This window comes from Mirounga angustirostris, unplaced genomic scaffold (assembly GCF_029215605.1).
Source record: "Mirounga angustirostris isolate CCGP_5_RB_7025 unplaced genomic scaffold, mMirAng1.0.hap1 SCAF_12, whole genome shotgun sequence".
In the NCBI taxonomy this organism is placed as follows: domain Eukaryota; kingdom Metazoa; phylum Chordata; class Mammalia; order Carnivora; family Phocidae; genus Mirounga; species Mirounga angustirostris.
The window spans coordinates 73829634-73901722 of record NW_026991720.1 but is presented as its reverse complement, the minus strand read 5'-3'; the positions used below and the strand labels follow the sequence as shown (position 1 = coordinate 73901722).

Genomic DNA, 72089 nt, shown 5'->3' with positions numbered 1-72089 from the left:
ATGAGAGTGAGAGAGGTGTAAAGATGCTGGCCCTGAAGATTGGAATAAGGTGTCACAAACTGAGGAATTATGGTAGCCCTCAGAAGCTGGAAGAGGCAAGGGGCAGATTCTCCACTAGAGCCTCCAGAGGGAGAGTGCTCCAGTTGACAAGTTGATTTTGGCCCAGTGATACTGATTTCAGACCTCTAAACTCCCAAAGTGTGACAGAGTATGTTTCTGTTGTTCTAAGCTACCACGTTTGTAGCGATAGGTTATAGCAGCCATAAGAATCTAATAAAGGCCCCATGCATCATCTACAGAGAAAAATATGTTATGACAGCTACTGGGTTATATTATGCTAGAAAGAATCTCTCCTATGTTTCTTTCAACTAAAATATTAACCAGATAGGGAGTTTTCCAGGTTTATCTTTTTTAAAAACTACATTCTGTGTTCTTATAGCCTATTTACTGTAACTGATTAAGTCCCTGGTTACCTTTTAAAATAATTAAGATTGTACTGTAAGAAAGAAGAAAGAAGACTTTCTCCAATCATGACTCAAAATACAGCCATTACCCAGTATGATACCCAGTTGGATAAGTTCAAGTAATTTGCTCAATGGGGTGAAGTCTGAAAAGGTTCAAATTATGATGCTTTTCAGCCATATTGTTGATGCTGTCTTGACTGAATTGTAGGTATATTAAACTTACAGTATTTTTGGCAGTGAGAAAATTTCGTATTCAAATTCCCATAATCATAAACCATGTGACTGTTGAAAAACAAGCTTTGAAAGGTTGTAATCATGATGCTTTCTTTCATGGTTTGCACATAAATATAAAATCATACTTTAAAATTTAAAAGATATTCCAGTAAAGTTTTTGGAGTTTGAGTTTTGTGACATATTCTCAGAATTGTTCATGAATATTTTTTCTTCTGTTCAACTACCTTTAAAAGGGATGGAAAATGTACCATTTGTCAGCAGACTTTTGATTGTGTTGTAGGCTTGATGTACAATAGGAGAAATTCTTTTGTGCCTGGAAAAACAGTTTTGCATTTGAGAGCAGCGAAGTGCAACCTCAGACCAGAAAGGACTGGATGCACTTTCTTTTACATGTAGAGCAAAAAAAAAAAAAAAATTTTTTTTGAAGTTTGGCATGCTTTCTTAAATACTACCACATGCTAAACTCTTTTTTTTTTTTTAAAGATTTTATTTATTTATTTGAAAGAGAGAGAATGAGAGTACATGAGAGGGGGGAGGGTCGGGAGGGTCAGAGGGTGAAGCAGACTCCCCGCTGAGCAGGGAGCCCGATGCGGGACTCGATCCCGGGACTCCAGGATCATGACCTGAGCCGAAGGCAGTCGCTTAACCGACTGAGCCACCCAGGCGCCCCACATGCTAAACTCTTAATCTTACAATTCTTTTATGAAGTGTCATATTCCCACTTTATAGCTAAAATAGCTAAGGCTCAGAGCGATTAAATACCTTCTCCTTGGAGTTCTAAGTCAGAACTAGGAGGCAGGTCCAGCTAGGTCTTTCCTAGCTCCATTCAGCGCTACCTTAATAATAGAGTCATTTCGTGATTGTAATAGTCTCATAGTTCTTAGGTCATGTAACTTATGTATAAAGGAAATAAAGTTTTGATTATTTTCACATTTTGTAAAATCCATCTTCTCTCAAAAATTACAGGAAAATGTCATTTGGCAAATAATGAAATAGGGCCCAGCATTGATGAAATAAAAGTAAAATGTTACCTCCTCAGTTTTACAGCGCACTGTAACGAGTTTTTCAAAAGAAAGGAAAAAAGCCATTACCTAAAGTGCCTCCGGTTCTCATACTTTTAATGCGATGAAATTAAGTTCCATCTTAAAATGCACGAACAAGCTATTTATTATCTTTTGCTTATTTTCACTGTTAACTAAAATGTAAGCAGGCTTGAACTTGTTTGGGCAGAACACGATAAAACCCCAAGTCCTCATTAACATTTTTCTTTGTTACGCTTTTGTGCAAGCCCCACCTCCCCCCGTCCCCCCCCCCCCGCCCCCCGCCGTTCATCACTCTAGAGTTTTGTTGCAGGAAGGAGTCTGCCGAGATTAGATGAGATCTGTGGTAATGGTGACGACGATGATGATGACAATGACAAATCTGACACAAAAGGAAGTTCAAATGTGGAGAATTCTATGGTTCATTCCCAGTCATGTCTAGGTCGAAGTCAGATTTCTTTCAACATACACACTCTTTTTTTTTTTTTTTTAAAGATTTTATTTATGTATTTGACAGACACAGCAAGAGAGGGAACACAAGCAGGGGGAGTGGGAGAGGGAGAAGCCGGCTTCCCTCTGAGCAGGGAGCCCGATGCGGGGCTGGATCCCAGGACTCTGGGATTATGACCTGAGCCGAAGGCAGTCACTTAATGACTGAGCCACCCAGGCGCCCCAACATACACACTCTTCTTAAATTTTATAAGCTACTGCCTCAGTGAAGACATCATCTTTAGACTCAACTTCAATCAAAGAGTAAAGGAATATAACATTTGAGTACTTCCCTGTTTCAGGCAGTGGACTAGGCTCTTGGCACGCATGCTCTCATGTGGCCATTGCAGTCTCTAGTGTCACTCACAGTGGTACACCATCCTGGCTGCACAGCAGGATTATCTAGAGACGTGCAAATTCATGATGCCGGGGCGCCTGGGTGGCTCAGTCGTTAAGCGTCCGCCTTCGGTTCAGGTCATGATCCCAGGGTCCTGGATCGAGCCCCGCATCGGGCTCCCTGCTCAATGTGAAGCCTGCTTCTCCCTCTCCCACTCCCCCTGCTTGTGTTTCCTCTCTTGCTGTGTCTCTCCCTGTCAAATAAATAAATAAAAAATCTTTAAAAAAAAGAAAAAAAATTTGTGATGCTTGGCCTAGACCCCACCCCCAGAAAAATCACATCAGGATCTTTCAAGAGGTCTGAAACAGGTATTGATATATATATTTTTTTCTAAGTCTCCCAAGTGGATTAAAATACCAAGCTAGGGTAGGGAAGGATCCTCAGCTTCAAGGTAAACATGTTATTTCGTTTATTTCTGTTTGGTCAGTTTATAAAATTCAGGAGGATTTTTTTTTTTTTTTTTTTTTTTTTTTTTTACTGAACCACCTTTTTAGCAAAAAATACTTCTATGAAGTATGAGGTATTGAAATATTAACTCAGTTTGCTTTTCCTCATTCTTCCTCATAATCAAAATAAATCAATAATCATAAAATTACTTACCCAAAGGACTCTCACCTCTAACTCTCATCACTTTAGTTTGTCTTCTCTGTACTAAATTTACTATTCCCTTCTGTAAGTCAAAAGCATGTATCTGATCTAGGGAATTCCAGAGAAGAGAGTTAGAAGTTAGAATAAGGAACATGAAACGTACATAGCACCTGGCTGTGCCCAGTTACTTCCTCAGGACCCACCTTCTTTAATAATCCCAACATGGGAAACTACTAAGGCATAAAAACCAATTAAAATTACATAATTTGAAAAAAATAGTTTCTGATCTTCTCTATTTTTTGTTTGCTTACTTAACATGTCCAATATTGCCAGCAAAGTTTATTCCCATATGAACTGGGTTCCTTTGACCTGCTAGCATCTTTTCCCATCTAATGGACTGAAAAAAAGAGAGGGAACAGGTATACAGGCACCAGTAAAATTCAGCTAATGGCCCTCATGAGGCACAGGAGAGATATCACAGAGAATTACTTTTTTAAAATAATACTGTTTCAGATGCACCTTTTTCTATCCTTTTAAAAACAAAAATTAAAAAAAAAAACAACCCCCCCACTCTTCCCCCAAATTAAGAAACAAAAGCAAAAAACAAACTTTTTTTTTATATTTTTTATTCTTATGTTAATCCCCATACATTACATCATTAGTTTTATATGAAGTGTTCCATGATTCATTGTTTGTGCACAACACCCAGTGCTCCATGCAGAACGTGCCCTCCTCAATACCCACCACCAGGCTAACCCATCCTCCCACCCCCCTCCCCTCTAGAGCCCTGTTTGTTTTTCAGAGTCCATCGTCTCTCATGGTTCGTCTACCCCTCCAATTTCCCCCGCTTCATTCTTCCCCTCCCACTAAAGAGAAAGACATGTATCATATGATCTCACTGATATGAGGAATTCTTAATCGCAGGAATCAAACTGAGGGTTGTTGGAGTGGGGGGTGGGGTGGGAGGGATGGGGTGACTGAGTGATAGACACTGGGGAGGGTATGTGCTCTGGTAAGCGCTGTGAATTGTGCAAGACTGTTGAATCTCAGATCTGTACCTCTGAAACAAATAATGCAATATATGTTAAGAAAAAAACAAAAGAAGAACAAAAAACAAACTTCTAAACTACCTTTAATCTTGCCTAAGATCAATGAGTTGAATTTTAGTTTAGGGCTTTTTTTTTTTTTTTTTTTTACTTCCATTTTGTTGATGTGTCCAAAAATAACATTTTTTGATAACACTTCCAATATTTTGCAAAGGAAAATAATAATGGTATTAAAGGTTATAATTTTAAAATAGTTTTCTCAATAGAGGAAGATGTTTGAGTATATTAATAATCAATGTGTTGAGCCAGATGTTTTGGGAATCCACATTGCTTTTTCTAGTAAGAATAGAGCCACCACTTATGTGGCACCTACTGTCTAAGATATTGTGCATATATATTTTTCTTATTATGTTATGTTAATCACCATACATTACATCATTAGTTTTTGATGTAGTGTTCCATGATTCATTGTTTGCATATAACACCCAGTGCTCCATTCAATAGTGGGGGGTGAGAGGGATGGAGTGGCTGGGTTATAGACATTGGGGAGGGTATGTGCTATGGTGAGCACTGTGAATTGCATAAGACTGTTGAATCACAGACCTGTACCTCTGAAACAAATAATACATTATATGTTAAAAAAAAAAAAAAAAGATAGTAGGAAGGGAAAAATGAAGGGGGGGAGTTGGAGGGGGAGATAAACCGTGAGCGACAATGGACTCTGAGAAACAAACTGAGGGTTCTAGAGGGGAGAGGGGAGAGGGGTGGGGGATGCGTTAGCCTGGTGATGAGTATTAAAGAGGGCATATACTGAATGGAGCACTGGGTGTTATATGCAAATAGTGAATCATGGAACACTACATCAAAAACTAATGATGTAATGTATGGTGACTAACATAAGAGTCAAGATGTCCATCGACAGATGAATGGATAAAGAAGATGTGGTATATATATACGATGGAATATTATGCAGCCATCAAAACGAATGAAATCTTGCCATTTGCAACGACATGGATGGAACTGGAGGGTATTATGCTGAGCGAAATAAGTCAGTCAGAGAAAGACATGTATCATATGATCTCACTGATATGAGAAATTCTTAATCTCAGGATATTGTGCGTATATTATGTGAGAACGTGCCTCTTATTTCCCCATGTTAAAAGGGCAGCAGCTGAGATCCAGAAAGGCTAAGGAACTTGCCTAAGAGGTGGCAAAGCCTGGCGTGAATTCACAGTCTGCACTCTATGTCTTACCACTCTGCCATCTGCTCCTTACGACTATGGCAAACCAGTTGAGAGCTGACTAGTTTGTGATTAGAGCAAGAATTTGCTTTTTTGGTTAGAAGTCATGAAAGTCTCTAGTTTCCTGTAGGGCTTAGATCCATATATAAGGATAACATGAGTTCTTCCTATAATTTTACCTGGTCAGGCTTCTCTTCTGTCAAGACTCTGTGTAAGTTGTGAAGATGACTCCAGTATGGATGGTGTACCTAGCAGACTCAACAACTCATTTTAAACATTTTCCTCTCTATTACAGAATTATTTTTAGTAATAATCATGCAATGAAACAAATGATGAAAATGGCCAGAAAAGTAATGCAGTTAAAAATTGTTATTGAAATTTTACAGAAATATATATGAAGAAATAAATGTTTTAGCACAAAAAGTAATATATTTTATTTTTAAATTACATTAATGTGTTTTTATTGAAAAAAAGAACTACATATTGGTCTATCATCATAGTGGATTATAACATTACAAGTTCTGTTCCTAGTCTTCCACAAACTTCCACAGTTTTAATACATAGACCCCAAAGAGTTATACAAAGGTCAAATTAAAGTAAATCAACTTCTCATTCTTTATTTTTGTAGTCATTATGCTATTGATGTCTTTTTATAAATTACTGTTTGAATTCAGATCTAGATAGTGCCACAGAGACATGACCACATAGGAACAGACTCCCAAACTGCTATGAACTTATTTGCAAAACAAATAGTACTTGCCTGGGTCTCTATGTGTTAGGGTAGAACTAGGAATTATCTGAATTAACTTCCATGCACCATCATGTATTTAGTTCAACCATTACATTTCTCGTCACATTCTAATTTCCTGGAATAGTATTCCATGGTCCTGTTTGTCTCTCAGTCATTCTTCATTCCATTGCAATCTGTCTTCCACAAAATCTGCTCTGGTTCTAGCCACCCCAACATCTACAGAAAGTCATCCCTGACCCACCTCTCTGCTCCTATAGCATCCGTTGTATACTGTGTTCACACTACTTTTCATGGTAGTGTGAAAGGTAGATTTCCTTGCCACTTGTGCTCAAGAGAATCTAAACCCCTAGAAGATATTAGAAATATTGTATTCAATTCTGAGCCCCCTGGACTCAGTTCAGTGCTTGTGAGTAGTCACTAAGTAAACATTTGTGGAAGAAAGGAGGGAAAGAAGGGAAGAAGGGAGAGAGTTTTACTATTACTTTGAATAACTTAGTTGCAAGTTAGGGGTAGGGGCAAGAGGACCAGCAATTAAAATGAAGTGTATGCATGTCAGTTACATGTTCAAGACTGTAGAGCACTTAAGAAGATGTATTACTATAGCAAGTAAATTATTCTCCCTAATGCTTAGATAATTGCAGATGATTGATGATCTCTTAGAAATTGATACCTGGAACTCTTCATGGCTCTATTCAGTTCAGTGTAAAAAGTAGATTAAAGGGCTTGCTTTATGTTAAGCACTGTGCTCGAAACTGAGGATACTAAGATGACTAAGACATTTTATCTGCCCTTAAAAGATAAATTTATTTGTTAGGAACAAGGCACAAAAAAATGAAAGATAACTGTGCTGATAATGAGAGTTAATGTTCATTTAGCACCCACAATTTGCCATCACTAAGTGTAGCAGACCTTGGGTTGGGGAGAGCTAAGGTAGAAGTTACCATCGGGGTACATTTGCTCCTCTTATCACTAATCAAGCCAGGCTCTTTAACAGGTTATGCTGGGTGAAAAGCATCAGTAAGCACATTGGTTCTGGGAGTTCAATAGCACATAGGGAATTCTGGGCTTAAATAGCACATCATAAGTCCCACTGTTTTTCTCTTAAAACAGTCAAAGCCAGGTATCCAAGCATCCCCAGAAATAAGGCAACACCTTCCCAGTCTAGCTGTAAATTAACTCTGTCCTGCACTGAAAGGCAGGCCATGGTGATAAGGACACAGGGAAGAAGCTTTGGTTGGGGGGAATTGAGGAAAAGGATACTGATGAAACACAGATGAAAGCACATAGCAAAATAACAGGAGTGAGAGATGTTTTCCTAGAGCTCTGCCTTGGCAACAGGTGGACTTAAATGCCAGTAATACAGTAACATGAGTTACTATGAAGCACTTACTATAAACCAGTAATTGTGTTAAGCGCTTCACATATATAACCTTTAACTGTATAACAACCCTATGAAATGACAGTGATCCCTCATCTATAGCTGAGAAGACTGAGCCTTAGTGAGAATAAACCACTTGTTAAAGTTTAGATGCAGAGAAAATAGTGAAGCTCCATCAGCCTGTCTCAAAAATCAGTGATTATAATTTTACAGCATGGTCTATAGAAGGTCAGTAGAGATTTGTGTTTTTACCTAGGACCAAATGCACAAAGGGATCTGGTTGGTAATTCTAAAGTAGAGTTTTCTGGGTTTTGATAACTTCAAGGTCCTTCAAGAAACTGTGAAGAGCAGTCTCAACCCAGAAAGCCTTGCTTTCATCTAAACACCCTTCCTCCCTTTGTCCACATTTGTAGGGAATTCCAGGCCTGGTTGGGTAATGTTATATATTTTTTTATTATTCCCATGATCAGTATTTGGCATCATGATTGACCTTCACTCTTCTCAAGAAGAAAACTCTAGAGACAAGATTGCCTCGTTCTTTCCAGCTGCACTTAATTTTGGCCTGTCAATATGACAGATGTCAGGGAAACTACTTGGCTTTCTCCTTAATCTCTTAAGCTTAGGGGCTAACAGCAGGCCTGATTCCAGTGATGAGCTGGCTGTCACATCTGTGAACAGCACCAAGGAGAAGAGCTAAATAGATGTTTAAAACTTAGTGGTATACTAATAAGATCATTGTAAACAGAAGTAATCCATTTCCTGAAGTGGCCATATGAACATACTCTACTGCATCATACAGATGTAGATATTGATGTGAATATATATGTATGATAAATGTATATACACTCAAGCTAATGAACCACAATTTTAGAGAGAAATAGAAATTATCAAAATAAGTTGTACTTTGACTTCTAAACTTCTTGTTTTGTCATTCCCCTTAATCCTTTAGTTCAAAGAAACCAATTTCTACTAAAGTAAATCACTGTTTTTTCTCAGTCATATTAAAAAAAAGATCCTAATAGTCTTAGTTAACCAATATTGGTTACTACCAAACATTCACAAGTGTTTCATTAAGGAGGGAAGAAACCTGGCCACAGGTTGTAGTTTAATTTTTTTTAATTATGAAATAAGATTTAAAAATTGAGCACACAATTTTTTGAATGCTTAGAGACTAAGTTTTTGTTATTTCTAGAGTAATGAGTGATGAGTAATGATACCTATTTTTCCTACAGTGCATGCCTCTAGGTCTTGATATATTTGCTATAGAACAGAGTCAATAAATGACAACAATCAGTATTTGTGCATGTCTCCTTTGCTCCCAAGTGCCTGCAACTGGTAATTTTAAAGCACTATGCTGAAATTCCAATAATCTAAGATAATTTAAAATGAGTATCATACAATGCTTATGAGAGAAGAAAGTGTATTTTATAGCACATATTTTTCTTCAATTATTATTTCAAAATTGGTTTGTTTCTTGGCTAAAAAGACTCAAGTAACATATTGGTATTCTGGTTTCATGAAATTTTAATAGGTATTATTTAAGAAAATAGATTTTATGAGAAAGAATTGAAAACTTTGGGACAGTGCGTATTGCATAAACTTCTTTATATGGTAGTCTACAGTATGCCAGTTTCCCTTATGAGTGTCTGAAAGGGTAGTGTCATTTATTGGATTCTCTAAAAATATTCAATTCTACATCTCTTTTCAAGAGGAACTTCTTGATGATTCCATGGTCACAAAATATCCTTTGGGGAATATTGGATTAGACAGTCTTGAAGCTTCTGGAAAGTGAAGGTAATGCCAGTTTTGGATTAAAACCAATCTCTAGTCAATACACAAAGCAATCCCAACACAGATTGCTGAACTTCTATTTTAGTAATAATCTCTGCTTGTAAATAATTTTTGGAACTTACTTGTGTCTAAAAACAAGAACATCAGTCAAGAGTACATCATCGGTTATTATTAAAAGAAGCATCAAAATTTTATATCTCATTGTTGGAATGTAAAGGTTTTTTTACTTCTTAAAAAAATAAGCTTGATTTCCTTTCGGTGACCCTGTGGTTTTTGGAACACACAAAGGCCCAGCTGTTCATTTCCTTCTAAGTTTCGAAGATCATGGATTCTTTACTTACCAAGATTACTAGATCTTCTGTCCCTTCTGTAAATGTTACACTGTGTGATCCCACATGAAGACCTTTAGGTCATTAAGGCACCATTAGGATACTGAGATAGTGACATGATAAATAGATCTTACATAAATAGCTTTACTTTTGTCACTCACATTTCTCTGAAGAAAATGCTACTTGCTCTACCTACCTCAAGGATGTCAGAAAATAAAAATGAAAGTAATGCACTGTGTATGAAAATGTTTTGTAAATTGCAAAACAGCCTACAAAGACAAAGAGCTTCAATAATGATAATGATCATAGGTCTCAATTGTACCTGATGGATTCTGAAAAATAGAGCGGCTTATAAGTTAACCAAAGACAAAACATTCTCTGGCTCAAATACAAATTGTGTCAAGGCAAATGTTTACTTCAACACATTATTCATTTTGGGAAAACACTAGAAGAGATAAGTAAATATTGATACTGATTTTCAGGAGCTTTCTAAAAATTCAGAAATGAGCTCTTCAAGAAACTATGAGAGTAAAACAATTGTTTTTTTTCTTTTTTTTTGGTCTTGGGTTTATTTTTTTGGACTCTTTTTCTTCTTACATTGGAAGAGCACAATTCCCAAAACAGTTGTTTTTTTTTTTTTTTTTTCCAGTTATTGTATTGTTCAAGGTAGAGTTATTTTGAGTGAAAATCTCTGAGGCATTGAATAAAAAATATTGAAAGTACCTCAATGATCAGAATGTTTCCTTCTTGGGAAAGTTCTATAGTACTTTTAAAAGTACAGGTCAGAATGTGTCTTTGCACTTAATTTTGATTTTTATTCAACTCCCAGATATTTCTACAACAGCTAGCTATCTAAGGAAATAGTTAAGAGAAGGAATGTAAACCCAACTAAGATGTAGTTCTTTTGGTGCCAGGGAAAAGCCATAATGTTATGCTACTGAATAATATACTTTGAGGTTCATATAAATCACATATTTTTGTGAACAAATCACATATGTTTTAAATATAATTAACATATTTTAAGGAAAAAAAATATAATTGTATTTTCTGTTGGTAAATTCAGGCTATTAGAAGTTAAAGATAAAAGAAGAGCCATCTAAAATCCATTTTTACTCTATCTAAAAATACTTATAGTTACTCCTGTGATATAAAAGCCTCAGGATTTTTTTCTACCACATGCAATCATTTTTTTCTTTAGAAAGATGAGTCATACTATGCATGATCTTTCATAACTTTTTGACACTTAATTATTTTCATGGGTGTTTTTGTGGACGTCATAATTACACATCATAGTGTTTAGTATTTTCATTGTATTGCATTGTAATGAATATTATAATTTTTTTAATTTTTAAATTTTTTATTATTGTGTTCAATTAGCCAACATATAGTACATCATTAGTTTTTGATGATTCATTAGTTGCGTATAAGCCCCAGTGTGAATATTATAATTTTTAACCAGTTCCAATTGTTGGGCATTTAAGATCTTTAATTTTTTTTCCTAGGATAAAAAGTACTTTGATGTACATTGCTAAGCTAATATTTTTGTACATTAGATTATTTTTTCAGGTTCAAGCCCTTAGATGTGTAAATGTTAAGCTTCTCAAAATATAGCACTTAAAAATTTTTAAATATATTTCTAGATCTCCTTTAAGAAAATGTAGCAATTTTCTCTCCAACATAAGGGTACAGAAATGCCCTTTTGCCCATCTTCTTGTCATTATGAAAGCGTTAACAGAAATCTTTTCTCCTTTCCCAGTCTGTTAGATAAAAAGTGATGTTTCCTTATTTCAGTCTCAATTTATTTTATTAATAATGAGGTCAAACATCTTTTCATATGTTTATTGACCATTCCTTCTCTCATGTGGAATACGTTAATGCCCCCTCTCTTCGTGTACTTTATTTATATTTTTCTAATGGACCTTAGCATGTTGTAATTAAAGATATTTTCTCATTATCTGTATTTTCTACTCTAAATAACTAAATTGTTGTCTTTGCATTTGTGCATCATTAAACAGTACCCATTTCATTCTGAAACTAACAAGAAAGCCTATGGGCATGGGATCTGAGCCTTCCAAAGAGAGCCTGATGCACTCAAATGAGAACTTCATAACCATGTCTTATCTGTGGTTCTTAAGTGGTTGGTGCCAAGCGAGAGCAGCTGTGCCCACATTTGTCTGAATGTTTCTGAGTGTAGTCTGAGCCCTCCTTGCGGCAGACTTCATCGTAGTGCCCATTTACAGCTGATTCTTGGTCACTCTGCACCCCTGCTACTTCCAGGGGTGGACCTAGGAACCTGCATTTAATCTCTAGCTGTTTCTTATATGTGCTGAAGTTGGAGAACCCCTGGTTTCATTAATTTGTGAATATTAATCCCCACATGTATTCAAGACAGTAGTCTCAAAAATGACCTTTTGAAGACTATTTTTTTTTATCTTTAGTACTCCTTCCTTTATACATGAAGCATTATAGAAAAAGACTCTCCTACATATTCAAAACTTTAAGAAGTTCAAGTAACTCAGCAAAGTATTATTTCTTTGTTAGATGAGAACTACCCAGCATTGTATTTTCTTTGGTCCTTATGGTTTCCATTATGTCTGAAGTTAAAATTAATACTAAATTTTAGAAAATTCCATTGGTTACATTGCTGGTATAGTTATCTACTTTACTCAGATACAAGATGCCTATGTTCTATTGAGTGAAAAGAAAGTGTCCAGTGTCCAGTCCATCGTACATGCTTTTCAAATTGCCAATGTTCACTGTAAGCCCTTGGTCATAATTGCTGAAGATGTTGATGGAGAAGCTCTGAGCATACTCATTTTGAATAGGCTAAAAGTTTTATCCATTTTGAATAGGCTGAAAGTTTTATCCTTATTTTAATGTTATTGCATATTATTGCATATTTATCATTTATTAAAAACTACCACAAATCATCTGGGAAACAGGGAAGGAATGAAAATAAAAGTGCTATATTCAAGAAAACGAATGTAACAGTATCTCCTCAGAAAGAGATCAGAAACATATCTTTTCTTTCCAGTTGGGCTTGAGGTCTCCAAGGCAGAGAATAATAGAGTAGGTGCCAGACTCTTATGTAAGTGATGGCTAATACTTTTTTAGTACTTAGTATATGCTAGGAACTGTGCTAAGACAGTTATATTTATTAACCCCCCCATATGATTTGGTGAGGTTAAACATTAGTACTTACTAGTATCCCCTTTCACAGATTAGGATGGCAGGCATGGAGAGTTTAACTTCCTCGTGGTTACATAGCAGGTTGGTGGCAGAGTAGTGATTTTCTTTTTGGTTTTTTTTTTTAGATTTATTTATTTTTTGGGGGGGTGTACATAGAGCGAGGGGGAGGGGCAGATGGAGAGGGAGAAAGAGAATCTCTATCAGGTTCCGCACGGAGAGTGGAGCCTGACATGAGGCTTGATCCCATGACCCCAAAATCATGACCTGAACTGAAACCAAGAGTTGGACGCTCAACAGACTGAGCCACCCAGGCACCCCAGGGTTGTACTGATTTTCTTAAACATCAGCCAGCCTTTTTAGTCATTTCCTTCCCCTGGCTTCTCTGAACTTATTGTTGAGAAGCTCTGTTTCAACTTTCATCTCACAGTTCATTAATCATGGTAAAACACTATTCTAGAAATCAGAACCTGCTACCTCCTATACCACCTCCCATTCTACCCATCACATCCGAGCCAGGGTCCTTCTCTTCTTTAGGAATTCCAGTGACTACCACTTCTTCTGTAATTAACAGAGAGGCCACTCCAGCAGCACCCACTAAAGCAGTTCCTACCACCTTACTTGGATCGCTAATTCCTTCTTCCACCATATCCACAAAATCTCCAAGCATAGTGCCATAACCAAATTCTGAGGACCATGGCATAGTTTTTTTTCAACTATCAGTGATCCTTCAACACCTGCATTCTTGGCAATGGTCACTACAGGAATTTTGAGTGTTCTTTTAATAATTTCTATACCAATTTTTGTAATCTTCATTAGCTGGAGTCATTGCATCCAAGGCTGAAATGCATCGAAGCAGGGCTCAACCCCCTCCCAGAGCAATGCCTTTTTCAACAGCAGCTCATGTAGCTCTGAGGGCATCTCCAACTCTGCGTTTCTTTTCATTCACTTCCAGTCACCTGCCCCACTAACCTTCAGCACAGCTACTTCACCTGAGAGTTTTGCCAGATGTTCATTCAACGTTTCCTTTTCATATTCACTAATTGTGATACCTAACTGCTCAGTGATTTCTTGAATATGGTTTTCAATTTGACCCTTGTCACCTTTTCCTTTTAAGAGCATGGCATCGTCTTTGGTCACAATGACCTCTCCAACTTTTCCTTAAGTCTTGAGGCTGAACATCTTCAAGATTTAGAGTCAGTCCTCCTTCTCCAAACACTGCACCACCAGTAGCAATAGTCATGTCTTTAATCTGGTTCTATTGTCACCAGAACCTGGAGCTTTGACTGCTACAACTTGAAGACCAACTTTTAGCCTTTTCAAAATGAGTATGCTCAGAGCTTCTCCATCAACATCTTTGGCAATTATGACCAAGGGCTTACAGTAAGCGTTGGCAATTTGAAGAGCAGGTACGATGGACTGGACACTGGAAATTTTCTTTGCACTCAATAGAACATAGGCATCTTAGAATTCACATTTCTGATCTTTTGATATATTAATGAAGTACGGAGAAATATAACCTCGATCACACTTCATGCCTTTAATAAACCATACTAGGTACCTTATATCTTGAAATGTTATGAAATCAGTTCTAGTGGCATTGGTATCTGATTGTCATCAAGAAAAGTAAAAAAGCAAAAGATTAACTGGAATGGTGTACCTGCCCATAGAGTAAAGAGAGTGGGATTGCATTTCCTTGGAAAGGCAGCTGAGGGGCCCTTTATCCTGGGGGCAGCCTGAGGGACTCATGTTAGAAAGCTGTGGCCCACCTGCCATTCTGAAGGGACATGCCCAGGAGGATGACCCAAACACAACTGCTTCAGGAGAGGAGCCGGCAGTCCAGATGGAACAAAGCAGCTGGGGAATTGTAACACAGAAAATGACTTAGAGAAAGTATTTTTGAGAAAATCACAAATACATCCAAGAATGAAATAGACTCAACAACCACCATGGAGAATGCTCGGATGCAGCTTACAACTGTCCCAGCTATGTCAGGCTTTTCTGTTCTTCATGAATCTTCTCTTTACCAGGTCTGATCTTAAGAGTCAGAAATAGCACGGTGAGGGAGGAAGGAGGTGAAATGAGTTGCAGAGAAGAAGCATCTTCACCTACAGGTTTACAGACTGGGACTGGCCCAAGCTGGGAAGAGGGAAAAAAACAAACCTTTAAACATTGAACATTTTTAATAACAAAGAAGTGGATTCCTTCTTTCTCTCTTTTTTTAAAACTAAAACCAAAAGGAATATTAATTTATTTCCCCAGAGTGACAGGAAAACTCAGAAACCTGAGCTGATTTTCATCCCAGGTGGGGAGTGGGGGTGGAGATCTTCACCTACAGAGTGGGTGGAATGGGACAGAGAGAAGACAGGACCCTTTCTGAGCTTCCCTGACCTAGTTCAACAACTACAACAACTGAGTAAACCTGATGTTGTCACAGTTAAAATGCATATATTTTTGAATATAATATATTCAGTTTCTTTAAAGAAAACTGATATTAAAAATTGTGATTCCAGTGATGTCCCAGGGAAAGTAGTCACCTATTTCACTAATCCATGGAACAGGCTTAAAATTTCTCCAAAAGTATCTAAGGTAAAATTATGTAATATCTGTGAAAAATGTATGGCTCACTGCTTGGCACAGAAGCATTCATAAATGTTTGTCTTTTCCCTTAGGAAATAGGGTGTTTTATTAGTAGAGAAAAAAATGAAGGAAATTCTGTTATGACAGTTTCCTGTATTTTCAGAACTGAGGGACTAAGTTTTATGACATCCTTTTATGAGCTCAAGTATAAAACTCAGATATAGCCTATAGTTTTAAAGAACTGTTACATCAAATACTTTTAATCTGACTCATTTATATTTTCTATATAGAAGCATAAGAACACATTTTATGAAGTTCCCCTTCTTTGGGCCATTACAAACTCAGTCCAGAAGCCAGAAGTGGTGTGGGTTTGGAATCATGTCTGCCCTCCTTAGAAAGGATAAAGGCAAGTTCACCTATCTGTGAAGATCTTTGATTTGAGGGAACATAGAATTGAAATTGACTTTATGCACCACTTTTTATAGAGAATTAGATTAAAAAGCCCAATATCTAAGTCTGCTTTGTTCTAATTTAAAAGATAATCAAAATGTCTTCAACACTGTGGGAGGTCTCTCAGTAAACACGGATTTATATTTAGCACAATTTATTTGAAAATCAGAAAGGCTGCCAAAGTGGTCCAAACATTAAATTATTTCAATTTTAGAGGGCAGATATTACTGAGAAGTAATAAAATATTGCCAGCCTGCATAGGCAGCTCATCATCACTAATAAGATGAAAAGACCAATTATGCCTCACACGGACAAATGTTGATGAAAGGGTGGACTTCATAACTGCCTGGCCATGTTAGAGGCTGTAATCACAGAGGAGAGGGAAGGAAGCACCCAGCACAACACCAAAAGCTGCAAGGAGGAGTCATCTGATGATGGGGGAAAGATGGGAAATTTTAAAGAAAATGTCAGAGGAAATTGTCTGGTGGTAAGAGCTCTACTTATGTATGACTCTTAAGGAAATTGTCTTCTTAGAAAATTATAAGTTCTCAAAATGTCTTAAATAAAAAACGGACCTATCTAAGCATTCTGTAGATCAAGCTTGGTATTCTCAGACTTCAGAAAAGTTGTTTTTATCTGTCACAGCTCCTCATTCTTCCGAGGAAGACTCAGGAACTGTGTGAGCTTGGATTTGTATAGGGGCTCCAGAGAGATACTCAACTTGCTTTCCATTCAAGCCTAATAATGTGAAGGTGAAGCTAAGACTCCATCAAATACTTATTGAGGAATTTTGTATGTGAATAATTACATGCAATTTCAAATGAGATAGCATATATAAAATGCAAAATACAGCCCTATATAGGCAAGGTGATATTATGCCTAAAATTATGATATGTCACAATCACTATGTATTCATTGAGAATGTATTGAAATGGATTCAGTACTGTACTGTGCATAGGAAGGATAAAGGAGTCGTGTCTAGGCTACTAGGGAGGTAATAGAAGGTACTAAGAGAAAAAAATAACATGCGTGAGAAAATTTTTAAAAATAATATGCAGTGTGTAATTAAACACCATATTATGTAACACAGGATTATTAAAGTTTAGAAAAAAATAAATGCAGTGAGAACTGGCAGGAGTTTCTAGAAAAGGGGGGAACTTGAAATGGGACTTGAAAAATGCATAAGACTTGGGAATCTAGAGGTTGAAAGGGAAGAAATTTAAAGAAAGAGAAATAGCAACCCCCAGGTTCAAGGGTGGGAATGACAAAGAGATTGGATTAGGGAACCAGTGTAGTAGGACCAGATTTACTAGATTGGAATCCCAGCTCCCTGACTTACAGGTGTAACCTAAATATTATGTGATCCTTCTGTGCCACACTTCCAACATCAGTAAAATGGAAGTAACTATCATTTCTTTTTTTTTTTTTTAAAGATTTTATTTATTTATTCATGAGAGATAGAGAGAGAGAGAGAGGCAGAGGCAGAGGGAGAAGCAGGCTCCCCGCGGAGCAGGGAGCCCGATGCGGGACCCGATCCCAGAACCCTGGGATCATGACCTGAGCTGAAGGCAGACGCTTAACCGACTGAGCCACCCAGGCGTCCCAACTATCATTTCTATTTTAAGATATTTTGAGAATTAATGGATTGACATATATAAAGCACTTCCACTAGAACCCAACTCCTAGGAGGTTGTCAACAAATGTTAGCTACTCTTACTATTATTATGTTGTTGTACACTGTTAAATGACATGATTTCATGGCTAGAATGAAGCCAGATTATACAACAGCAGCAACTACCACTTGTTACAGATGGAGTGATAGACACCATGCTCCACCCTTTGCCTACATTTTCTCTTATTCCTAACAACCACCCCCTGGAGAGAGGGAGAGCTGAGAATTAGAGAAGCAAGTTTCTCAAGAATTCTGCAGCTATTAAGAACAGCCAAGACTTGGAAGTGCAATCTTTTGGCCATCACCCCCGTGTTTGAAACTCCTGCTTGAACTTAAATGATAGAGGATCCTGAGATTGAGGCAGGAGTCAGACACAAGTTTACTAGATGAGTTGAAAGTAGAAAAGAGTTCAGATTCAGAAAAATCAGCCTGGTGGTAGCTGGTGGCCGCTGGAATACTCTAGGAAAGGTGAGGTAAATAAACTTTTAAGATGGCAGCCCTGAGACATGAGAAGAGGGGGAAAAAAAAAAGATGGAGAAGAATTTATCCTGGGCCCTGAAAGTGAGAGACAGTAATTTTGACTCTTGGTGATGGATCCCAAATGACTAGGAGAATGGTAGCTTCTGGAGGGCTGACTTGGAGAGAGGGTACAAAAAAGGACCTTGGCTACTTGAACATAAGGCCAGGGCTGAGAGAGTCTCTTTGTCTCTGTATGTTTTGCAATGTTAGCTGTGCCCATCTTCCAATCCCTTCATGAGATTGGAAATTAGCTTTCCTGTTTTTGCATTTCACTTGTCCCTTGGGAGCTCTAGCTCACATTTTCTAAGCTGCTTGCTGTATAGAAGTCATTTAAAGAAGGACACATCAGTCCTGGAAGAAAACAGTTGTTCCTAATGCAGTTGAGAGTTCTGTTTTGTAGCCTCAGACCCTTTACAAGCAAGGAGTAGAAATAAACATCATGGCTAATGCACTTCAGCAATATAAAAGGTTTCTACAAGGAAAACGCTGCTAACAGTAAACAGTTTATATAAAGCAAAGATAAATCATAATGGAGTGGTAATTTGAGTTTGTATTGTACATCTCCTCAGGGAATTCCTAGTGCTCTAAAGACACTATCTCATTACTACCTGGAGTACCTCTGAGAAATATGCAAAAAGCATCATTTTCTTCAATTTTTGCAGAAGGACCTAAGTCACAGGGAATTAATGTGGCTTGTCATTATATGGAAGTGGATTACTCATTTTCATGGAAAGGATTGTCTCCGTGAATGGGCTGATTTTCTCGTGAAATTAGTCACTCAACCTGAGGGAAAAAAGACAACTGAAGTCCCCCCAGAAAACAAGCAAGCAAAATACACTTTAACATATTTCATTACCTCTTTTGGCAACCCTCTGGACTAGTTTGAACCTAAATAATGCAACTAGAATCAGAATAGAGTATATTGACTTTATCCATTAGAGTAACATCACATATTTACTTGAAAGTTTTTGATGGGAAAGGTGAAATTTTTAAGGAAAAGTGTAAGAAACGTGCAGCTTCTAGGCAAATGTGTGACATAGTGGGAATGGAGCTGCCCTTGTCCCTCTGTACAGGGTCAACCTTAATGACAAATGGACATGCTCACCAGAGCATGATCTTTGTACCCAGAAGTGACGCATAAAGAATGATCGATCACTTCCTTAGGATTTCAGAGGAATTGCAATGAAGCCCACTAACTCTTAGGCATGCTGCTCAACAGAGCACCCACCACTACTGCACCGCTAGAGAGTGTGACCTAACTGCTTCTCTGCCCACCTTTCCCATAATCCTCCCTATCTCCAACTCCCTGCCTTGCCTTAGGTGTATACATTTAGAAATCACTCAAGCCAGAACATAGTTCTGCAAGATTCAATGCTTGTCTTCCTTGTTAATCATTTTGGGTAAGGCTGCTTAGATCAACTTAGCTCAGTACGTTTGATTTTTACTCCTAGATGTAATGTCCCACATTTTATTGCTCTTAATTATATGTGTTGCTAAACATCCTATTCTCCTCTTAATTCACTTGTGAAGGAAAATATGTTTTTTAACTGCTGAGTATGGCCTTCTTTATGGATGCAGATCTCTGGACAATGATCAAGATTTGTTATTCATTTATTTTTAAATTTTATTTTATTATGTTGATCACCATACATTACATCATTAGTCTTTGATGTAGTGTTCCATGATTCATTGTTTGCATATAACACCCAGTGCTCCATTCAATATGTGCCCTCCTTAATACCCATCACCAGGCTAACCCATGCCCCCACCCCCCTCCCCTCTAGAACCCCGTTTGTTGCTCAGAGTCCATAGTCTCTCATGGTTTGTCTCCCCCTCTGATTTCCCCCCCTTCATTTTTCCCTTCCTACTATCTTCTTCTTCTTCTTCTTTTTTTTTTTTTTTTAACATAATGTATTATTTGTTTCAGAGGTACAGGTCTGTGATTCAACAGTCTTACACAATTCACAGCGCTCACCATAGCACATACCCTTCCCAGTGTCTATCACCCAGCCACCCCATCCCTCTCACACCCCACCACTCCAGCAACCCTCAGTTTGTTTCCTGAGATTAAGAATTCCTCATATCAGTGAGATCATGTGATACATGTCTTTGATTGACTTATTTCACTTAGCATAATACCTTCTAGTTCCATGCACGTATTGCAAATGGCAAGATGTTGTGTTTTTTGATGGCTGCATAATATTCCATTGTGTGTGTGTGTGTATATATATATATATATATATATATATATATATATATATATATACACACCACATCTTCTTTATCCATTCATCTGTCGATGGACATCTTGGCTCTTTCCATAGTTTGGCTATTGTGGACATTGCTGATATAAACACCGGGGTGCACGTACCCCTTCAGATCACTACGTTTGTATCTTTGGGGTAAATACCCAGTAGTGCAATTGCTGGGTCGTAGGGTAGCTCTATTTTTAACTTTTTGAGGAACCTCCATACTGTTTTCCAGAGTGGCTGCACCACCTTGCATTCCCACCAACAGTGTAGGAGGGTTCCCCTTTCTCCGCATCCTCACCAACATCTGTCGTTACCTGACTTGTTAACTTCAGCCGTTCTGACTGGTGTGAGGTGGTATCTCATTGAGGTTTTGATTTGGATTTCCCTGATGCTGAGCGATGTTGAACACTTTTTCATGTGTCTGTTGGCCATTTGGATGTCTTCTTTGGAAAAATGTCTGTTCATGTCTTCTGCCCATTTCTTGATTGGATTATTTGTTCTTTGGGTGTTGAGTTTGATAAGTTCTTTGTAGATTTTGGATACTAGCCCTTTATCTGATATGTCATTTGCAAATATCTTCTCCCATTCTGTCAGTTGCTTTTGGTTTTGTTGACTGTTTCCTTTGCTGTGCAAAAGCTTTTTATCTTGATGAAGTCCCAATAGTTCATTTTTGCCCTTGCTTCCCTTGCCTTTGGCGATGTTTCTAGGAAGAAGTTGCTGTGGCTGAGGTCGAAGAGGTTGCTGCCTGTGTTCTCCTCTAGGATTTGGATGGTCTCCTGTCTCACATTTAGGTCTTTTATCCATTTTGAGTCTATTTTTGTGTGTGGTATAAGGAAATGGTCCAGTTTCATTCTTATGCATGTGGCTGTCCAATTTTCCCAACACCATTTGTTGAAGAGACTGTCTTATTTCCACTGGACATTCTTTCCTGCTTTGTCGAAGATTAGTTGACCATAGAGTTGAGGGTCCATTTCTGGGCTCTCTATTCTGTTCCATTGATCTATGTGTCTGTTTATGTGCCAGTACCATACTGTCTTGATGATTATGGGCTTAGTAATAGAGCTTGAAGTCCGGAATTGTGATGGCACCAGCTTTGCTTTGCTTTTTCAACATTCCTCTGGCTATTCAGGGTCTTTACTGATTCCATAGAAATTTTAGGATTATTTGTCCATTTCTTTGAAAAAACTTGATGGTATTTTGATAGCAATTACATTAGATGTGTAGATTGCTCTAGGTAGCATTGACATCTTCACAATATTTGTTCTTCCAATCCATGAGCATGGAACGTTTTTCCATTTCTTTGTGTCTTCCTCAATTTCTTTCATGAGTATTTTATAGTTTACTGAGTACAGATTCTTTGCCTCTTTGGTTAGATTTATTCCTAGGTATCTTACGGTTTTGGGTGCAATTGTAAATGAGATTGACTCCTTAATTTCTCTTTCTTCTGTCTTGTTGTTGGTGTATAGAAATGCAACTGATTTCTGTGCATTGATTTTATATCCTGCCACTTGACTGAATTCCTGTGAGTTCTAGCAGTTTTGGGGTGGAGTCTTTGGGGTTTTCGACATAAACTATCATATCATCTGCAAAGAGAGTTTGACTTCTTCTTTGCTGATTTGGGTGCCTTTGATTTCTTTTTGTTGTCTGATTGCTGTGTCCCCATAGGACTTCTAGTACTATGTTGAATAGCAGTGGTGATAGTGGACATCCCTGTTATATTCCTGACCTTAGGGGAAAAGCTCTCAGTTCTTCCCCATTGAGAATGATATTCGATGTGGGTTTTTCATAGATGGCTTTTATGATAATGAGGTATGTAGCCCCTATCCCTACACTCTGAAGAGTTTTAATCAAGAAAGATGCTGTACTTTGTCAAATGCTTTTTCTGCATCTATTGAGAGGATCATATGGCTGTTGTTCTTTCTTTTATTAATGTATTGCATCCCATTGATTGATTTGCAGATGTTAAACCAACCTTGCAGCCCAAGAATAAATCCCACTTGGTTGTGGTGAATAATCCTTATAATGTACTGTTGGATCCTATTGGCTAGTATTTCGGTGAGAATTTTTGCGTTCATGTTCATCAGGGATAATGGTCTGTAATTCTCCTTTTTGATGGGGTCTTTGTCTGATTTTGAGATCAAGGTAATGCTAGCCTCATAAAATGAGTTTGGAAGTTTTCCTTCCATTTCTGTTTTTTTGGCACAGTTTCAGAAGAATAGTATTAATTCTTCTTTAAATGTTTGGTAGAATTCCCCTGGGAAGCCATCTGGCCCTGGGCTTTGTTTGTTGGGAGATTTTTGATGACTGCTTCAATTTCCTTAGTGGTTATAGGTCTGTTCAGGTTTTCTATTTCTTCCTGGTCCAGTTTTGGTAGTTGATACATCTCTAGGAATGCATCCATTTCTTCCCGGTTATCTAATTTGCTGGCATATAGTTGCTCATTATATGTTCTTATAATTGTTTGTATTTCTTTGGTGTTGGTTGTGATCTCTCCTCTTTCATTCATGATTTTGTTGATTTGGGTCATTTCTCTTTTCTTTTTGATAAATCTGGCCAGGGGTTTATCAATCTTGTTAATTCTTTCAAAGAACCAGTTCCTAGTTTCTTTGATCTGTTCTACTGTTCTTTTGGTTTCTATTTCATTGATTTCTGCTCTGATCTTTATGATTTCTCTTCTCCTGCTGGGTTTAGGCTTTATTTGCTGTTCTTACTCCAGCTCCTTTAGGTGTAGGGTTAGGTTGTGTATTTGAGACCTTTCTTGTCTCTTGAGAAAGGCTTGTATTGCTGTATACTTTCCTCTTAGGATCGCCTTTGCTGCATCCCAAAGATTTTGAACAGTTGTGTTTTCATTTTCATTGGTTTCCATGAATTTTTTAAATTCTTCTTTAATTTCCTGGTTCACCCATTCATTCTTTAGTAGGAGGCTCTTCAGCCTCCATGTATTTGAGTTCTTTCCAACTTTCCTCTTGTGCTTGAGTTCTAGTTTCAAAGCATTGTGGTCTGAAAATAGGCAGGGAATGATCCCAGTCTTTTGGTACTGGTTGAGACCTGATTTGTGACCTACGATGTGATCTATTTTGGAGAATGCTCCATGGGCACTTGAGAAGAATATGTATTCTGTTCCTTTAGGATGGAATGTTCTGAATATATCTGTGAAGTCCATTTGGTCCAGTGTGTCATTTAAAGCCCCTATTTCCTTGTTGATCTTTTGCTTAGATGATCTGTCCATTTCAGTGAGGGGGGTGTTAAAGTCCCCTACTATTATTGTATTGTTGTCAATGTGTTTCTTTGGTTTTGTTATTAACCATGTTAGGGGCATAGATATTTGCAGTTGTTAGATCTTCTTGTTGGATAGACCCTTTAAGTGTGATATACTCTCCTTCCTCATCTCTTATTACAGTCTTTGGTTTAAAATCTAATTTGTCTGATATAAGGATTGCCACCTCAGCTTTCTTTTGGTGTCCATTAGCATGGTAAATTGTTTTCCACCCCCTCACTTTCAATCTAGAGGTGTCTTTGGGTCTAAAATGAGTCTCTTGCAGAAAGCATATTGATGGGTCTTTTTTTTTTTTTTTTTATCCAATCCGATACCCTGTGTCTTTTGATTGGGGCATTTAGCCCATTTACATTCAGGGTAACTATTGAAAGATATGAATTTAGTGCCATTATATTGCGTGTAAGGTGACTGTTACTATATATTGTCTGTGTTCTTTTCTGGTCTATGTTACTTTTAGGCTCTCTATTTGCTTAGAGGACACCTTTCAAGATTTCCTGTAGGGCTGGTTTCATGTTTGCAAATTCCTTTAGTTTTTGTTTGACCTGGAACCTTTTTCTCTCTCCTTCTATTTTCAATGACAGCCTAGCTGGATATAGTATTCTTGGCTGCATATTTTTCTCATTTAGTGCTCTAAATATAGCATGCCAGTCCTTTCTGGCCTGCCAGGTCTCTGTGGATAGGTCTGTTGCCAATTTAATGTTTCTACCATTGTAGGTTACAGACCTCTTCTCCCGAGCTGCTTTCAGATTTTCTCTTTGTCTCTGATACTTGTAAGTTTTACTATTAGATGTCAGGGTGTTGACCTATTTTTATTGATTTTGAGGGGGGTTCTCTGTGCCTCCTGGATATTGGTGCCTGTTTACTTCCCCAAATTAGGGAAGTTCTCTGCTATAATTTGCTCCAATATACCTCTGCCCCCCTTTCTCTTCTTCTAGGATCCCAATTATTCTAATATTGTTTCGTCTTATAGTATCACTTATCTCTTGAATTCTGCCCTCTTGATCCAGTAGTTGTTTATCTTTTTCTCAGCTTTTTTATTCTCCATCATTTGGTCTTCTACATCACTAATTCGCTCATCTGCCTCATTTATCTTAGCAGTTAGAACCTCCATTTTTGATTGCACCTCATTAATAGCCTTTTTGATTTCGACTTGGTTAGATTTTAGTTCTTTTATTTCTCCAGAAAGGGTTTTTCTAGTATTTTCCATGCTTTTTTCAACCCCAGCTAGTATCTTTATAATCATCATTCTGAACTCTAGTTCTGACATGTTACTATTGTCCATATGATTAGGTCCCTGGCAGTTGGTACTGCCTCTTGTTCTTTTTGTTGAGGTGAGTTTTCTGTCTAGTCATTTTGTCCAGAGGAGAATAGATGAATGAGAGAACAAAATGCTAACAGGGTAACAACGACCCCAGAAAAAATATATACTAAACAAATAAGAAGAGACCTGAGACTGGGTGAAAAGAAAAGGAAAGAAAGAAAAAAGAAGAAAAAAAAACCAAGAATATGACCAAATATGATCAGGCTGGTGAATAGATCAGTGCCACAACTAGATTTTGTGTGTATTTTGGCCTGTTAGAAGAAACTGCCTCCCAAAATTTTAAAGAAAGAAAAACTTATATATGAACAAAAATAAGGGTAAATACATGAAGGGATGGAATATGACTGTAAAGATGAAAATTATAAAAGATTTTATAAAAGGAATTGATAAGAAGTGGTTGAAAAAAGAAAGAAGAGAAATTAAAAGAAAAAAAAAAGGAGAGAATGTGATCAGACAGGAGACCAGAACAAAACCATACACTAGAGATTTAGGGTATATTTTGGTCTGTTAGAAGAAACTGTATCCCAAAATTTTAAGGAGAGAACAACTATATATATATATACCAAAATATATATATACCAAAAATAAGGTTAACTACAATGAAGGGGTAGAATATGACTCTAAAAATGAAAAATAAAAAAGATTTTTAAAAAAGGGATTGATAAGATGGCTGAAAAAGGGAAAAAGAAAAATTCAAAAAAAATAGAAAAAGAAGAAAAAGAAAATTAAAAAAATTAACTTTGAAAGACTAAAGAATCATGGTAAAAAAGCCATTAAATCCATGTGCAGTATTCCCCTAGTGCTGGCGTTCTGCCATTCTCACTGATCGGTAAACTTGGTCTTGGCTGGTTGTTCTTGCTGATCTTCTGGAGGAGGGGTCTGTTGCCGTGGTTCCCAAATGTCTTTGCCGGAGGCGGAATTGCCCTGCCCTTGCCGGTCCAGGCTAAGTAATCTGCTTGGGTTTGCTCTCAGGAGCTTTTGTTCACTGCAAACTTTCCGTACAGCTTTGGAGGACGAGAGTGAAAATGGCGGCCTCCCAATCTCCGCACTGGAGGAACCAAGAACCCAGGGCCCAGCTCCTCAGTGAGCCCCCAGAGAAAAACAGTCAATCACTCCCATCTCCCCGGTCTCTGGCCGCAATCTGTGCTCACCCGGCCTGTGACCGAGCATTTATATCTCTGGCCCACGACCCCATGTGGAGTCTCCAAACCCAGCAGATCCCTGCAGTGCACTCCCACGCAGCTCCTCCCGGGGGAGGAAGGTGAGTCTCCCTGGATCTGCTGCTTGTTGGGTCCCTGCTGGAGGAGCAGTGGCCCGACTGTGCCCCAGATCACAGTTTATTGCAACCTGAAGCTGAGTGCCCACTCCTCAGTTCTGTCTCTGCATCTGGCTTCCCCGCTCCGATACCTGGGAGCTCTGCCACACTCAGGCACCCCCGGTCTTTCTGTGACCCCAAAGGTCCTGACACCACAGTGTCCCACAAGGGTTCCACCCCCTGCTTAGGCACTGGAGCGACGTCCCTCAGTGGAGCCGACTTCTAAAAGTTCTGGTTTTGTGCTCCGCGGCTTTATCACTTGCCAGAAGCGGCCAATGGAGGCCCCCTCCTCTGCCGTCTATCCTCTCGAATATCGCCTCAGATTCACTTCTCCGCACGTCCTACCTTCCAGAAAGTGGTCGCTTTTCTGTTCAGAGAGTTGCTGCTATTCTTTTCTTCGATCTCCTGTTGAGTTCGTAAGTGTTCAGAATGGTTTGATAGCTATCTAGCTGAATTCCTGGGACCAGACAAAATTTAGGTCTCCAGGCTGTTATTCATTTTTTTTAAATTTTTATTTAATTTTTTTATAGAGAGACAGAGACACAAGTGGGGGTGGGGGGCATGGGTGGGGGCAGAGGGAGATGGAGAGAGAGAATCTTAAGCATACTCCACACTCAATGCAGAGCCTTACATAGGCCTCCATCTCAGGATCCTGAGATCATGACTTCAGCTAAAATCAAGAGTCAGACACTTAACCAACTGAGCCACCCAGGTGCCCCAAGATATGTTATTTTCAAACAGTTTCATTACCTTGACCTTATTTCTTTAGATACATATTTCAGTGTTAGGAAAAGGATATTTGGAGTGTAAATCCTACATTAATGGTCTGTTAAATCATTCAACATGAGCCCTTGTTTTCAGCTGCGAAGTGATTAGGAAACACTGATTATAACTGGTAATTAACAAACTGTTCTAAAGTAAATAAGGACCAGGGCGCCTGGGTGGCTCTGTCAGCTAAACATCTGCCTTCAGCTCAGGTCCTGATCCCGGGGATCATGGGTCCTGGGATCAAGCCCTGAATTGGGCTCCCTGCTCAGCAGGGAGTCTGCTTCTCCATCTCCCTCTGCCTGCCACTCCCCCTGCTTATGCTCTCTCTCTCTCTGCCAAATAAATCAATAAAATCTTTTAAAAATAAAGTAAATAAGGACCAAATTAAAGTATTTATCACCATTCTTTTTCATGCCTGAGCTCCCAGTAGAAATCTACATGTTAATCTATAGGGTACTTTTTCTCACCTGAAAAATCTGAGGAAATTGGGCATTCTGGTGCATATTTATGTGAGGTGTGGAGCCATGTGTAAGCCAAGAAAGTAGCTGAGGTATTTGCTGATCTTGGATATTGTCCAAATATTGCATAAAGGTATCTGTACAAGTTCCTTTTCTCTAAGTGAGCACCCAGCTAGTCTACTCCTGTCCTCCTCCTCACCATCTCTTGAGAGTTTAATTTTCTTCTCTCTGTAGTAGAGTTTAATTTTGATTTGCCACGTTTTAACTTTAAAACCTTATCATTAACATTGGCTTTAGCTCATCTAGCTCTTTCCTATCAGGACTCACATCACAAAGGTCTTTGTTAGTTGTAAATTCTTTAACTATACAAATCATTAGATAGGTACATATTCTTACAACTTTCATTTTTATGTTCCGTAAAAACATGTACTCATCTGATGCACAGAGATGGTAATAAGATGTAGGCATTTTGTTAACTCATTGTCATTTTACTTTCATTACCAAACTTGATATTTTAAAACATATTTTAGTGGGGGCACCCGGATGGCTCAGTCAGTTAAGCATCCAACTCTTGATTTTGGCTCAGGTCATGATCTCAGGATCCTAAGATCAAGCCCCTTGTCAGACTCTGTACTGAGCGTGGTGCCTGCTTAAGATTCTCTCTCTCCCTCTTCCTCTGCCCCTCCTCTCTCTCTCTAAATATGTGTGTGTGTGTGTATATATATATGTATGTTTTAGTTATTAGAAAAGGTATCACATATCTCCTATCTACATCTTTCTACATACTTTTGTCTGACAGGAAATGTGAATGGGCCTCTCACTAGCTTAGATGTGTTTACCCCAAGAGAGAAAAAAAAAAATCAGTGATTTTTATATGTTCTAAACACATTTGAAACTGGCATAAATTAACAACAAATGAAGCTCTCATTTGGTTTAATATTTTTTATTGATAGATCATATCACAGTAAAAATACAACCTAGAAATATCAAGTGCATTTTTGTCTTAGAATTGTTTTTCACCTTGAAAAATATTTCAAAATATATGAGCTTTGAACTTACTTGTAGAACGCATGAGGGCTCCCATTTCTCCACATCCTCACCAACACTTGTTAGTTTCTTGGTTTTCATTTCTTTTCTTCCTTTCTTCCTTCCTTCTTTCTTCCTTCTTTTTTTTTTTTAAATAATAGCTATCCTAATGAATATGAAGTTTTCCTTTGCTTTTGAAATCAAAGATTTTAAGTATAAAAAAAAATTATGATAGGGTTGCAAGAACAATTTTTCCTACAAATTTCAACACAGTGAATATATGTAATTTCTTTCCATTATTCTAATATGAGGAGGTAGCAATTGCCTTAAATTACTTCTAGTATAGAAGTCATACCATGTAGAAATATTCTCTCTATAACATTAGATAGATACATTCTATTCAACTCATCCCCTTGTATGAAGAATATTTATAATTACTCCTGGTGAATGAAAAAAAAGTATAGATAATTATCTCCCTAAAGTCTTAGTAGGGTTTATGAAACCTTCACAATTTCCCAAAAGCAGGGAAAATACATTTGAATTAGCTTAGAGAAACACAAAAACTGATTTGATTCAGAAATGTCACATGAACTTATTTTTCTCTTTATGTTTTTCTGTATTTCCCATGAATAAATACCTATCATTTTATCTTGTGGAAAAAAAATGTCATACAAATAGTGGTAAGCTTTAGGATCTGGGCTAATATGCATTCTTTTCTTTTAAAATAATGAATAGATCAAAGTGAATAATATCTAGTAGGGTGTTATTCTATTGTTCTAAAAAAGAACTATTTCTTTTTTAGGCTGCTATCAGGCTTAAGTTTTCTTTTCAAGAAAACTCTGAAATCTAAAATGATGATAGAGCTTCAAAAAATCAAACCAGATTTTACATGATTAAATATTTCATATTTCAAAAAAATGCCACCAAAGAACAATGTTTCACAGAGAACTGAAAAACTAAAAAGAGCTAGTATTCATATGTAATAAGTGAATATATTTCAGGACTCAGAAGTGAAGCTATGGTTATTCCTTGATAAGACAGTCATTTGAACAATAAATATGTGATATTGTGACCAAATAGTGTGATAAACACTGGAGTTACATTTGCTTTGACAACTTCACTAATGTATTCCTACATTTAATATTTACATATAGGGTGTGTCCAGTATGGTGTTAGGTAGGAACACACAACCAATTCTTTGGTTTTCTAATTGTAGTATTATTCAGCCTTTAAAACCATCAGATTTTGATTTAAAGAGTGGTTTATACTTTATAAACTGATTGTAATCATAAATAAAATCATAAATTAAAATCAATTTAATATATTAACTGATTCATTCCACAAATGTATACTTATTTCCTACTGTGGACCAGATCCTATGTTCCATGTTAGTGAACAGAAATGATGAATACAATGTTTTTCCTTCCCTGGATTGTTCAAAGACACTCATTATAATTGATTTAGGATCAGTGCACTAACTCAGGGGATAAATCCTCTTTTTTTCTATAAAGCTTAGGGAATTAAAGGAATTAAAATCTGTTCTCCCTTCACCTTCAAGTTTAAAGTCACAAAAATTAGACATATTTTCCATTTATTTCCTGAATTCTGTGCTGCATTTACCACTCTCAGAAAGTTTTTGGCATGAAATCAAAATGAACTAGGATCTTCAGCATACTCTGAATCAGTCTCCAAATAAAGAGATCATTGAGCTTCCAAATGATGTTTAAACTCATTATCTTCCAACGGGGAAGCATTAAACTATCATCCCCTAGAAACATTATTACCATGGAACATCTGTAAACATCAGTACGTGGTCAGGGATATTGATGGGATCCACTTTTTTGGTAAATTTAAACATACTCAAAAGATGATGAAGAAAATCAATGAACATTTATCAGTAATGAGACAGAAAAAAGATCTTATAGTGTAAGCCCATTTTGTAGGATGCAGTAATGTACCCATAAAACTACTGAATTACTTATAAGCATATTAGGATGTGACATTAATCTAAATGTGGGGATAATGAACATGGCAATAGAAATTGCCAGTCAAGTACTTCTAAGTGTACTTGTACTGAAATTAGGAGGCATCTAAATTGCAACACATTTAAAATGCAACAATGGGTGCAAATGATAAACTGGAAGTAGTTTCCCTATAGATGTCCTGTAGACTCAAAGAAATAAAGTAAAACTTTCAGGCACTGACAGTTTTTCTTCCTGAAGTTTGCCATATAAATAGACCATCCTCAAAATGGTACACCTTGAAATATTTCAGAAGTAATTCCTGCACATTTTTGGAACTAAGGAAATCAGAATTGTCAAAGTAACTGTAATTGGGACAGACATGTCCCACTGTGTATTCTGGGGCTCAGTTGAAAGAGGATAAAGTGAACTCTGTAAATTAAAAGTGTTAAATAGTGTAATTAAAGTGTTTATACATGAAAAGTATATAAAAAAAAAATAACATGACCACAAAGTGGTTCTACAAGCAGGCCTAAAAAAAAAAAAATACATTCAAATTAGAGGAATGCCATATGTATGTATGTTTCCAACTACTGATCAATCATCATTTGAATTTCTAACCCAGATATTAGAAAGCAAAACCCATATTCTAACAGTTTTGTTGTCAATGAAGGCATTATAATGATCCCATCCTTCATCTTTCACCTGTGTTTGTTTCCTATTAGCAAGTAATAGCAGATGATATAAAAAGCGCTAATACTAAGGGAGGAAATGTCAGAATTTTAGTCATACTGAATTAAATAGCTTTAATTTGTAACTTCTTGAATACAGTAGCAATTATTATAGTTTTACAAACATAAAACCAGAGGAAATGTAGAATAGAGAGGATATGCTCAGGAATCAAGCTAACATAGATTCATACTCCAACCCTGCTACTTTTGATGCCTGAAATTTTGGGCAAATCATTTAACCTCTAAATTTTAATTTTCCTGGCTGCACCTGATATAAGATCTATATCTTTAACTGAGGGTTGCTGAAGGGGAGGTGGGTGGGGGGATGGGTTAAATGGGTAATGAGGATTAAGGATTAGAGAGGACACTTGTAATGAGGACTAGGTGTTGTATATAAGTGATGAATCACTAAGTTCGACACCTGAAACTAATATTACATTGTATGCTAACTGGAATTTAAACTAAAACGTGTGTGTGGGGGGAAGACCTCTATCTTAGGATTGTGATAAACGGTTAAGTTATTTCTTGTGGAATGCTTTAATAGGGCACCTCACACATAGTACTTTTGCAACAAACGTTAGCTATTGTTACTGATTATTATTCAATCATATTAGTTGCTAATAAAAGTGCTCCCAGTGTGTGTGATATAACTAAATACAGTGCGGCTTCCAGTTGCTTCTAACATACAAACAGCAAATAAGAGTATACGAGAAAAAAGAACAGAAAGAGGCAAGTTGTTCATTCTCCTGTAAAATTCAATATCTTATTTGTATTTTACTTTTAACTTTCTCTACTATAAACAAAGAGAAATGTAGATTATATCACTGAAGCAATTCCAAAACAATGTTATCTCTTTTAAAATATTAATGTCAGTAGTCTGCTGAATAAAATAAACACAATTTGAAAATTAAATCACTATTTTCTCCAAAGAAATCAAAAGAACCTGATTTACCCAAGAAAATTTCTGCTGTTGAAAGGCAGGCACTTTTAAGAGGTTTGTGAATAAAACTTTTAATATTCATATACCACAGGCCATCATGTCAGATAGACAATACCTGGAAGAATCTAATAAATGATGTTGTATTGACTACATCTGTTGAAATGTCCCTTAAGTGAACTCACTTCAATCTTTTCTATTCTCTGATGAATATCTCTGTTTAAAGAAGTATCAAGTTTCTGTTTTCCCCTGTTGCTGCCTTAAAAAAAGGACCAAGCTAGCCATAAACAATCAAATCGACAGATGTCTATGAGAATTATGTTGCTCTTTTTGAGTCACTCCCAGGGCTTCTTTGGAAACTTCTGACTTTCTGTCCGGGAGATGCGGGCTGATTTTCTGCTTTTGGCTTCTTATCCTGTCATTCAATGGAAGAAGGTATTAGAAGGTTACCACTGAGCTGAAATTGAAGTCAGAGCTACTGACCCTACTGTATGAACCTTTCATTTTGTTCTCTGGGCTAGGTCACATCTTATTTGTCCATCATAAATTTTTAGTGTCTATTCACTGAATTCCCATTCAGTGTTTCAAATCAATTTCCCAAGGGTTTCCTAGGAAAACAAGCCCAAAAGAACAAAATTTGAGCTGCCAGTCATGAACTTACATGGCTTACCTTTGCAAAAGGAATCCATTCAAAATAAAGGTACAAAAGCTTCGCCAAGGATTTCAATTTTTTAGAATACTGTATAAAGAAAGTCAAGATCTGTCATTTCATTAAAAGTAATTATAGTTACTTTTAATTCCTACAGTTACCCTGAGATGCTTAGTATTGGTAATAAATCAATAGTGACAATGGAGTTATTATTTTTCTTGGTAAATAATGCCTAGTGAACAAATATTTGGAGGCAGTATTTTATGTCTTCTCAACTGTTCTATTGTAGAAATGTCAAGACACTTCAAATCTCAATGTCAAATAGTCATTATCTAAAACTTGAGATAAGTGTTTTATCATTTAACATGTGGGGGAAAAAAATCCTCAAATCTATCTTCATTGTAAGTACTTAATCTCAGAGATTTCATACTTCCAAAAATTCATGCAGTCCTGGCACAAGGGAGCAAATAGTAGATCCCCATTTTGGATCACCAAATCAGCAGAAATAAGGGGCTTATACAGGGTTCTCAGTATTGTATGAAGTCAGCCCTGATACTTGTCTGGTAAATACCACTACCAAACATCCATTGTTGACAGCTGGTATCCTTTACGACTAGATCTGATTCCATTCTGAATGGTCCCTACCTGTGCCATAATTATTATTAAATTCTTTGAATACTATAGATAGTTCTCTTACTGGAAAACCGGATTCTTTGTGCGGTAGGGCCGGGAAGTTACAAATACATAAGCACATGCATTGGGTCTCATTAAGATGATTCAGTGAACACAGAGAGAAACGTCTTATTAGAGGAAGTAAAGGGCTGGGAATCTGATGGCCTGAACCCCAGTCCTATTTTTGCATTAGTTGAATCTCTGCCCTTAGGTAGGTCACTCAGTGCTTGCTCTCTGCGTGTCACTTTATCTGCAAAGTGTGGAGGGTTTGAGAGTGTTTGTTTAGAAGACTTAGAAGAACTATAGAGGTCATAGATCCTTCTCATATCCCTTTCATTTCTTAAGTTATATTTCTCTATTTGGTCATTGGTAAGTTACCAGTCAAGAGATGGAGTTGGTCTATTAAGTGTTTCCCCCACAGACAAAATGGGAAAGCTTAAGAAAGATCAAAATACAGAGATCGGTGTTCTGGAGAAGGAGCAGGAGGGAGCGCCTGGCTCAGGCTTTCTGAGGGGGCTAATCTTTATTAGGGTACATGGTATCCTCTTTGGATGGTGTCTGAATGTTGTGAAACCCTTAAATATTATTTGGTGAGTTTCTACTTATGAAGCTAGTGTATACTCTAAGCCCTTGAGAAATTAGGATTTGTGCTTAGGGTGTGTTAGTCTAAAGAAAGGTCAGGTTATTAAATAGTCAGTTGAAATTAGTACATCAGAACTAGTATAACTGTTATAAAGTACACTGGAATAGACATTCTAGAGAGGAAAAAAGTTTAGATGAAAGAGATCAGAAAATCAAATTATTGGATTGTGAAAAAAATCACATTTATTTTTATCAATTTTTCAAAGTAATTAAAAAGTAGAAGACTCAGATGAATCTCTCCCTTCTCAGTAACCACCACATCTGAAATTTGGAATATGACATTTGATGTTCGGGTGAGAATTGGAAGAAAACAAAATGTGCTATTTATTGACCCTTGAAATTTCTTCACTACTAGTGAAGGCTGCACAGGGATTTTACTGCTTTTATTTTATTAGAAACTCTTGATCCAATTAATTAATTTACTTAATCTGATCTCTTATTGGTGCCATCATCCATCTGTTCCCAAGTGATTGTATTACACATACTCCCATTTAGAAATACAGTTGTAAACATCAAAAGCACTTGTGGTGTCTTTTCAAGAAATAATTTAATCACTAATGTAGAGCTGAACTCATGGAAAATAATTTTGAGTAGAGAGACAACAGGTGTTTTTCATGATTATTAAGTTTTATCATCCATAATGAGTTTCTGGCTAGAAGATGGTAAATAACTTACTATGAAATGTAAAACTGTTAAGTATTCAGGAATATAGAATAAGATGTGGTAGAGAATAAGCATCTAAGTAAACCTATTCTGACCTTCTGTGACAAGCAGTTTCCCTGAAAACAGTTTCAAGAGCTCTGTCTGAAGAGCCTATGAATAGAGCTCTAACCCACCTGCGGCACTGGTATAGAAGGGGAATGGAAGGGCCATCTTTACTGTTGAAGATTTACCCTTAGGGAGGAACACTGTGTAAGGATCATACCCCAGGACACAGATTTGGTTTTGTTTGTTGGTTTATTTGCCTGTGTGTCATGTACGGGTGTTGACTGTTAAAATTTGTGTGTCAGGAGTACCTGGGTGGCTGTTGTTAAGCGTCTGCCTTCCGCTCAGGTCATGATCCCAGGGTCCTGGGATCAAGCCCCGCATCGGGCTCCCTGCTCCATGGAGAGCCTGCTTCTCCCTCTCCCACTCCCCCTGCTTGTGTTCCCTCTCTCACTGTGTCTCTCTCTGTCAAATAAATAAATAAATAAATCTTTAAAAAAAATTTTGTGTGTCAATTTTGATAATCCTTTGCTGTTTTCTCTTTTTTTAATTGTTAGCATATGAATTATACTACTAGAAGTATCAATGTTAAACCTTGGTGTTCCTGGGATTCACCCAACTTGGGCAGTATACACTACTATTTATATTGACTTAAAAATAATTTACATTATTTGTATTTATATGGATTGGCTTGTCATATTTTTTTTAGAGTTTCGCTGGATATTTTTAAGTAACATAAAGGAGGTAATTATCTTTCATAACAAGGAGTCAACTAATGCTGATTCAAACTACAACACATTTTTCTTCAAACTACCAATTTGCTTTTCAAAATTCATTCCTTTCTTTTACATTCAAATAAAATTAAAATATTTTTATCTAAAAGTTGTGTATGGCTATGATCCTATTTTTTAACCCATTGAACATTCTATCTGTACACATGCAGAAAGAGGTGTTCAAAATAATGTTCACACAATTTTAAATGATAGTTAATTTCTCAGTTTTAGGTGATTTAGAATTTTAGTATCTCGGTCTTTTCTGTTGCTTGAATTTTTTCATAAATATGCATCATTCTTTCACCAAAACTGTTAGTATTTATGAAAAATACAAGACATGATTACTCATTTTTTTGCCACTAATAGTAACTAAACTAAATTTGCCTTGATATTTTCTTATTCCAAAATGTAGTCTAAATCCCTACTGTTGCTCATTGACATCCTTGGGTATATTCTGAGTTTTTGCCTGCTGATGTCCAGATGACAAGCACCTGTAGAATATGAAGGCTGGAGTCTGTTCTAGGTTATTGGTCATATGTTCTGACTGGCCTTTGCCCAAGTCCCTTAGTCTTTAAGCCTTTTGGATATCATCCATGAGTGTATGCATAGATTTTAACCACAAAAACTAGGATATCATATCTCTTTTTAAGTGAAGATTGTAAACTATTTTTAGTATTAGGCAACTGCCATTCTGCTATAATATTATGAGTTCGATTTTATGTCTGCCTATATCTTCCATATATAAATGAGATCATGTAGTATTTGTCATCTGGCTTATTTCACTTAGTATGATGTCCTCCAAGTTCAATGATGGTTACCAGAGACTGGGATGTGGAAGAAAAAGGGGATGAAAGAAAGAAAGAGGAGAGAGAGGACGGAAGGAAAGAAAAAAAGAAAGGGAGGGAAGGAAGAAGGCCAGCTGGTTGGGGGTTACCAGGGGTCATGGGGAGTTATTGTTTAATGGATACACAGCTCTGCAAGATGAAAAGAGTTCTGAAAATAGATGATGGTTGCACAACAATATGAGTGAACTTAGTACCACTGAACTGTACACTTAAAAATGATTAAGGTCATAAATTTTAGGTTATGTGTATTTACCACATAGAAAAAGATGTGATAACGGAAAAATATTAGAAACTAAGACTCAAAATCATACTGTTTTATAAATTTCATCTCTTTTTATATTTTACCATCAACATAAAAATAACATGTGCTCAAAAAGTTTGTTCATCCTATGGTGTTTGAAACTTGGGGAGGACTCCAATCAGATGCCCTGACTCAAGAGCTCTCATGGAATGAGGACTTGAAGAGAGGGAGAAGCAGGCTCCCTGGAAGCAGGCTTCCTGCAGAGCAGGGAGCCTCATGCGGGGCTCAATCCCAGGAGCCTGAGATCATGACCTGAGCTGAAGGCAGACGCTTAACACCTGAGCCACCCAGGCACCCTGACAATCACTTGTTTATTGTGTAATTCTCTAACGGGGCGAAGATTAAATGTATTACTAAAAAATAATGAATGGAACCTATATTGTTAATATTCTAGGATTTTGTTTTCAGAATTTAAAAAAGAAAGAAAATATCTATATAAAGAGAAAGTACTTTTTGGTTTTCCAAAGAATTCTCTGGAATCAGCAAAGGTAGATCAATACTTGATGATTTTACATGGAGTACATTATATTTGAGAATTTGAACTCATAATGACATCACTTAGATAATCTAGGAAAATGGAAAAAATAATTAAAAGACAGTAGCTTAAAATATTGGGTTAGATTCCTTGAATTTGCAGTGGATTTAAGCAGCATGATTTTTGTAACTTCTAAGTAGTCTTTGAGGATCTATTATGAGGCAGATAGTCTAATAAGTAAGAAAGAAAAAAAAAAAGAGGCAAAAGAGGTGTTCCTTTCAGGCTTAATTTGTTTTCCTGAAAGTCCAGCATAATGGTTAGTACTTGTTTCACTGGCCACACCTTACTGCAAAGGAGACGAAAAATGTAGTGTTTGGGCTGGGCACAGAAAAACAAAATAACAAAGCTAACAAAGCAAACCCCATTTTCAGGGCTCATCAGTGCCCCCTCTTTGTGCCAGGGATGGACCAAGTGACTAACTTTTGGCTGCCCAGCACAGCTCCCCACCCAAAATAAAAGAGAATATATGAGAAGTGATATTTCTTTGATAAGATGTAGTACAGTATCTGTAGAAGAAGACTTTGAAATCTTGGCAAACATTTGCCAGTTGTACAAAATTATCATATTTCAACCCTCTGTAATAATCCACTTCACAGCTATAAAACCGGAGTAATAGAACAGACCTCTGAACATTGCTGAAAGAGTGACTCGAGATGAGGTATGTGAAAATGCTGGGAACATAGTAGGTATTCCAAAAGCATTGACTCTTTTTCCTTATGTCTGTATCTTTGTAGAAGCCAACCTCTGCTGGAGGGATGATGGTGATGATCATGATGATGATGATGATGATGAGTTTCTTTAATCAAAAGTTGCTTTTGTGCCACTTTTCTTAGACAACATAAAAATGTATTTCCCTTTAAAGTTATCTCTAGGTTTGCAAAAAATGAGAGTTGGAAATGGTACCTGCATACATAAAGATTGAAGTTCTACACCTGTCAAAGATAAAAAATAGGTTCAAGTGATTGTGTCTTACCTTTCTTCTCCAAAGGCAGCCATTACTGGGCATTTAATTGCTACAGTGAGAACCATTCAGAACCTGATAACCAGTGATGGAGGAGGGAGGTGGGGAGAGGGAGAACTCATTGTGGGATTTCCCTTCCCCTTGTCCCTTTCAATCTCACACACCTGGCTCTCCAACCACTCTCATTACTTGAGACTGACTAGCACAGATGCAAGAGGAGAGGCAGGAGCAAAACTTCTGTAGGACAGGCTCTCTGCTAGTCCTGCTGTTTATATTTAAACCAAAGACGCAAATAAAATATGATTTGCTGAAAACAAGTACCTGGGGCAGCTCTCCGTAAAGATGGGATTCACTGAGGTTGGGCATAGTTAGGATCAAAATTTCTCTTATTCTTTCACATCATTTTCAACCAAAGTTATGGTATCTGAAATACAAATTAACACATCCTATTTAGTAAAAAGGAAATGTCAAGATTTCCTAAGCTAATTAGTGATTCATCTTTCTCAACTATCACTTTTCATCCACAATTAGTGAGAAAGCTTTTGATTTTTGTAGCTGTCATTTTTCTTTTTATAAGCTGTAAAACATGTACTAAAACACTTCTTTGATGAACATATTGTCACCTCCTAAAATGTTATGGGACTTCAGATTTTTTTTCAACAAAATGAAAAAGAATAAAGTCTTTTGATAATAGTATTCTTTGATGTTATAAAAGTTATCTGACTTTCAATCTGGTGACTGCAATTTTGAAAAGAATTCATTAATCACAACGGAGTAATTATCTTTGGCAGTCATCTTTCTCTGAGTCACGAAGAGCAGATCCAAAAGTGAATGTTATTATAAAGTTAAGGGGAATAGAATATCTGTGATGTTGGGGGAAGAAAGATTTTTAAATACAAAAAGCTGTGTTTGTAGTGAAATAAGCATAGCCCTGTGCTCATGTTAATGACCTCCAAAGTTTAATCCTGGATTTAGTACTGAATTTACACTGACCCTTCATCGTGAACAAGTGTCATTATGTCACACAATAGATCACAAATAGATGAATATCACGATTTCCTAGACTTTACTGTGCATCTCTCAATGTCCCAGGTGTGCCTCACTGAAAATAAACTCATAAACTAAGTCGATGGGAGGTACATCAGTCCGAATGTTTCTCTCGTGTCTGGTTCAAATGTTTTTCATCTTCTCTTTTGTGTGTGCACGCTTATATAGAGAAAGTGAAAGACAGGTCAGGTGTGAACTTGACTTTGATGCCGAAGGCAGGTTTGACTTGAAAAATTCCTTTCAAAAAAGGCTGAGAATAAGTAATGGAAATTGAAGTGGAAAATGTACTGCGAGTTGATACTGTGAGTTGGATGAACTTGCCAAATACACTTAGCTTAATGACTAATAGCATAAAATACAATTAATAGAAATTAATAACCTGCTCTTCTGTTTTGGAATATAGTGTCCATTTCAGAAAGCCTCATAGGGATATTCTCCTTATGACAACAAGCCTAACTTAATCTTAATTTAACTTTTGGGGCTTAACAAAGGAACATGCCTCAACAAACTCACAGTATGAACCTGGTTTGAATTAGTTTCTTGGCTCTAGCCTCAAACTCTTTTCTGAGCTCCGGACTCTGGTACAAACATCTCCTAAATGTTCCACAGTTTGCAAAAATGTTTGTCACTGAATTTTATCTCCCTAAAGCAAATCATCATACAGTATCCTCTTTAAAGGTACTGCCCTCCATATAACCTCCTCAGCTAAAAATCTCAGTCGCTTTTCCTCCTGATTCCCCCTTAAACCCTCCACACTCATTCTATTGCCAAGTTCTGTCAGGTTCATCTCTGAAACATCTCTGAGATTATTTTCTCTTTACTATTCTCAGGGCCATCGTGTCAGTGCCTGCTCTCATCTTCTCAAAGTTTGATTATTGCTATAACCTTCACACTGGTGTCTTTGACCTGCTCTCCCCCACTCTCATTCCCCTTCTAACTGCCACCAAAACAATAATCTTCTCCCCTTGCTTAAAATGCCTACTTGTTCCTCAGTGAATTACAGTTTCTACTCAGTAAAGCATATAAATCATCTTATGATATAACCCAAACTACTTTCCTAAGTTCATCTCCTACACTTCTTTTCTGCAGTTCAATTTTCATCCCCCATGTCTTTGAAAAAGATTTCCCTCTAGTAAAAATTTCCCTTCATAGCCTTACATATGTCTTTCTCCACCTGGAAAATGATTAATCATTCTTTAAGACCCTGTTCACATGTCCCCTTTCTGTTACGCATTTCCTAAAAAGCCCAACAAAGAGAACCACGTCCTGCTGTGACCTTCATCAGTGCATTTAAAAAATATTTATCTTATCATATAATATATAGCTCATGCCTAAAGTTGCTGATTACCAGAATCACTTATAACTTCTAAACAAAAATGCATTTCATAACTCACTGTAAATGTCTAAGTTATTATCCTAGGGATCGAGTCCCAGAGGTTCCCAGTAGCTTTTAGTGCCATGGATTTGCTTTGTCTTCTCTTTTTCCCAATCTTAAGGGTGGTGCCTTGGTGCCTTGCACAACCCAGACATTAGGGAGGGTTGGCCAAATAAAAGTTGAACCCCATTAATCTTTCAATTCTCCACTCATGTCCACAAGCTCACTCTGACCCAATCTCCACCCTAAATCTAGAGACAGCTTGGGCCAGGTCATACAGAAGCCAAGAGTGGATAAGCAGTTGGAAATCCCATGACCTACAGATCTTTGTGGTGTCAAAGAGCTAATGCTATAGACTGAATTGAGCAAGGGCCTTGGAGATGGATAGAGCCTGGCTTTACCGTTTTCTAGTTCTGTGATCTTGAGCATGTTACCTGATCATCTTGAGCCCCAGTTTCTTCACATGTAAGTGCTTATGAGATTACATTGCCATAGGGAGCTGGGAGAATTAAAGGTGATGGTGAAAGTAAAGGACAGAACAAAGTGAGTGTATATTAAATAGTGGCTACTATTATTACAGACCCTTAGTGATCTTCACTAACTTCATGACTTAACATCTGGTAATATTCCATAAATGAGTACTTCCTTACTTGTAGTACTTAATTCATGAAATCTTTAATTATGGGCATAGAATATGCTCACTGACTTGAAATAAAGTATTTACATACCTCCTGCTCAATAATTCTTTAAGAGGAAAACATTCAGGGTAGAATAAGAGCTTTCCATTCATAGTTTACAATCCTGCGTGAGTTTAGGGAAGGCTTAAAATGAGAACCAATTTAAGGCATATGAAATATTTGAAAATTCTCAGACAGCCACCTTTCCTACAGGGCCATGGAACATTTTCTGAGCACTCAAAGCAAAGAAGAGTCCCAGTCAAGCTAGCATCTGGTATAAAGACATAGCTACTTAGCTGAGTGATGATGTAAGAGTGTTCGTGTGGCTGAATGATGCTGTAGAATTCATATCTACTCATCACTCTCTTTTCATCTTGATACATTTAAACAATGGTAATTCCAGGGCAGACACTATCCTTTATGGTATCTCATTGTTAAATGTACTTCTGAAAGAGTTCTTGGCTGATAATTAGTTATTCTAGTGTAATTTGGCTTAGAAAATCTGTAATTTTGGCAACTGCACCTTGAGACAGCACTTTATGTGACATCTTTGTTTACACTTTGTATGTGTGCATGTGTGCAATAAATCAGGCTCAATAGTATCTCTCCTGTCACATACCATCATGTCACACTAATAAAATTTGACATGCTCTGGGATGTGGCGATGAATAACCGTATGTGGTGACATCTTGGAGAATGCTTAAAAATTATGCTCTGTAGTGGTTCCAAAACCTTATGTGTACTTCCTCATTGTTGAAGTAAATCTTAAAAAATAAAATTCTCTGGCCATGAAAAAAAAACAATTTGGAACTTTAGTACCAAAATCACTGAGAGAAATTCACATTAAACTTATCAGTAGCCATTAAATAACACAGGGTTGCAAAATGGAGGTTACCTAATATTGCAAGCAAGATGAACCATTTTTTACATGAATTGGCAGTCCAGAGCTATGAGACACTGATCAGAAAGAATAAAGACATTTATCAGAGATTAGAATACCTTAGTTTGTATGGGTTTTTGTTTTTGTTTTTGTTTTGGTGGAGGGAGAGGTTGACTTTTTGATTACCCTTTCTCCTGAAATAGTCGTTATTTATATAGCTATTAAACTGACTTCTGAACTGAATGCCCTCTTCATGATAAGCACATTCTAGTACAGAGTCTTTGCCATCCTGTGTGATTATTCCCTTTTGCTAGTTGAAGAAACTGAGACCGAGGTAGTGGAATTTACTGGCCCAAAGTCACAGAGCCCGAAGTGATATGGCTTGGTAGCAGAACTAAGACTGGAATCTGGATATTTAGTGCTATTTACGAACACTGCAATTTCCAGGTCCTGCTATTCACTCGTTCCCCTTAGACAAAGCTGAACATCCTGCCAGGGCACCTTATCCTGCCATAGTCAAATCACTTTTCCTAGAGAAACTATCTCATGGTGAGGATCCCAGTCACCAGGAGGGGAAGGGCTGGTGGCTTCTGTCTGAGAGCCAAGGCCTGGCTCCCACAGCTGTGTGGAGAGACCTTTGTAGCATGTGAAAGCATATTGTGCAATTCTGCTCTGATTAGTAGCACAGCATGACTTCTGAAATCAAGCAGTTTCTAAAACCCAGCAGGATTCATCTAGAGAAAGGCCTGTCAACACTTTTCTTGAACCTATACATACTAAATTTGGTGCTAAGCTTTGAAATGGAAGCCCATGGAACATTCCTTAGGTGACATGAACTCAATGCTTTGCAATTTTATATTAAAAACAATTCTATTGGAATTAACTAATGTACATGAAACAATGGCTAGTGCAATAAAAAAGCATGCATGATTTTATTAGTAATTTAGAGGTGGTAAAAGCAGAATTACAATTATTGAAGAAACCGAAGTTTTATTGCTTTTGCTTAAAAGTATTATTTGCTGAATAGGAACTCGTTGTTGTTTGTTTTTTTCGGTAAAGCATTTTTTACCTTTTTGTGGAAAACTGGTAAAATATCTCAATATCTGGGTAAAAGTGAACATTATTATTTCCAGTTTGAAGAGATATTAAATTATGAAAGCATTCACTCATATATTTATTACATTTCAGAACCTTTTCTGATCTAGGAAATGTAGGATAGTGATCTGTAAATGGTTAATGACTATACCAATATGAGATTGTGAATTTTAGCCACACGTATTACATGTAATGAAATTTCTGGTAGCATGTTGATAATGGCCCAAATAGATAATGACTGCATAATGTGATGGATAAAAGGAACATATTTAGGATTAGTCACAAGATATGTTATTTTTGACATTCTAATAGTGTCTATTATTATGGAGTCAGCTTAGCGTCTGTGTACTGTAGTCTGAACAACATCTCTATTAGGGGAAAAGAGAGAAGTTTTATTGAATGTGAATATAATTTGCTACAACTGGTCACCATTTTGAAATAAGAAATATGGGTATATATCTCCCTAGTCCACTTCCTTTTCCTATTTTTTTCAGACATTCAACTTGTCAATTCGTTCTGAAGCTTCATTATAAATTCATTTTATGAACATAGGCAGCACTTCAAATTTGGGATTTGAGATGACTACGGAGATATCATTCAACCCAATAGTTTTTCAAATGCGTTTTAGCTCTATGACCCAAGTCAAGATCCTCAGTAGCTTTTGAGCCAAAAATAGATTCTAGGAAAATACAGTGCAATTGTTGATTGAGAGCAGTGAATCAATGTAATGATCCAATTTAATATAGATCTTAAGTAAAATTTCCCTCAAGTTTGGGAAAAAAATCCTACTTAATTCTTTGTACTTACTACCCCTTTTATTTTTTCCTGTGAGAAATCACAGTTGCCAGCAGAGCCCACTGGTGGCTCTAGGAATTTTTACACTTGAAGACATAGGAACTCAGTATTTTTTTTTTTAAGATTTATTTATTTATTTATTAGAGAGAGCATGAGAGGGGGGGAGGGCAGAGGGAGAAGCAGACTCCCTGCCGAGCAGGGAGCCCGATGTGGGACTTGATCCCGGGACTCCAGGATCATGACCTGAGCCGAAGGCAGTCGCTTAACCAACTGAGCCACCCAGGCGCCCAGGAACTCAGTATTTCTTAACTTAAAAGTTTTGTTTAATGTATGTCACTTTTTAAATTGAGAAACTCTTTTTTTTCCTTTTTCTTTCTTTATTCCTTTTTGGGGGGGGGGGGTGCTGTTTTCTGTAAGGCAGAGAAAATGTTAAAGAATCAGCCAACACAATGACGATATGGCTAGGATAAAATGAGTGAGTTCCAGATCACTTAATGTCATCTTTCTTTCCTTTGCTTATTTATTTTATTTCCATCACTCCTGGGCTATCCGTGGTAAATCTAATAAAAAAAAAAAGTAGCTATAACTGAAAGTGTTGTCCAGCTATAAGAATAAAGATATCTTTATGAAATATTTATGGATTTTCAATGTATAATCTAGAGTTTGGGTAGCCAGTAGAGCAGATGGTTGAATCTATAACTGCTTCATAAAACTTTTCCACATAGACCTTCAAATAAAAAGAAAAAAAAAAAGATTATCCTAAATGCAGACATTGTCTTTTTAATCACTTAGAACCAGTTTCTTCTTCCATTCCTTCCTTTTTGTTCCTTTGTTTTAAGATTTTATTTATTTGAGAGAGAGAGAAAGCATGAGCAGGGGGAGGGACAGAGGGAGAGAATCTTCAAGCAGACTCCCCACTGAGCTCAGAGCCCAACGCAAGGTGCTGTCTCACCACCCTGAGATCATGACCTGAGCCAAGAGCCCGATGCTCAAAGGACTGAGCCACCAAGGTGCCCCTTCCTTTTCTTCCTTTGTTCTTGTCCTTCCTTCCTTTTTCCCTTCTTTCTGCCCTTGCTTTCTCTCTTCTATTTCTCCTCCCCTCCTTTCTCCTTTCCTTTCTTTTTTCCTTCCCCCTTCCCTCTTTTCTGTCTTCCTTTTTTCCTTCCTCCATTTCTTCTCCCTAGATACATCAGCTGATATTTTTACACAAGGGAATAACAAATCTGCATTTCTTTAGTTTGAAAGGATTTTTTTAAATAACTAAACGAGTATCTCTCAAACAATGCTTCCTCAAGCATTCTTCAAGAACATTAAAATATATCACTCAAAGGTAGTAATACTGGATTTTATATTTGAAAGTTGCTGATAGAGTAGATCTTAAAAGTTCTCATCACAAGGAAAAAAATTGTAACTATGTGAGGTGATGGATGGTAACTTATTGTAGGGATTATTTATTTATTTATTTATTTAGATAGATAATCATGTTGTATGCCTAGGCTAATACAGTATCATATGTCAATTATGTCTCAATAAAATGTAAAAAAACTTAAATCTTAAAAAATAGATAAAGTATGTCACTCAAAATTCTCATTTTGTTATCAAATGAGTTTTGATAATATTGCATAATCTACTGTAGAAGGGTCTCATTGACATTAGCATACAAATGACCCTGAGAATAACTGCAAAAAGACCTTTTATCCTTGCCCATTACTACCCTGTGGCACTGTGCTCCCAAAGTCAGCAATTTGAGAAATACTAAACAGAGCCAATTGTAGTTGTATGTCAAGACTCATGTGATCTCACAAGTGCCCTACCTCTTTCCATTTCTGAGGAAAGTATCATGGGGAATTAGGAAAAAGTGTGAGCAAATAAACTTTGATAGATTAGATATTTTATGAACTAGCAAAATATTAAAACGATCCCATTCCTGTTGTCACAGACTGAAAGGTATGATTTCAGGGAGAAGACCTCGGAGCTTATGTGATGCTCTTTGAGTGGTGTGTTCATAGGGCCACAGTAGGTACGTGGTTCATGTTTTTTGTCATTCTGGATGTTGATGTTCCCAGTAACAATCTTCATCATGTTTTTAAACAATACTGAAAAGATATTCTCTTTCGGTATTTATTCAATTCCACACTTGGCCTTATCTTTACTATTTTGATGACAAACTTCCTAAAGTTTCTAACAACATCTCTCTTTTCTTAGACTGTAAGAATATAATTTTGATGGTTTAGATGCACAGTACAATCCTCTTTTACTGTATTGGACATTGATACCATAGGTCTATAACCTTTAGGTATTTAGGACCGTTGGTCTCTATGCTAAATAATGAGAACAAAAATTTAATAGTGACAGTTTACAAAGTGTTTTCAGTGTGTCAGGCTCTATACCACATAGTTTATATATGTTCTGTCATTTAATCCTTAGAGCAGCCATATACAACATGTATTTCTACCTTATTTTTAAATATGAGGAAATGGGGGGCACCTGGGTGGCTCAGTCAGTTAAGCATCTGACTCTTGGTTTTGGCTCAGGTCCTGATCACAGGGTCGTGATATTGAGCCCCACATGGGGCTCCGTGCCCAGCGTGGAATCTCTCTTCTTCTGCCCCTCCCCCTGAGCTCACTCTCTCTTTCTCTCAAATAAATAAATCTTTAAAAAATATGAGGAAATGGTAGCTTATTACAATCGAATAACTTACCTGTTGTTACATGGCTAATGGGTAGAATAATCAGGATTTAAATTCAGGTCTCCCAGATTCAAAGCTTGTGTTTCAAACAGATTATTCTCCCTTATACTACAACTAGAAAGCTACAAAAAAAAAAAAAAAAAGAAAAAGTAGTTTGATTTTTATAGTGCTTTTCTGCCTTTTATCCAATATGGAACTTTACGTATAACTAGGCCATTCCTTTTGCCACTGAGTTACATCTGAATTTTAGGTATTCTACTAATGTGACATGCACTATACAGATAATGAAATGTCTGAGGTCTATACAGGGCATGGAGGATAAATAGGAAATAATTTGAGAAGGTGTTAAATTGAATTGATAAAATAATTACAAACCTACATTTCACAAAAACATAAAAAATTGCAAAGCAGAATAGGGAAAATAATTAAAAGAAATGAGAAGCCTTCTTGGGCACAATTGTCCAATGATGGAGATTTTAATAATATTTTTTGGAATTCAGAAATCTCTCTGACTTGCAGCTGAGGAGTAATCCAAGACAGGAGTTTTAGCACTGAACTTACAGGAAAATTTGTTTTCATATTTTAAAAAGTCAAAGAAGAGGTAATTACATTATGTTTATTTATAAAATAACTTTTAGATTATTGGTGGCTATTTTCTGTCAAAGAAGTGATTTCACAATGCCATCATAGTTTGCATAATTCTTCAGAAGAGGTGCTGGATGTCCACAATAGCCAAACTATGCAAAAAGCCCAGATGTCCATCGGTGGATGAATGGATAAGAAGATTATATATATACATACATATATATATATATATATATGTATGTATATATACACACATACACGCAATGGAATACTACTCAGCTATCAAAAAAAATGTAATCTCGCCATTTGCAATGATGTGGATGGAACTAGAGGGCATCTTGCTAAGTGAAATAAGTCAATCAGAGAAAGACAATTGTCATATGATTTCACTCGTGTAGAATTTAACAAAACAAAGGAACATAGAGGTAGGGAGGAAAAAATAAAATAAGATGAAATCAGAGAGGAAGACAAACCATAAGAGACTCTTAACAAATTGAGGAAACAAATTGAGGGTTGCTGGAGGGGAGGTGGGTGGGGGGTGGGGCAATTAGGTGATGGGCATTAAGGAGGGCACTTGTTGTAATAAGCACTGGGTGTTATATGCAACTGATGAATCACTAAATTCCACCCCTGAAACTAATAATACACTATATGTTAATTAACTTGAATTTAAATAAAATATTAAAAAAAGAAAGAAGTGCTGGATGGGTATTCTATCCTCTGGTTCCTACAAATGCAAAGCTTTCAGGTTATACTGCCTAGCATGACATTTTTTCATGGAATATTCATTTTTGTATATTGGGATTTCAACATGAAATGAGTTTCTATGCATCAAGAAAGCATGAAACTTAATCACCAAGTTGTATTTTAAACAAAGCAACTCATTCCCAACAAAGGAAGTTAGAACATATGCAGAGTGTACTTGCTTCTACGCTTTTAAAAGATTGTGAACAGTTGGGATAAGAGTTGCCAAAATTAAAGAATGACTTTTATGAGGAGGATAAAAGAAAAGTCCTACTATAAAAATGTTTTAGAGTTCATTGAACTCTGCATATTTCAGCTCTGGTAGAACACAAATTACGGCATTCATTATTAAAATAGGCTTGAATCTCAAACAGAAAAATGAGGGGCCCAAGTGGTGAGCATTAAATTATACAACTTGTCATAAAATCTCTTATTATTCTAAGTAGTCTCGTGTTTTATTGCATCTTAAATACAAACTAAAGAAACCACGAAAAAAGGCCTTTTCTAGCAATACCAGTAAAATAAAATGGTTATTAAAGCACAGATACAAAGATTTAATAATAACATACACGACATAGTCAAACAAAACCTGTATGTTGTGCTTAACTTTGAGTACCCAAACTCCATATTTAACATGGTATTCAATGAAATGATTAGAGAAATTAAAAAATCTTATTAACAGAAACAGGCTTATCCATTGAGAAAATAACTATCCCATTCATTACCTTCTCACAAGATGGACATTTTTCTTTTATTTCTCCCATCTGTTGTCTTCATAGAACTTACATACAGGTTACCATAAGCTTTTTCAGTAGTAAGTCCTGTTAAGAAAACACAAACCAATAGCATGAAAGTAAGTATTTGTTCACAGACCTTCTGAAGTTAAATGAAATCCCTGAAGTGGCTATTTTTAGATATGTGAGCAAACTGTTCTACCACATTATTTTAGCAAATTTCAGAGCTAAACTGAGGAAGGAAAAAAAAATAGGAAAGATTGAGCTATAGTTGTGCTAATGCCTCTAAATTACTTTTTAATTTTATGCATTTAAAAGGGAATTTGATGTTGTTTGCTCTGTGCCTCATAAGTTCTAATGGGCAGCCTTCTTAGCTAATGCCATTGGGACTTGTGGTTGGTTGGTTGGTTAATAAAAAGTTATCCATTAAATCCAGAAATTATGAGACATGACACATATTAAAGGTAAAGATTTTTAATTCAGAATAGTCCTTCACCTTTTATAGTAGAGATAAATACTTTCCTTTGAGCATGGATCTACTTATTGGAATAGATAGCATATTATCTTTTCTTACATGAAACATCCTAATTCACCATCCTTAGTTTCTCTGGGTTATTCAAAGTAGAGTGAGAATTTCGTTACTACTTGTGAAGCAATATGAATGCCAAATCTTTCTAGATTTGTGCTCTTCCCCCCCAATATATTTTTTTTTAGATTTTTTTTATTTATTTGACAGAGAGAGACACAGCGAGAGAGGGAACACAAGCAGGGGGAGTGGGAGAGGGAGAAGCAGCCTTCCAGCCGAGCAGGGAGCCCGATATGGGGCTGGATCCCAGGACCCTGGGATCATGACCCGAGCTGAAGGCAGACGCTTAACAACTGAGCCACCCAGGAGCCCCCCCCCCCAATATTTTAATGTCATTGTCCTCACGTGTAATTCGGTAACATCAATTCTTGAGCCTTTCCAAAGAATTAAACCTGGTTTTTGTGGAAATCGCTCCTTCATTTCAAACTTATATTTTATCACTATAACATATTCGATTAAACAGTATAATTACAGTAGCAAGAATAAATGCATAAACAGGTTGGGAAGAAATATGAGTAATTTATATAAGCATATGGCTTGGGTGGTGGGAGGTCAGGTATTCAAATGCCAGAGGACAGTGTGCTAGGACAGGCCTTTACCACATCCTAGGCTTCAGACCCTGTGGCCTGGAGGGGACAAGAAGGTACTGGTAAGCCTTCACATTGGTTCTTTAAAGACCATTTAAGGGTGTTTTTGCTGAACAACTTTAAAGGCCTCTGGATAAAATGAGAAGCCAAATTTCAGGGACCTTCAAATATATATACTTCAACTTTCTGTTTGTACACTTAGAACCCAGACTGAACAAATCTGTGAAATAGTTATTTGGAAGGCATTGTATTTACTGACTTTGAAATGAAGTCACAAAATTTTTTATTTTCTTCATTAAATGTCTTATGAAACACATATCGAGTTGAAATAGGTATGATTAGTAACAGAATTTTACTCTTCATTTCAAAGTGGGGGGAAATGGATATTTTATCTTTTTCAGGTTGTAGTGATACCCTAAATTTGATGTCATGGCCCAGAATGATTTGCCTAATTGAGGAACATGTTCATCAATTTCCTTTAGTAATAGACATCTTGGTACAGAAACTATAGCTTCTCTAATGTCTTTGTCCTTGTTCTTTGTAGTAGTGAACAAAAATGGCAGGTAGCTTTACCTCTAGGCCTCCCTGAGCACAGGTTGGTCATTTTTTTAAGGCTATGAATTCAGAAATAATAGAAGTGTATTTCTCCCAGTTTATACCGGGGACGAACTGGGAATGAAGAGGTTGAGGGAATTGGGGGAAGGAAGTATTTACACCTCTGTCTCAGCCAGTCTTCCCTCATTCAAGAGCCCAGCAATTTTTAACTTCTCTTTTAACAATCAGCCCATAAGCCAACATCCTAGGGTGTCTTCCTTTACTTAGCCTGGAAGATCTGGCATGATCAAATTCTGGGTTTATTCATGGTCAGATTAAAACTATGGGACAGAATATACCAGGAAAGGTGTTTATATGAATGATCAATAGTGTCTAGCCTGCATTGAATTCTGGTTTCTGGTTAGTTTACTAAATGTGTTTATACTCTCCCCATTTCTACCTAAAAACAAAACAAAACAACAAAACAAAAAATAGTAAAAATAACAAAAACAACAGATTATTTGGGGTTTAAAGAGTATGAATCACGTGGGGCTTTTATATCCATTATCTTATTTTTTCCTTCTAATAACTCTATGTGATAGGAGTTATTAACAGCACCATAATTCATGGATGGGGGAGGCAGGGCTTACAAGGATTAATTTGCTCAAAGTAAAATAGGTAATAGTGACAAAAATGGGATTTGAACTTGGGTCATCTAATTTCAAAGTCTAGATCTTAATCTTAAAATACACTGCACCCTCCCGCCCCCCCCAGTTAATAATCGAGTCATTTCAGACTTGAAGAAATTCTGGGATGCCGTGTTTTGACATCACAGGAACAGCTATTTGGAGGATTAAAGCCTGACCCTTTCAGAACTGGACTTGTGTAATTGACTTAACAGTGTGGGATAGTTGTCAAAAGACTTCGTGGTCTCATCAAACCCTGTAGCTGAAGGGGCACTTTGATTTTGTGGCGCTGTATTTTAAATAAAACTAGTCAAAGAAAGGAAGCATGATAGGTTAGGAATGGGTAACCAAGATGCTCACAGACCAAATGAAGAAATGGAGGACACAAGAATATCTGAATGAGGATTTGGAAGATGCATTTGGTTTGGAAAATACAATTTTTTGATGACTTTTGGGAGAATCATTTCAGCAGAAGATAGAAAAGGGTACCAGTTTGCAACAAGAGTACACAGGAAGTGAGAAAGTGACAGCAGTTGGTATAGTCTGTCTTTCAAAATGTTTAGCTAGATATCCCAGTCAAACTCTTCAGTTAAGCAAAAATTATGTCTAGAGTACTTGTACCTATGTCTGTCAATTCTGTCTGTAAATAGAAGGTCACCTAGCATACTCCTTGTTGATTTATTTCCCTCCAATGTATCTTTTTCTCTTTCACCTTGTCAGCTGTTTTATTAACTGGAGAGTCACTTTTTATTTTATTATTTTGCCACCTAAATAGAGTAAACTTGGAGATTTCTTACAGGTATGTTTTAAAGCAGTGTAGCAAATTTAACATACTTAATTTACATTTATAACGTGGTATCTGAAATATAGGTGTTTATAAATAGATAGAATTCATTGTGATTAAGCAAAACTCAGGGGATTGTATCTCACTCATAATCTAACATTTAAAGAAGACTTCTCCCCATCCTCACCCCTGCCCCTCCATCCGATTTTGAAGTAATAAAGCCCAATCTTAGCTTTGGAATTGGCCTTTGACTGGAATAAAAGTTTAAGCAAACATTTTGATGAGCCAGTAGTGTATATTTCATCCTCATATGCCCTCAAAATGAATAAACTTTGAAAAGTAGAGCTAATTCTATCCCAGTATTTGATGAGAATGCATTAAACAGAAGGTAATGAGTGATTGCAGTGGTGCCACGGAGACCCAGGGTTTCTAGAAACAACAATTCAAGGCACTGATTACAATTTGAGGCTGCTGTATAAGTCCTCCTGGGGTATCAATTAATCCCTGAATTCTTTCTGTTCCACATTATTTAACAAAGGACCTGAAATTAATGGTATTACTTCTTCGACCCAAAAAGTTAATCCCTGACTGGGTGAAACATGTGTCTGGCTCTCTGTAAATCATGATTCAAAGTTAGAGAATTTTACTTTATATCCTACCCCAACCAATTGAGAGTAATCTCTCTTCCCCGTATTTATTAATTCCTATAGAGATATCACTGATATTTACCCAAATTTTGATATTTGAGTAATTTAATGTAAGTTATTATAGCCTACTAAATATTATATAAGTATAAAAATAGTTACATTAAACCTATACATAAAATATTTAATAAAGCTGAACATATTTATACCCTAAGACTCAGTAATTTCACATCAGAAGATATGTCAAAAATATTCATTACAGTTCTATTCAATATAGTCCCAAACTGGAATCAACTCAAGTGTGTTTCAGAAATGGAATGGCTAAATAAAAGATGGTATATTCCTATAATGGAATATCATACAGGAATGAAAACAAATGAGATATCATCACAGGCAATAATATAAATGAGTGTGATAACCATAATTTTGAGCAGAAGAAACCAGATACAAAAGCACATGTGGTGATGAGTCAGTCTATCTATCCATCTATCTATCTATCTATCTATCTATCTATCTATCTATCTATCTATCTATCTGTTTTGGACTGAATATTTGCATCCCCCCAAAATTCATATGTTGAAGTTCCTAGTGTGATGGTATTTGGAGTTGGTCCTTTGGGAGGTGATTAGGTCATGAGCCCATAGAGCCCTCATGAATGGGATTAGGGCCCTTATAAAAGAGACCCGAGAGTTCTCTTGCTCTTTTCCCCATGTGAGGACACAGCAAGAACTGCTCATTAACTGTTTTGAATATTTTCCACATATCTTTTGAAGTGGAATTGCCTTCCTTGAACCAGGAGGTGGTCTGTCACCAGACACAGAATTTGTTGGTGCCTTGATCTTGGACTTCCCACCCTCCAGAAGTGTGAGAAATAAATGCCATTTAAATCACTCAGTGAATGATATTTGTTATAGCAGCTCAAATGCTCTAAGATAGTATCTATCATAGGCAAAGCTGGACTGTAACCGAGTTAGATTGATGATCTTTGCAGGAGAGGGGCTGTGGGAGGGCTTGATGGGTATTCTGCAGCACGGATGATGTTCCACTTTTGATCTGCATGCTGGCTAAAAGGATCAGTCCACTTTGTAAAAACTTATTGAGTTGATGATTTGTTCCCTGATTGTATGCAAGTTATGTGTTAATAAGTTGCACTTTAATAAATGTTCTTGCTAGGAACAACCTCCTGAGACCTGTTATGTGCCAGTTTTATTATCTAGTAGCCACCAAATCAATAGAATACATTCTTAATATTTCAACCTGTAGGCTTTCTGAATTGAGGATAAATTCAAATAGAAACTCCAACAAATTAACTTTGAGCAGATGATATTTAATTCAAACAAGATCAAATAGGAAATTGCCCTTTCTTAAAGATGCTATTACAGTGGTGTGCTACCTAATTATAGATACTAAATCACTTGCTTTTATTCATTCTGTTTTTAAGAAGCATAGTAGTGTGGGAGGCATTCATGAATCAAAATTTTTGATAACACGTGAAGAGACACTTAGAGGTATTGTTAAAACACATTCTCTAAAGAAAGGCTAAGCTAATTTGAGCTTGACCTTATCAGCAATCCAAATTCAACAAGTACGACCTCCTATAATGTTCATGAGAATTATATGTGGCAGGAGAAGAATTTAGTGTAATAGAAGTCAAGACATGGTAAGAGAGGACCAGTGTAGTTGTAGCTACTGTCCATGATAAGCACGTGCTAGGTAAAAACCCAAGAAATAATTTCATCTTATCGTTGGCCAACACTCCAGGAGGAATATGTTTTACAAGTAGCTCTCAGAAACACAATGTTTAAATAATATAAAAGAGGGAGTAGTAAATTCACTTTTTCTTGAAATTCACTTACTTTATAAATAAAAAAGCTTGCCTCTTCCTCCTGAGAACTAAGAGAGGCAGACAGCCTGAGTCCTTCTCTGCCTCTGTTTCCATAAGGGCGGGTAGCAGAGAGAGTTGTGCCATGATTGTGGAAAACTATTTTCCAGTAGAAATGATCAGAGTTGAATGGAACATTTGCATTGCTGGTCCATATTCTTTGATTTGATCTACCAATTATCTGATTCTGCTCAGGATTGTATTTTGGCTACAGGTAGAGTTTGTCTGCCTACATGTTAGTTCAAAAGTGTATAGTTTGAGTGTCTACTCTGTACTAGGAAAAGTGTTAAATCCTACCAAACATGGGTATGATCTCTGTTTTCAAGAAATAGACACTAAAGACCAGGTATATATGCAAATGAAGAATTGACACAGATCATATGAAAAGAATTTAAGAGCAATAGGGGCTCATGGCAAAGGATTGTTTTTGGCAATTGTGACCATAGTAGGCTTCATGGAATAGATACAGCAAATGATTTCAGTATTGAATGTTGGCTGAAATATAAACATGACGAGGCATAAGAATGGCATTCCAGGAAGAAGAGTTAGAGCAAAGGTACAGAGGAGAGAAAAGAATGGATATTGAGAGTAAATAATGAGTCATTTATCTTGATAGGAATATGTATAAGAGCACCATGAGGAATAAGACTGCAAAATTTACCAGAGTCAGATCATGGAGGAATTAAGCTTATGTATTTTGTTCACGAGGCAAGTGACCCAAATGACATCATTTATTGGGCAACTATATATAAGATATATTGGAGCACACAAAAGACTCTGGAAAATTCCAAAGGAATAATCTAGCTTGGTTTGCCAATCCATGAGGAGAAAAGTCAGGGTAATACTGGTAGGGAAAAAAAAAATCTATAAAACTATTTTCTTTTTAAAAAAATATATATTTTTTTCCCTCTAAGGAAGAAAGGATGTAGCGGGTTTTTCCCCTACTCACTCATTTTTTTCCCATTTGGCTCCAAATCCTGTATTTCTAAGTACATCTGCAAGTTCAGATAGAGCAAATTTCAGATGTGAATGAAAAATAGAATGCTCTTAATTTTCAAATAATGCCTGCTTTAATGGTAAAATGGCTGTGACAAGATTAGCCAGAATCATAGCACTCATTTTATGAAGAAAAATAAGTCAGTGACAGTCATTTTATTTATACAGCCATCTGCACATTCGTGTCTAAATCCTTCTGGTATTTGAAAATGCAACTTCCAAATTCGGGATCTTACTGGGAGGCCTGAGTCATTTGGAAGCCAGCAAGAGTGACGGCAAAGACAAATTTTTTTGTGGGCCCTTCATTCCAGCCTTTTATACAGTTAGCCTTTTTATGAGCTGCAATCTCTGTGAAATCAAGCAAATTCCAATAAACAGGCAAACTACTGCCTGGAGTTCCATCCTGCAAAGGCTGGTCTGGTTTAAGATTAAATGTAGGGAAGGTGGTTTGGAATAAGATCAGAATAGGATGATGGAATCACTGAGTTTGTGAGGCAAAGGGTCCTTGGAGATAGCCTTGCTGAGCATCCACGTTGAGCAGAGATGCTCAAGAGTGCTCTGGACAAGCCCAGGGATTGCAGGACTCCAACTCTAGGTACAGAGACACACAAACACGCACGCGTGCACACACACGTCATTTAAAGCAATACCCTTTGGTCTTCTTTCAATATACTGAATATTCCTCTAATAAATAGGAGTTGAAATGGCAGACCTAGTAGAGCAGCTTGCAGAATCCAGTTTATGGATTCATTTCATGGATGATCTAATGGTCTTTATAAGGTACATAGTCTTTATAAGGTATTTAACATAGGGTATGTCAACTTTAAATGTCAGTTCCTTTCTCTTGTTCTATTCTCTTTGAGTTCTGTGTTCGTGTTATTTCACGACTTCAGTATTTACAAATAATTCTTTTTTGGTGCTTGTTTTTTATTTTTCTGGTATTTAAAAAATACTCCCAACTCTTCCTTTACTGCATACGTGGATTTCATCAACAGGGTCCTTAGCTTGCATGATTCTGTTATCCTTCTCCATGCAAGCTACTCCAACCACATGTTACCATGTTTAGAGTCTAAGACTCAAGTTGCTCTAGAGAATCATACGAGGCAATTCAAAACATATCTATTAACCTAGATGCTTATCTAGGAAATATCTTAGAAATGGAAATGGAGATATCTTAGAAATGTCATTATACACAGTACAGTTAAAGTACTAATTGCTGGTTTATTCTTTTTAAGGATGAACTTTTTATTTATTTAGTTTTTAAAGATCTTATTTATTTATTTGCCAGAGAGAGAGAGCGTGCACACAAGCAAGGGGAGCAGCAGAAGGAGAAGTAGGCTCCCTGCTGAGCAAGGAGCCCAATGTGGGACTCAATCCCATGACCCTGGGATCATGACCTGAGCCGAAGGCAGATGTTTAATCAACTGAGCCACCCAGGCATCCCTTATTTATTTTTTTTAAAAGATTTTATTTATTTATTTGCCAGAGAGAGAGCACGCGCACAAGCAGGGGGAGTGACAGGCAGAGGGAGAAGCAGGCTCCTCACTGAGCGCAGAGCCCTATGTGGGACTCCATTCCAGGACCCTGGGATCATGACCTGAGCCCAAGGCAGACACTTTACCTACTGAGCCACCCAGGCATCCCAGGGATGAACTTTTTAAAAGCAAGTTTAAGAATTTCTCAGAATTCTTAATCTCAGGAAACAAACTGAGGGTTGCTGGAGTGGTGGGGGGGTGGAGGGATGGTGTGGCTGGGTGATAAACATTGGGAAAGGTATGTGCTATGGTGAGCACTGTGAATTGTGTAAGACTGTTGAATCACAGACCTGTACCTCTGAAACAAATAATACATTATATAAGAAGGAGAAGGAGAAGGAGAAGAAGAAAGCAGGAAGGGAAGAATGAAAGGGGGGAATCGGAGGGGGAGACGAACCATGAGAGACTATGGACTCTGACAAACAAACTGAGGGTTCTAGAGGGGATTGGGGTGGGAGGATGGGTTAGCCTGGTGTTGGGTATTAAAGAGGGCACGTATTCAATGGAGCACTGGGTGTTATATGCAAACAATGAATCATGGAATACTACATCAAAAACTAATGATGTAATGTATGGTGATTAACATAACATAATAAAATAAAATTTAAAAAAAAAGCAAGTTTACTCTGTGCTACTTTAAAGTTAGTCTTTGAGTAAGAAGATATGTCACTATGAATAACATTTTTATTCTTACATAGAGAAAGTCTGCTTGTTTGATATAGTAAGATTTGTATGATCCTCTTTTATAAGAATTACCCCAGGGGCGCCTGGGTGGCTCAGTCATTAAGCGTCTGCCTTCAGCTCAGGTCATGATCCCAGGGTCCTGGGATCGAGCCCCGCATCAGGCTCCCTGCTCCACGGGAAGCCTGCTTCTCCCTCTCCCACTCCCCCTGCTTGTGTTCTCTCTCTCACTATGTCTCTCTCTGTCAAATAAATAAAATCTTAAAAAACATAAATAAAAATAAAAAAAGATGTTTAGAAAAAGAAAACAATATTTTTGTTCACCTACATGAGCCTTGAGTGATATGACTTAGTAGTTGTGTCACATCTATAAATACATCTTTTGGCAACCGAGAAAATCACTTTTCTTCTGCTCACTTTAGAAATAATAAGAGCCCTTTGCAATTTAAACTCTGAGGAAACAATCATTCCGAGGACCTTGATGGACAAACCAACTTCTCTAGCCCCTGCCTTTCTAATCTAAATCTTTCTGTCAAGATCTGATAGATTCTGTCAACCTTGATGACTGTCTTGGAATATAACTCCAAAGTTACTCTCAGCATTTTATTTGCAAAAGCACAAATTTCAGAGGCTTTTGATTTTTTTGGAAAGTGGCTGAATTCTTCACTCTAGACTTGGAACATTGCTGTGTAGAGCTCCACATTAGGTATGCAAAGGCATATCTCGTCTAATCACTGCATTCACCACCATTGGCAGGGAATTAACTTTAACTCTTAGTGGTCAAGATTGATCCTTTCAATTTCCAAATCTTTTTCTTTTGCTTTCTGACTCAGAAGCTCATTTAACTGGAAGAATATTTTCCACCTTACAAATTTCAGTCCATCATATTCTTTCTCACTAGTGGACTCTGCAAATGTGAAGGTACATCAATAAAAATGTTACATTAATTTATTTCAGCCATTTATCTTCATGGAGTAGAAACAAGGCAGTTCCAAACAAATTGAAAGCAAAAACAAAGTAAAGAAGGAAAAAAACAGGCTAAATAAGTGGATGTCAACACATTTAAATTGTAATTACATAATCAGATGCCTTATTTGGGCATGAATAACTAGACGTAAGATATTTGGAAGGTTTTGATATGTTATTAACTCTTAAGGATGTGAGACAGGTGACATATAGTATTATGCCTTCTTGTGCCCTAGGCTTTGTCTACAGTGGCACAGGGTTGGAAAAGTAAGCACTTACAGGTTCTATCATTGCAATATCCTGCAAGCCTGAATAATTCTGCCTCCTCTCTCCCCAAACTCTTTCCTCATCTTCACATTTTAGTGTCAGAAATATTCTATTAACTGATCGTTTTCCTCCTCACACATACACTTTGGTATTTAAGAAGTCTCTTCCAAAAAGAAAAAAATTAATGGTACAATCTTAGAGTTCAAAAGAAACTTGTCAATTAACCAAACTCCTTTTAAAGGTAGGAAAGCTGAGAATGAGAGAAGTCACATACATCTAGCTGGAGGTAAGACTAGGTACAGACCCTAGGTCTCCCTTGTTTCCTACCTCAAAACCAGGCTCACACACCATTTATTGCATTTTCTTCATATAAATATAAATATATATATATTTATATATATAAATTATATAAATATAAATAACTTTTAAAAATTTTATGTTCAGTTTAGATAAGATAAATGTTAGCTAAAGGCAGAATTTTTTTAAAAAATCACCCTAAATAGAACCAAGTTCTTAAGAGTCACAATTTACACGAAACTTGTAAAATGTTCATTTTCTTTTTTTTTAAGAGTCTATTTGAGAGAGTTGGGTGGGGGGAGCAGAGGGAGGGGGACAAGAAATCAAGAGTCAGACGCTCAACCAACTGAGCCACCAATGTGTCCCTAAAATGTTCATTTTCTTTTTTTTCTTAAGATTTTATTTTATTTATTTATTTGAGAGAAAGGGTGAGCAAGAGAGAGAATACCAGCAGGGAGGAGCAGAGGGAGAGGGAGAAGCGGACTCCTTGCTCAGCAGGGAGCCCAATGCGGGGCTTGATCCTGGGACTCTAGGATTAGGACCTCAGCCAAAGGCAGGCGCTTAACCAACTGAGCCACCCAGGCGCCCCAAATGTTCATTTTCAATACCAAATTGTTATATGTATTTCACGAAAGTAAGTTTGGAAATTTTAATATCAGTATTTGTCAATATTTTAATTTTTAGTATTCTTTATGAATCTACAAAATTTTCAAGTGAGCCGTTAATTTCAATATATAATTCATTGCTGCTTTCCTACGATGTTCAGCATTTACTGTCAAGTGGCCATAAGGTACAATAAATTATCTTGTATCACACAAAATTGTCACCTGAATGTTGTTAATGCCTCATAAGCACTAATAGAGTACAAAAGAATAGCCCATCAGGTTATTGAATTTGCTTTCAAGCAAATGCTGAATAACTCATCAGCTGTATGGCTATGCCTACAAGGTATATGAATTAACTATCTCCTCAACTGAACCACTTGTTATCACTTCAGTAATATTTTAATCTCTGTAATGAATCATGAAATCTATTTTAAAAAATTATTTGAATGACATTTGGTAGTATTCACATCATGAGCTTAAGCATTCTCCACCACGTCCATAAAATAAAGGTAAAATGCATCACCAGGCCAAACAGGATACATGGAAAAAGAGAAAAAAATAATTGCCTGAGAACGTCATGTAGGGAGCAGAATAAAAATGTTGTAGCCAAGTGGCAGGGAGAGAGATCTGAACTAGATTTTTAGAAGTACAAGCGTATTTTCCACAGTAAGTTGTACCTTACTTATGGAAAGGTAAATGTGTGAATGAAATTTTACCTGACAACAAAATTATTTTTGACATTTATACAAACCTATGAAAATATTTTTTTTATTTTTAGAATGGGATAAAGAAGAAATAATTATATACTGGGAGAAAGTGTCACTGTTGTTATGTTTGTTATGTCTGGGATAATATCTACCCAAATCTTTTCTTAACAATGGGAGTATCAAGAATTCTTATTAGGAGTATGGAAAATAAATTAGAAAGACTAATCATTGATATTTTAACACTGCATATATTTGAAGTGTACAGTTTAATCAGTTATGACATATGTATATGCCCACAAAATCATCACTACAATCAAGATCATCTTATATATATTCAGGTATTTATTTTATATATATATATATATATAACCAAATGTTTTCTAGTGCCCCTTTATAGTTCCTTCTATCCCTACAACCCTTTCACCCCTTTCCCAGTTGAGAGTACCACCAGGAAGAACCCAAATGCTCATCAATGGGGAATGGATAGACAATTATGATAGCCATACAATAGAATGCCATCTTATGATGAAAATGAGCAAGTGATAGACATGGATTAAACTCAAAACAGTTATGCTGAGTGAAAAGTCAGACAAAAAGAGTACATGCTGTACAACTCCATTTATATAAGATCTTAAGAAAGGAAAACTCTTTTATAGTGACAAAAAATGAAACGGTAGTATTTAACTAGCTTTTTGGTAAGGCGTGTGAGTTGTTTAAGAATTCAGCTTCAAATCCTTCAGTTCTTAGTCCACACAAAACAAAATACAACAGAATGAAAAGCCTTTAGTGCCTGACCCTAGCAAGTTTAAGAATTCCTTTAGAGCTAATATAGGTTCTCAGAAAAATCTGACAGGAAGAGGATAAAAAGCAGATGCAAAATATGTACAAGTTTTAGTCACACCACCGGCTCTCCATTTCTTGATGGCTTCTTTTTGCAAATTTGTCTTCTACCAAAGAACACACAAGAATCTTAGCTCTTAATTTAATATACTCGTCACTTGATTATTCATTAGAATTCATAGTTAGCTCTTAAGAACACACTTAGGTTCTTGATTTTTTCCTCCATATTAGAAAAGACAATTTATGCATAAGTTTGTGAAATTAAATTTGATTTAGTTAAATGGGGACACAAGAAAGTGGAAAATTTCCTACATGTTAGTTTTGAGTACCAAAGAAACATGACCTCGTTTCTATCTGAATCAATTGTTCTTCAACTGATTAGCAAATTGAATGCTTAGACGTTGCTAAACCTGTAAAATAATGACATCTTACTCGTGTGTTTCAACATACAGATCTGGTCATTAAAGACTGATGAATAGAACACTGACCTTAGACTATCCAGGTTTTCATGAAAATATTAACTAAATGGACAACAGAAGAATTGACATAATCAACAGATAATTAAACCTTTACAAATTGATGTTTGATTGTATGACTGGTTGATCAAATAACGAGTTGATTTAAGGCAGACAGGTTAAAAGGGAATATTTTATGGAAATGCTATCACACAAACATACACACACATAAGTCTTTTTGAAAGTTTTGCTAAAGAACTAAAATACTTGGTGTGTCTGGACAGCCTTTTTAGTTAGAACCTATAAAAATTGATCGTTGCCATTTCGTTATTAATAATAAAATGTACAATGTTCAAAATCATTTCTAATCATCTTCCAAGTTTGTGGTTACCTTGAGTGAATGCTTTTTTTCTGTCCAATATTAATACCATTTATAAGAATTTTTTTCTTTTAATGAAACATTATAGAATAAATAAGGTCACATTGCAATTAGTAAAAGGCACTGGAAGGTAGCACAAGTTTTGTATTAAATAAAAAATAAAGTGACCTTGAGATTATTTGTCATGACACCTAAGGAATATTTTCACGTAAACGTAGTGGACTTTAATACGTGCCATTGCAGAATGAGTAAAGATTATTTATTGTTTATCTGACAGGTAGATTCCTATATGTTATAAATTGATAAACTTTCAAATTATATTTTTTATGGAGTAATAGAAATGTAACAGAAAACATCTAAAGCTTTTTTTCCATAACAAAAAAAGTACATAAGAAAATTAGTCCATCCATACTTGTGCCAAAGGCAGAAATCCAAAAGACATGGTAGCAAAAGGCCAGGTCAGGAAGCCAGCTCAGCTCGCCATCTGTAGTAGAAAGCAGAGCCTATTTACAGAAAGGAAAATGTACGTTTAATGCAAAGAACATTATTACTAACAAGTAACTTACCTGGAATATGGCGCCATGGGGAGTTTGGAAATAAAAGAGTCAGCAATAAAGGGCACTAGTGTCCTCATAGGAGCATGATTAAGTGTCTGACCAAAGCTTCCACTTGTTTTTGCATTGAATTTTCCCCCTTTAGTTTGCAACATAAAGACAGGTCCCATAGGAAGGAAAACTTGTCATCTACAGATAACTACATCTATTTCCTGTGGGAAGAAATTCTTTTTATTGGACTTTGTGGGCCCATTCTTTATTTACTTACATTGTTTGGGTGGCAGTTATGGGAGGCATGGCTCCCCCTTCCCTATTGGAGGCAACATTTTTTTGGTGCAGTCCTCAAGGACTCTCTCCCAGTCTCCTTTTCCAGCCCAGACACGTCTACTCTAACCAGCCCATTGTTTGTCCTCAACTGTCACGGTATATCACATTCAAATCCAATGCCGTGTTCTTCGATTTGCTATTAAACTCTGTAAAAACAAAATGAAAAACAAACTCTCTAACCTAGGAAATACACCCAAAGTAACCAAACAAAGAGCAATATGAGGCTGGCGCAATGCCAAGGATTTCATTTGGTTTGTTTCCATAATGAGGACAGTGGCCCCCTGGGTTAGTTGCTATTATCTCACACTCCTGTTTTATAGTGGAAGGCACACATCCAGCTGGAGTTGCTGAGTGCCATACACACATAAAGAACAGAGGTCTGATTTATACTCAGGCTGTCCGATACAGACCTACACTCCTAACCACAAGGACATATTGTGTCCTCCATTTTTAATAACTAGTTTCAAAACTGAGGCCTCCGTAGACACCATTCCTGCTCCACCATTGCATTTTGCCCACTTCCTTAGCATTGGAGACTGTATTTATTTTATACATTCACATACACCTCTCTCTGTCTCTATCTATTTAGTGTTATGTGACTTCTTTGTGGTGCCTGGAGCTGTATGAGGTGCTTTTTATGTTTGAACTTATTTAATTATTACAATTATCCTGTGAGAATGACATTTTTATCCTTGTTTTACAGAAGTTAAGTGATGCAATGAAGGGCCATGGAGTTTACAAAAGGTTGAGTTAGGATTCAGATGCCTAACCCCAATCTCTACCTCCTAAATGCTTTTACTCTTTATTATGTGAAGTGCTCCCTTATTTCCCTCAGGTTTTACCTCCAGTAGCTAACTATACATTCTTTTAGTCTAGGGATAATACCTCTTGGGTCTTTTGCAGTTCCTGTGGCACCTAACAGACCAAAAGCAACACAGTAAGAACTTAATAAATATTTCTAATCTTTGAATTCCTGTCCTGGTCTTTAAGTCTCCAACTGAGACAAATTTACTACAAAATGTGTGGACTCCTGAAAAATAGCCCATGACAGAAGATTTCCAATTGAGGAACACTGATAAGAACTCTGTCAGTCCGAGAATGTCAGGGTCAAAAGATGATTCATATGCAATGTAAATATTATTTACCTTTCTATACTTTCAAGTCTCCACAAACAAACTTCAAATCATAAACAGTCCTAAAGGACTATGTTCCCTTTTATCCCCCCACAAATAGCCTTTGGCTAAAAAAAATTACCTAGGACTAAGGAAAATGTTTATGACTTATCCCTTTTCTCCCCTCCAGGATATTATTTTAAAATTCTACTTTGCATTGCCATAAACCTGATTCTTTCCTCCTCATTAGCCTTCTATCTCACTCCTCCATGGGAGAATATGGGTTCTTCTATTTACCCCATGTGTCCCTTTTCTCTTTCTTCTTCCATGTCTTTGTCCGTATTCCTCATCTAGGTTTTACTTCTTTTTTTCCTGTCTCTTGGCATTCTTCCCTACATGGAAATCCAAAGTAAAGCCATTGTGATATTGGGGCATTCAGGAAATGACGAGGGATGCTCTTGTCTGAGTTTTCACTGCTGTTCCTAGGGAATGCCTAATGTATTTATTTCAAAGTCTAAGGGCATCGTTGTTTCTTATCAGGGAAGGTTTTCTTTTCTGTTTATATTATAGAGGAGACTTTTTTCTACTAAAAGGGGTATAACTCTCCCCTGCTGTCACTGCAGCTAATACAAAATAGACATTTGCTGAAATGCAGCCGTGAATAAGGATACAGATTCCAACCAGAGTATTTAAGCAGACAGCGGCCGGTCAGGCTTTTCTGTGGCAAAATGGATGGAGGGGAAACAGTCTGTAGGAATTCAGTTTTTTTAAATCACTTAGCTGTGCTTTGGAAGTTCAAAGTGAACCCAGGCTTTGTGTGAAGACTGTGACCGAAGAAGCAGAAAGTCTAAGAGAGATGTTCTGGGAAAATAATCAAAGGAGTGTACAGAGGAGAAACACAGACAGGAACATCATTCCCCATCTTAGCTACTGATCAGAAATAATACCAGCTGGGAAAGAAGAGGAAATGGGGCATAGGAATCACATCCTCCGTAAAGTTTGGGTGGCTTCTTGTTTATTAGTATATAGAGTAAAATCTGCATTGTTTACATCACAAAATGTAGGTTCATTCATTCTCAGCAATATTTTATGTACCTTCCTAAATTCCAGAATTAAAGGGCCCATCGAGTATCATTCATTTTTTTATCTATAAAGGTCAAATCCAAGACTATCAATTGAGACTCATTATCAAATTCTATCATAATAGGCTTATTCTCCTAGGTATATAGGCACATTACAGAACAGCATGGCTCGCTCCCTTCTCTAAATACACATAGCACTTTAAACCCCTACCAAATAATTATATATCCCTTTGTGTTGTGGCTTGCAATCTATGAATTAATTCTATCCCCTCAGGTGGTCTGAGAGTCTTTGAAAACAGGAATTGTGTGTTACATTTTCTTGTACAGTAGAATAGCACAGTAACTAATACAAACCTTCATAACACAACTAAATCCTTACCCTACACCAAACTCCTTCAAGGGTAGCATAGAAAAGTTTTTAAAAAAAGTCCGAGGTATGAATTCTTCTTTTTTTTTTTTTTTGCTTTTTCTTCCTTTCCATCTCAGATACCCCTCCAATATTGGAAAAGAAGGTAGCTTCTTCCTTTCTAGAGTCAGTCTTTAGCACTGGCTAAATTCATGCTCAATCACCAATAACTCTCAGTAACTAACAATCTGTGGATTAATAAAGCACTAAAAGCTTTTTTTTTAAAGCTTAGGGGAATAAGGGGAAGAGGGGTCCTATATTTGAATATGATTCTCCTTCTGTAGAAGAGAGTTTAAAACTGAAAATTTTCCATTTCTGGCATTGCGAGAGCAAGAACGTAATTTTCTAAATATATTGTTAAATAGATTTTGATTGTGTGGTTGAAGAAAAGAAAGGGAATATCTGTATCTATGTCTACATCTATATCAGCTTAAAGACTCTGAATATTCATTTATACTTCTCATTTTCCAAATGAAGAGATAGTTTTAATTGCCCTACCACTGGTCTCAAAGATAGAAGTCAAGAACTTCAGTTCTCATCCTAGACCTGCTACTTATCCTACACCAGCCTGGGCAAACTATAAAAATTCTGGATTAAATCTCTTTATCTGGAGAAGGATTTCTGAAGTCCTTTCCAATGACATGCTTCTATAATGATTCTCACTTTTGTATTCCACTACTTTTAAGATGGACCCACAACTTCTGTTTTATTGTAGCTTGCTCTGTCTTTAGACTGGCTCTGTCCAAAGCACATACACCTATGTGTGTGCAAACACACACACACACACATAATAGATTGGGGCACAGCTGTATGGCTTATTAAATTGGTCCTGGAGTTAACAGTAAGTACAGATCCTCCAAATGCTCAAGCAGCTGTGAAAATCTGTAACGACTATAGTCTATTTGCCACATCTGGGTGGGATGTACCTTTGGTACCACCATTATGACACAAATCGACTTTGGCCACACTTTCCCAGCTAATCAGGGTTTCTGACTTCAGTTGACAAGTGTTTTTAGGTTGTTTTCAAAAAAGCAAGCGTGTACCCATAAAACTGGTATACAGACTTTCCTTTTAGGGATTTCTGAAGGCACTAAACCACATTTTGCAAAGTTCTGTGAGAATCATAATAAATGGACAAAATATAAGTGACAAATATTTCTGCCAAATTATATGACAGTGGAGCCAGGCTTTTGTACATCTTTTTATGATCTTGAAATGAACATTATCTAGTTTACAGCATTTCCTTGAGCTCATGTGAATGCCTTTTTCCCAAACTAGCATTTTAATAGATTTTCCTCTCTTTGACACATTTTCCCAGGTTGCAGTTAATATTTCAAGATTTGAGTACAGAGCTTCTGTACAGCATACTTCTTTCACAGTTGCTAGTTTTCTCAAAGTTTGAAAGTAAATTACCTATTAGAATTGCAATAGATAGAAGCCCTGGAGCAGCCAGTTTGAAATAATGAAGTGTCTTTGTGAGCACAGTCTCTTTTTAAACATCTCTGGGTTATAGAACAAGTAAACCAAATGTAGTAGACTTTTTATCAGACCTGATAGCAGACATTCAGGAAAACAGAGACAATGTCCTTGGAACTGGCATTTATCTGGCTTGCATGTCCTTAAAGCCATTGCCATTATACTACTTCAGTCCATCACTTCGGGAGTTTCCGGGCCTGTTTTTAATACATATAGAATGTAAACACAATTTTTTAGAACCATACAGAGTATTAGCCCCAGAACAGACAGAGAAGGCCTGGGAATGAGAACTTACTTGACAATCACCTGAATCTGTTTAAGGGAACACACTTGCAGTCAGTTCCCAAGCAAAGGCGAAACATGTAGATCAGCATCTCGGAATGACCGTTTCTCCCCTCAATAACTCTTAGAAATATTGAATTTTAAAAAATGGTTTGTAATTGAGCAGATGTCACTTGCAACTTTCTAGAAAACTTACTTACCTGACATTTTTCATCGATTTCTCTTATATTAGAAAATGAAACGTCAGACACTATTAATTGCATTTTTACAATAAGTAGTTACAGCAGGAATAATGGCTAAATGAAGGTACTTTCTGTCTAATGCACAATGGATGTATTCATTTAAATGTATTCAGTTTAGATGAATGCAAAATGTCTATATTCATTACAGTTATACATACCTGTGGGCTGAATGGATGGGGTGGTAATTACTACCTTTATAAATGGGACGGTATTGTCAGTTTGGAGGTAGAAAATCCCTTTTCTTACCATATTTTACACAATAGATACAATCCTAGAATCTTTCCTTCAAATGTAGAAATTTTGCCCTTGAATTTCTAGTGGATCTAATGACTGTAGGTCATGCTTTTCTGGAAGAGTGGCAAGGGCTGCTCTTTGTCTCACGGAAAATGACAGAGGGGGACTGAGAGTCTCAAGATCTCTCCATACAAAGAAGCTCACATTTGTCATTTGGCGTGCCTCAGGCTCAGCTGTATGCATAACATAGCATAGATTTGATTATTCTTATACCATCCGTTGTTTTTAAGTTCAGTGAAGGTAGGGCTATTAAATTGTGATTTAGTTGCATACTTTTTTCCCCTCAATAAGAGCCTATTTTTTCAAGAGCAGTTTTAGGTGTACAGAAAAATTGGGCAGGAAGCACAGAGAATTCCCATATACTAATCTCCCTTATTATTGGCATTTTGCAGTTGTGTGGTGGGTTGGTGTGTTCCAACTGATGAACTGATAATGGTACATTGTTATTAGCCAAAGTCTGTAGCTTATATTAGGGCTCACTCTTGAGTTGTACAGTTATATGGGTTTTGACACCATCATCCATATTTCAGACGTTCCAATTCTCTCCCCTTTAGCACTATAACCAGACAAAAAGTGAGAAAGAAATCAAATGTATTTATTCTTTCACTCGCTATATTTATTCGTTTGTGTTTTCACTAATGGGTGTTAGCAGGCCAAGGACTGCTATTTAATGGATTCAACCACTTCCCTGACCCTGCGTTAATTTACATATCTTTTCATGCATCCTCTTTTTCTCTCAATATACTGTTTGGTTTTACTGATGAGGGCTGGAATGTTCTCCATTAGAGATTGGTGGTCCTTGCACCTTGATGAGCTAATATCATGTTGTGTCCAGGAAGGCTCATCAGTTGATGTGTATTTTACTGTTTCATTGGTTGTTAAAAACCTCTGCAAACCAATACATGACCTTTAAAACATGTGCATTGTAGCATCTGTATTCGATCAATAAGCAATCTGAAAATTATACCTGCGCCTTTTGCCTCCATTGCAGACAAGCACAGGTAAGCAATGAAGTAATAGCTACTGTTATGATTATCTTAGGGTACATCAGGAACTGCCTTATTCTCTTTCTAAATTGGTTTTCTGGGGGAAGAACTGTATATTAATTTATGCTGAGGAAGATGTCGTTGGCAGAATGCTGATGAACAGTGGTTCTAGTGGAAATGCATGTGTTTTTCAAAAATAGTCTCTGTTCAAATGCAGCCAATTAGGAAGCTTTTCTAAAATAAGCAGTTATACAAGCAAACTTTAAGTATTTAATTGTTACTTCATGAGCAGGAATGTAGTCATCACTCTGCCATCTTGCCTGTAAGTCAGAAATCTGTCATTTCTGTCCAAATTAGAAATGATGCCGAATCGTCTCCAAACCATGCTACCCAGACGCAAGTTCATATATTTAATGTGGTTCTATTTATCTTCTAACCTGGGCACCTTAAGTGAATTATTAATAAGAGGGGAAAAGCTCTCTTTCAAGTCTAGGAAGTGGCTGACATCATATTTCCCTGGGCATTGACAGAAAGGTATAATTTTGGTCGTGTTCTACTTCAAGTCTGGGAAAGCAACACTTGATTCTTAATGAATTGTAATGAGAAGAGTGGATTATGGCAAAATGGGAAGAGTATTGAAAGTCAAGAATCTGTAATTCTGCTTGTGAATCTGTGTGCCGAGCTCCCCTTCCTTCCTTTAGGGTAGTTCTTCAATAAGCTCCTTAGACCTCAGAATCTACATTTTTTAAAAAAAAGATATTGTTCTAAAAGTCTAAAAGTTCCATGTGTTTAGGATCATACTCATCTGCTTATTCTCCCATTATCTCAACAGTTTAATTCATGATAGACGTACATTGCCCACGCTATCTATTATGTAGTGGGAATAGTATTCTCTGCTTTTTTAATTCATTAGTTTCACTTATTCAGCAAGTATTTATTGAGTTTTTCTAGGTAATAAGTACCATGGTAGACGCTATATAATGCAAAGACCGTTCTTTCTATAAAAGAAGCAAGTCACATCTTTAGGAAAATCAATATTAGTGATATTAATGTTAACTGAGCACGTGGGGGATCTCTTGACAATGTGTGGTATTCCAAAAAAGTCCCAAAGTTAAGCAATTATGAGATAAAAACATCTGAAAATCCTTACTATATCAGCCAAATTTGCATTTATGAGCAGGGGGTTGACTGGGCTTTTGTATGAGACTGGGGGCGGTGAGAATGAGAAGGGCTCCTCTCACTTGCTCAAATTTCCATCAGAAAATGAAAGTTGTTTTGTATACTCCTGGGAGAATGGTACTGTTTTTTAAATAATTTTCTAATGTCACATGCATATAATGATGTGCACATTCATACATATATACACACATACACACACAGAATCTCTGGACATCAAGTTCCTACTTTTACCGTGCCCTGTACTAAGTGCTTCCATAAAAATAAACTCATTTTATACTCACAGCAATCCTGCAAGCCACTCATTATGCGCCTTAATTTATACTGAAATAACTGAAACTGCTAGAAGAGAGAGGCTGAGATTCAAGCTAGTCAGTCTCCAAGGAATAATTTTTCCCTATCACAAAAATAAAATAAATAAGTGAATAAAGCCCTCTAAAGTGAGTTTTCCATTACCCAGTCTGTTGCAGAGATTCAAGAAGACAATGGGGACCAAAAGAGTTTTCTGAATCCACTGCCACTTAATCGGGGGCGGGGGTGGGGGAAAGGAATGCACTCTCTTTGAAGCAGGATTTTATTTGGGGCCAATATAATAGAACAGGTTAGGGAATATTAGAATTCTTAAAGCAATCTCTTACACATAACAGTGAAAGGTCAAATGTGAGCTTTCATACAAAGAATATGAATTCAATCCTCAAAGCTCTGAGCTGGTATTACCATCAAGGAGATATGAAGAACAGCAATTGATTTTTTCTCTTCCTTTTTAATAATCAGGGCACATATTCACAACCAGTCGAAACAAGAGGACCACCTTGTATTTTCCTAGTGCCTATCTCTCAGCTTCAAGAGCTTAATAGATTTTTAAAATTATAATTACTCCCCTTACTCTCTCTGGGAACTAGGGCCTCTGCATCATCTCAAATCTACAAAAAGTTAGAAGAGGCAGCTTGAAATTTTGTGGCATCTGGATGAAGGCTAAGTAATTGGGGCAGCCTTTAGCATGGTGATTAATAGCTCTGAAGTCAGGCAAACTGATTTTTAGCGAGTTTCTAAACATGCTTGTGCCTTGCCTTCCATATCTTTGTTTGGAATAATGATAGATAGTACTTCATAAGGTTATTGTGAAGATTAAGGGAGTTAACAAGTGTGAAGCGCTTAGCAGATTTCTGGTTTACAGTGAATGCTCAGGGGGTGTTACTGTGTAATCATCATTACCATAATAAAATAATTTGGTAGCAGAACACCCGTATTTCTAATTAAATGCCTTTCTCTAGGCAGCATTCTTGCCACATTACAGACATACCTGTTATTTGCATGAATGTAAAATTCTTGGTGTAAAAAAGTACATTTTTCTCTCCCTGCACCCAAAATATTAATTATTAAAAGTAATTAATTACTACAGAATTCTTACTGAACTGAAACATAAAATGCCCACTGGCAATACCTAATGTTTTAAAAATGACTCTTTTTAAGATAACTGTCATATTCAATTTATAATTCATTTTCAATCTTTTAATGAATCATTGAGAACAGTTAAAATGAAGCTTTCTTTCACTTTATAAATGTTATTTTTTTTTCTGTTAAATAAGCTTCTAAAGCCCCTCTTTTAGGCAAAGTGTGAGAAGAGAACTTTGAGTAAGTAGCAAATCAGTGGTAGAATTGTATGTTAAGTCTGTGTGTCAAGTGTATTATTGTGAATTTTATTCATTTTTAAATTTTTTTAAATTTATTGATACTGAGAATAGGTAGCTATTTTTACATCTTTCATATTTATTCTGTGTCTCTCCTGTATTTAAAGATTGTGTAATTATGTCAG

At 36.7% G+C, this 72089-nt stretch overlaps 1 pseudogene; it reads right to left on the bottom strand.

The window, feature by feature from the left end:
* Nucleotides 1-13397: 13397 nt before the first annotated feature.
* On the bottom strand, nt 13398-67838 carry LOC123840788 (60 kDa heat shock protein, mitochondrial-like; annotated as a pseudogene).
* Nucleotides 67839-72089: the final 4251 nt, after the last annotated feature.